The sequence below is a fragment of the Phodopus roborovskii genome, unplaced genomic scaffold (genome assembly GCF_943737965.1).
Source record: "Phodopus roborovskii unplaced genomic scaffold, PHOROB, whole genome shotgun sequence".
Taxonomy (NCBI): domain Eukaryota; kingdom Metazoa; phylum Chordata; class Mammalia; order Rodentia; family Cricetidae; genus Phodopus; species Phodopus roborovskii.
The window spans coordinates 15,450,980-15,521,543 of record NW_026126585.1 but is presented as its reverse complement, the minus strand read 5'-3'; the positions used below and the strand labels follow the sequence as shown (position 1 = coordinate 15,521,543).

General features: G+C 50.2%; 2 protein-coding genes across 3 annotated transcripts; one reads left to right on the top strand and one right to left on the bottom strand.

Moving 5' to 3' along the window:
• The first annotated feature begins 11,524 nt into the window (after window positions 1-11,524).
• Window positions 11,525-37,060, top strand: Mfsd4a (major facilitator superfamily domain containing 4A). Its single transcript, XM_051203923.1, has 10 exons — window positions 11,525-12,104; window positions 20,383-20,581; window positions 21,441-21,701; window positions 25,525-25,690; window positions 25,828-25,943; window positions 26,785-26,958; window positions 31,001-31,148; window positions 33,997-34,067; window positions 35,412-35,532; window positions 36,986-37,060. Exons 1-10 carry the CDS (start codon window positions 11,875-11,877, stop codon window positions 37,039-37,041), a joined length of 1,542 nt encoding a protein of 513 aa, XP_051059880.1. The 5' UTR covers window positions 11,525-11,874; the 3' UTR covers window positions 37,042-37,060.
• A 7,313-nt stretch (window positions 37,061-44,373) lies between these two features.
• Window positions 44,374-68,319, bottom strand: Elk4 (ETS transcription factor ELK4). Of its 2 annotated transcripts, none has more exons than XM_051203921.1 (5): window positions 68,206-68,319; window positions 61,845-62,060; window positions 57,950-58,819; window positions 56,921-57,037; window positions 44,374-52,058 (listed from the first exon to the last, which is right to left on the bottom strand). In XM_051203921.1, the coding sequence occupies exons 2-5, from the start codon at window positions 62,049-62,051 to the stop codon at window positions 51,960-51,962; spliced, it is 1,293 nt and encodes a 430-aa protein (XP_051059878.1). In that variant the 5' UTR covers window positions 62,052-62,060; window positions 68,206-68,319; the 3' UTR covers window positions 44,374-51,959. The 2 variants fall into 2 exon arrangements, with proteins under 2 accessions (XP_051059878.1, XP_051059879.1); XM_051203922.1 differs by lacking the exon at window positions 68,206-68,319 and adding an exon at window positions 67,826-67,906.
• Between the last annotated feature and the right edge of the window lie 2,245 nt (window positions 68,320-70,564).

Below are 70,564 nucleotides of genomic sequence, written 5' to 3'. Positions count from 1 at the left end.
CTCTGGTGTCCTCTCAGATCTGTGCAGTGGAGTCCCTTAAAGCCAGTCCCCCGTTGTGAAGGTTTCTGGGTGTACCAAGTCAAGGCAGATGCCAGGTCCTGGGCTCTGTAACCCAGGCTCCAGCAGGAACAATGCCTACATAGTTCAATAGGCAGATGGACACACACACACACACACACACACACACACACACACACACACACACATCTTTGTGTGATTTCCTGGCAGACTGGATACTTGCCTATACTCTGCTCTATGGCTTATAATACTTCTCTTTATTTCTAGGACTACACGTCTGGCCTCTTTTTAAACTGCTGTTTTTATATAAACACAATTGGAGCATTAGCACAAGGAGCCCATAGGTTCTTACAAGTGCAACCTGGGCCCCATATGAGAGTAAGCTGCCCCACCCGAGTGCACAGGGGCCGGGGAGACAATCAGCTGCCCTACCTGGGCCAACTTCACCAATGGAAACACTAAAAGCCTCAGCTGAGGTCTGTGAACAAACGACGCACTGAGCCATTGGCTGCCCTAAGGCCCACTGACCCATGTCTACTTTCGTGGATGAGGCAGAGAAGGTCTGCTGTTCCTTTTAACCTGTTATGAGTGGCTGAGGACCCCAGGCAGGCAAAGGTTAACACTAAGGAGATACAGAAGCCAAAAACCAAAGTACATATTACCAAAACGGGTGCCACGGAGAAATGTGCCAAACAGTGCTTAAATCCTCTTTGCTCCCGCCACTTTGGGAGCCATTACCACCATTCTCTAACTTTTGTTTTGCATCTCTCGTTAGCCTGGTCGGTTTGTGCCTACTGTAAAGACTCAGGCATTGCACTGGCCCGCCCCGTCACCTGGCAGAATGCACTCAGGCAGTGCCCTGGTCAGCCCAGGGTTCCATGACTGCAGGTCTGCATGCATGTGCAAAGGACCCTTTAAAAGACAGACCCGGCCCACTCAGGCTCTTTTTCCTTCCGGTCCCCTGGGGCAGATAGGACTTTCCCTGTCTCCCTCTTCTCTTCTGTCCTCCCTCTATCTCTGTGTCTCTTTCCCTCTGTTCTCTTTCCCTCCCTCCCCTTTCTAATAAAACTTCTCACTTAAGCTCTGCCTGCCTGGCATGTTTGTCCCTCTACCTCGGGTCAACCTTGCCCGCCATGGAATCCGCCAAGGACCACCAGGAGCATCATCATGACACGTATGTGGTGTATGTGTTTGCGTGCTTTAGCGTGCATATGTGCATGGTGGGTGGGGTCTGTGGATGTGAAGGCCAGAGGTGTTTTCATTTTGCTTCTCGAGACAAGACCTCCCACTGTAGTCCAGGCTGGCCCAGAACTCATTGTGTAGCCTCCTGAGTCGCCAGGGTTACAGCTGTAAGCCACGGTACTCATCCTCTCTGAGCACTTAAAATGCTTCTAAGTTTCATGTCTTCCTGAGTCCACCAGTTCCAAGTCACACTAATGTTCACCGGGGATTTTCAGCGCACTTCAGAGACCTAATCCCACCAATATTGTCCCCAGTACATCAAGCCAAAAAAAAAAAAAAAACCTGCCTCCAAGGATAGATATGGGCAATGTCCATATATTAGCCAGAAACAGCCATAAAGGGCAAGAGACCTTTGCTTCTTTGTACCCTTTAAGATTAGGGAGGAAGAACTCTGAGGTGTGGACGACGTGACAGAGAAGCTCACAGGCACGGTTTTAGTTTGCATTCTGTTTCTGTGATTAAACATCTTGACCAAAATCAGTTTGGGGAGGACAGGGTTTATTATACCTTTCAGTTCCACAGTCTGTCACTGAGGGAAAGCCCGAGGCAGGAGCCGAAGTAGAAACTGCGAAGGAATACCGCTTACTGGCTTGCTTCCTCTGCCTTGCTTAGCTTGCCTACACAGCCTGGGCTCAGCTACCTATGTGTGGCACCATCCCCAGTACATCCATTGGTAGTGAGGCAAATACCCTCCAGACAGGCCTGCAGGCTGGTCTGATGGAGGCAATTCCTCGATTCTCAGATGTGTAAAGTCGACAACCAAGATTAGCCATCATGGGTACCTCCGAGCTCTTAACTCATATTCTGTGAAAGGAAGACATGTCTCTCCCCTCTCCAGTTGACAGTGTGTATGAAATATGCCTTTCCTAGACTCCTGCACGTATTGTCAAGACTAAAGTCTTCTAGAAGCAGGATGATGTCACTGGGTCCTTGAAGAGCTGGCCACTGGTCTGTATCTTACACAAGAAAATCTTAAAATGTGAGGAAAGAAATGTCTTAAGATGCCATTCTCGGGCTAGAGAGACGGCTCAGCGATTAAGAGCACTGGCTGCACTTCCAGAGGACCTGGGTTCAATTCCCAGCACCCACATGGCATCTCACACCTGGCTGTAACTCCTCTTCCAAGTGATTTGATACCCTCGCGCAGACATATAGGAAAAACACCAATGCACATAAAATGAAAACAAACATTTAAAAAAGATGCCACTCTCATTATTCATAGAGAACACACGTGACTCCAGGCTATTACAGCGACCAGACAATGGGGTCTGTTATCCTGCTGATGTGGAGCAGGCTGAACCCTCTCTGCCAGTGCTGAAACCAGGCCTCTCACCTGGTGTGTGAGGTGTGAGAGGCTCACACTCCGCAGCCCAGGCTGGCCTAGAACTCTCTAGGAAGCCCAGACTGGCCTCAGGCTTGCAGTGATCCTCCTGCCTCAGGCTGCTGAGCACTGAGCCCCCATGTCAAGCATCCATTTTCTTTTTGGTTGTTAGCAGCTCAGAGGTCTCTGTCTCCCGGTATCACGGGCGGCTTTCCAAACACCAACACAGGGCCCCACCAAATGACTGCAGCCAAGTTCTGAGACTTCCGTGTCATGGACAAAAGCAGCTCACTCATTAAATCCCCGGCGATGCATGTGGGACCCACCCTCGCTCCGTGCCATGGACACGGCAACTGCTGAGGAGGATGCTTTAGCAGCTAACACTCAAGGTAGTCTGTACACTGGGACAGACTTCCAGAGGCAGACAGGCTCCTGGGAAAGATCTAGAATTAGAGGCAGATCTGGGCCCGATACACAGCTGCAGTACTATCTAGTTATGCGACTGTGGGCAAGGCATTCTGCCTTTCAGAGACTCCCTTTCCTTGTCCATGACAGGGATAATAGCTGCTACCTCACAGAATCACTGTGAGGTTTAAAGGTAATATTTGTGCACAGGAGGTATTTGTGATATGTGTGTTCTGGTTAGTTTTAACTGTCAGTTTCACAACCTAGAATCACCTGGCAAGATTCTTAATGAGGCATTATCCAGATCCGGTTAGCCTGTGGGCATGTCTTCAGCTTTGCTTCTGCACAACCCTCATCCATGATGCTCAGCTCTGATGACAACTGACCACAGAGACCTTCAAAACTGTGAGAGCTGACCACAGAGACCACGACAGTGACCATAGATCACAGACAGAGACATCCAAACCCATGACGGCTGACCACAGAGACCTCCAAAACCATGACAGTGACTACAGAGACCTCCAGAACTGTGACAGCTGACACAGAGACCTCCAAAACCATGACAGCTGATGACAGACACCATGACAGCTGACCACAGAGATCATAACAGCTGACTATGGACAGAGACCTCCAAAACCATGAGCCTTTGGATTGTTTCCCTTGGATGTTTACCACAGCAACAAAACTACAAGTAACACAGACAGTCTAATTTAAAAACTACACAAAATGTTTAGCCCAGAATGGCAATGCACACTGTAATCTGAGTACCCAGATGAGGCAGGAGGCTCATCAATTCAAGGCTTCCCTGGCCTACATAACAAAACTGGTTTTTTGTTTTTGTTTTTTTTTTTGTTTGTTTTTTGTTTTGTTTTGTTTGTTTAAAGAAAAAAAAGTAAAATCAATTTCAACAAAAATACTAATGATAAGCTGGGCAGTGGGAGCACTCGGGAGGCAGAGGCAGGCAGATCTCTGTGAGTTCGAGGCCAGCCTGGTTTACAAAGCTACACAGGGAAACCCTGCCTCAAAAATAAATAAATAAATAAATAAATAAATAAATAAATACCAATGACATTCTTTAGAGATATAAAAAACACTTGTAAAATTCATACAAAACCATAACCCCCCCCAAACCAAAACAATTCTGAGCAAAGAGTATAAAAGGGGATCACAAGCCTGGCTTCAAATCATACAGCAGAGTGTGTGCTTTTAGTACCAGCATTTGGGAGCTGAAGGATGGCCACCAAGAACCTCTTCTAACAAACACCGCAAAGCAAGTTACAAAGCTAACAGAAGCCAAACAACAAGGCCTTGACCTAAAAACAGGTACATAAGGAAAGTGTGATAACATATTCCTCCTATAAACCTAGCCCTCGGGAGGTTGAGACAGGATGGCTGAAAATTCACGATGCCTTTGGATTACATGGTAGTAAGTTCCAGGCCGGTCAGGGCCTCCACAGATACGTAAGACCCTACATCTCTGAATAAATAAAAATAAAAAAATTTTTAAAAGTTTTGCACAGAAAGGCAAAGGCACTCCATGTTTTCATATATAAGTGGGAAGCAAAAAATGTGCCCTCGGGGCTACAAGTGAGATTCAGTGGCAACATGAGCCCCCAGGGACAAATCTCCAGCAGCGCAAAAAGGAAAGCTAATGTTATAGAAATTCAGCATGGGACCAGCAAAACGGCTCATGTGGTAAGGAAGCCGATGCCCTGACTTCAGCCCGATAGATGCAGGTGTTTCAGGGCGAGAATGGGCCTGGAACACTGTCCCCTAGTCAGGGTGTGCCACCACACGAGACACCAGCATTGTCCCCAACATGCAAATAAATAAATGCACTATAGAAATGCTTTTTTAAAAAAGGGAAGACCGCACAGTGGCTTTAACACAGGAGCCTGGAGGTGGGGACTGAGGCAGAACTTTGTAGAGCACTGCTTACCTGTTTGCTCAGCTTTCTTCAATGGCCTGGACCAGGCTGGCCTCAAACTCTCCTGGAGATGCCTGCCTCTGTCTCCTAAATGCTAGGATTAAAGGCGTAAATCCCTACACACAGCCTTTGGCTGGCTTTTTCATTCAACCGGGGCCCCCCTGCCCAGAGGTGGCACCACCCACAAACTGGGCCTCTCACCTCAATCATCAGGCAAGAAAATGTCCCAGAGACTTGCCCGCAGACCAACTGATGGAGGCATTTTCTCATGTGAGGCTCCTTTCCCAGATGGCCCACACCTGTGGCTAGTAGACAAAAAAAAACTATGTGTGTGTTGAAATTATCACAGCACACCACATAGCCGAGATACTTATACAGAAACTGAAGCTGTTTACTGGCAAAGAAAAAGCAGGTAGACATCTTTAAGGAGCATTTCATAAGAGACACACAAATAGATCGTAAGCTGAGCCTCACTGAGCACAGGGGAAGTGAGCATTGAGTCCTGAGGTTCCAGGGCTCCCCAACAAAGTAGCTAACATTAACGTGACTCCAAGTGACAAATGTTGGGAAGGCCATGGGACAACTGGAACACCAGTAAAGCCGTGACAGTTTTCACATTAGTGTAGTGGCTTTGAAAAATCATGGCGGCATCTGACTGGGTTGAGTATTCTGGCCTAGAAACTTCATTTCTGGGCATTCAGACAAGAGAATGGGAGCTGCCATCCATCCAAAGACAATGTGTGGGTGCTCAGAAGAGCCTCGTGCATCGTAGATTCTATTTGGAAACGATCTGAATGTCCACCAAAAGCAGTGTGGGTGAGGAAATATGGTGGGCCCACAGAACAGGATATTGCTGGGCAATGCAGAGGAACCAGATAGTCGCATAGACATCAATGAACGTAGATTCTGGCACTTCTTGGGTGGGCACTAGAGTCTAAGCCCGTTTCCAACTCGGCAAGACCCAGAATCTTCACGCTTCTGCTGCAAGGCCACGAATGCACTTTGCTAGTCTTTAGTGTGCCACACGAGGAGCTGTTTTCGATGCTATTGACAATAAGAATTCACAGGGGTTGCTGGGGATGTGGTCCCAAAGGCAGGCTCCTAGCCTAGTACACACAAACCCTTGAGTTCAGTCCCCAGCATCTGTTTAAACCGGGTGCTGTGGTGCATGCCTGCAGTCTGAGCACTCAGGAGGTGGAGCAGGAAGATCACAAGTTCAAGGTCATCCTTGGCTACGTGTTGCCAAAAAGAAAAAAAAAAAAAAAAAAAAGCAAACTAGGAGGACTGTGTTCTTACAGCAGAGAAAGGATTTCTGTTGCCCAATGACTCCTAATGCCGCACACTGTTGACAACTCTCGCCATTTTAGAGGGGAGTGCACCCAGTCTGTTCTTACAGGTGAGACCCCTCTGGCCACAATCCTGAGCATGCTCAAGCTCAGACTGAGTCACTGTCTTGAGGGATGGAAGCCTGAGGTGGAATTCCACCTGAGACAATTCCAGCAGAGTCCTCTGGACCCTCCAAGCTGGGCTGTCTACAGCCAGTTCCTTTAAACACTAGCAAAAGCCAGCTCCTTGGCGCAGGCTCTCCAGGGTGTTCTGGTGTCCCTGTAAGGTGCTTTCTGATCGCCTCAGCTCTTCCCGCCCATCCCGTCCTCCCTGGCACCTGTGGTGACTGCCCCCTCCCCTTTCCAGGCAAGCCGAGCACTGGGACTTCACGTGGGTATTTGGTAAAGGAGGCTCTCTGTGACACGCCCGCCTCTGCCCTGTTCGAGGTCATGCGTGGTAAAGTGGCCCTAGCTATCAGGCTAATGTTCTTGGCACCAAGCTATGTCACCTGTCTCATGCCAACCCCTCACGGAGCCGACAAAAGCTTGTTCCCGACTCCTGCCAGCAGGGCGATGATGTGGCAGCAGCGACGACAGCTTTGAAGGCGTGGAGGGGGTGACTTCATACCCAGGCTGGCCACAGGAATGAGAGAGCGACACTTGACCTTGAACTGCAGCCTTCGGGTGCCGCTCCTGGCAGGCCCGATTCTCTGCGGGGCTTCAGGGTCACTCAGATGATCCAGCCAAGCCGGCGGGCCCTAGTCCAGTGACACCCCGTAACCTGGGGGCATCAGACGTTTCTCCTTGTACATTACTTTTACTTTGAAGGTTTTCAATTCTAATAGAAATGGTAGCAAAACCAAGCTGGGCAGTTTAGACACGGAGGAATCTGGCAGCGGTGAGGAACACAAAGGCGAGTGACAAGGGAGGGTGTGGTCAGTTTCTCCCCCTCCCGCCAACCCCCTCCCATCCCTGGGTAAAGGACTTCAGGTTGATGCAGCTTCCCACTTAAGTGCAGGAGATTCAGGCGCCCAGCAAACACCAAACTCCATGTCCTTGAAGAGCACTAGTGAGTAAGCAGTGAGGGTCAGGGTAGGTCCCCAGTCCCCATGCAGAGCCCAGGAAGGTCAGAGGAGCTTCGGAGTAGGTGGCTTTTAAAAATGAACAGGCTTATCTCCGAGCTAGAAACCCTTCACATCTGCACACTCTTTCCTCCCGGGTTCTCCGCATTTGGTGGGGAGGGGTGCCCTAAATTCCTCGCTAGAAGTGCGAGGGATGGGGGCAATTCCCTTCCAGTTTGTAAGAAAGAAATCATAGGCAAGGCCTTCTGTTTTTGTGATACTATCGATCAAACCCAGGACCTCACACACATGCCAGGCAATGCTCTACCAATGAGCTACATCCCTAGCCCTAAGAATAGACATTTAAATACAGAACAGGGGCTGGTGAGATGGCTCCGCGGGTACAGGCCCTTGCAGACAACTCTGAAGACCTGAGTTCCATCCCTGGAATGCCCAGAATCAACTAAAAAATTTAAATATACAACATAATGAAAAACAGAGTCAGATGCAGTAGCTCGTGCTTATGTGTAACTCTCATACTTGGGAGGCTGAGGCAGAAGAGTTGCTATGAGTTCAAGGGCAGCCACGTCTGTCTCAAATCAAGACTTGTCTTAGACAAAACAAGAAAAAGAAGGAAAAATTGGACAGCCCCTGTTCTTGGGGAACTTGTTCTAGTTGACAGATAAGTTATAGAAATATAAAACCAAAAGCCGTAAAGAAGGTGTGCAAATAACACCTCCCCAGCTGTTTGTCCGGCCCCGATGTCCTGTCGGCAGGCGGGGCATCCCGGGAAAGGGGTAGGGGCAGGAAACTATAACTTAGGTTACTGCCCTGGGGCCCAGGAACTCAAGGGGGAAGTTTTGAAGAGCTGAAGGCTGTGTGTGCGGTGTAGAGGCTGGCCGCAGCTAGAACCCTGCTGATGAGAGCTCACTCAGTGCAGGGTGAAGGCAGTCGAACAGAATTTATGTGGGGAGGGTTCCTAAAGGAAAATTACCGTGAGACTAGCTTTGGGGGAGATATGGGGGTGCTTTTGTCTGAGTTCTGATTCTATTTAATCTTCCCATTTTTTTTTGGTATTGATTTTAGTGTGTGTGTGCATATGGACGCACACCTGTCAGCTCTCTCTTCCCACTATAGGGGCCCTAGGGATCGAACCAGGGTCCTCAGGCTTGGCAGCAAGTGCCTTTACCCACTGAGCCATCTCTGCAGCCCCTCAGCTTGTTACTTTTTGTCATTTCTGTTGTATGTGTGGGTGTTTTGCCTGCCTGTGTGTCTGTGTAACACTTGGGTGCCCACTGCCTGCCGAGGCTGGAAGAGAGACCGCAGCCATAGAGAGTTGTGAACAAACCCCTGGTCCTCTGCAAGAGCCGTCAGTGCGCTCCTAACCACTGAGCCATCTCTCCAGCCCCCAGTTTGGTTTACTTTAAATTCAGGAGGAGCGCACGCCTTGGCATTCCAAGTAAACGTCACAGACTAAAACACTATTTTCTTTTTGAAAAAAAAAAATTATCGTACATTAGCTGTACGCAATAATGGGCTTCAAGATGACATTTTCATGTGTGTGTACAATGCACTTGCATCTTCCCTATTACCCTCTCTTTCCCCTCCACCCCACAGGCCCCTTTCCTCTTCCCAACTCGTCCTCCTGGTACTGTATGTTTGTGTGTGTGTGTGTGTGTGTGTGTGTGTGCGCGCGCGCGTGCGCGTGGTGTAGTATGCATGGTGTGTATGTGGTGTGAGTAGTGTGTTTGTGTACGTGTGTGGTATGTTTGTGTGTATGTGGTATGTGTAGTGTGTGTGTGTGTGTGTGTGTGTTGATCCAATGTATTTAATGAGGGTTACTTACAGGACCACAGGAGGGGTTTATTTATAGGAACATGAGTGTCTTACCAGAGGCTCCATCACTGAAAACGTCTCTTCTACCTCCAGCAACCACCAACTACCTAGAGATCCTCAAGGAACGACCGGAGCCCTGTGAGCCTCCCTTCCACAGAAAACTAACCTTTGAGGAGATTCTGAAATAAAATTGGAGCTGTGGTGACACACGTCTTTAATCCCAGCACTTGGGAGACAGAGGCAAGAGGCTCTCTGAGTTCGAGGCCAGTCTGGTCCACACAGTGGGTTCCAGAACAGCCAGGGCTACACAGAAAAACCCCATCTCAAAACACCAAAAATAAATAGAAAACAAAATGGAGTTGGGGACTTTCAGGAACTACTGATCTATGCAAACGTTGGGCTTCTGCGTAGGGATTTATTGTTTATTTTTTGAGGTAGGGTTTCATACAGCCTAGCCACCTTTCCATGTAGCTAGGGTGACGTGGAGCCCCTCCCCCTACCTTTCCAGTGCTAGGACTATAGATAAGGACCCTCCTGGCAAGAGGCAGAATTCCTAAACTAGCCATGAAAATGACATGGGAGGGAGCACTTTGAGCAGGGCAAGGTCTCGGAAGGTATTAATGTCTTTTATTGGATACAGCAGCTGTAGCAGGCTCACAAATGACTAACGAACTTTATACCTGCGCAGACAGCTCAGCCAATCAGGTGCAACCCAGAAAGAGCAGCCTGGCGCGAGAGGCGTGGCGCCCTCCTCCGGTGTAACTGTGGCGCCCCTCAGTCCTTAAAGTCTGTATGATGAATCGCTCTTGAGCCTTGACTCGGCCCGTCTGATCTGCGCTTTCCTTAGGTATAGTTCTTAGACCCCAAATAAAGTCGCCCGGCTTTTACAGTGTGGGGCTGGGTCTGACCTTGCTGTCCCTGGCTCATCTTCTAAATCCATTCCATCACCTTGTCCTCATAATCTTCCCTGGCGGGAACTCCTTGCAAAGTCCACCCCCTAGCTGCTCTTTTCTCCTCTGTCTCCACCCTCATACAGTAGAGCATCCAACAGCCTTCCATCTGTAAGGAGGCTGAGTGCAGGGGTGTCCACCCTCTTCCTGCTTGCTTTCTTCTATTACTATTTTACCATAGCATAAACCACATATGATAAGATGCCCACTTCTTAAGCCTGCGGCCCAGTAAGCTTTTATAGATGTTTCTGTGGGGGGGGGGGGTAGAGGGAGATCCCCTCCGTCCTTTGAAAGCTTGCTAAAGTAAAAAGTTGAACCCCCCTATGGGTGAAATCGCAAGGCTGTGGTTATCTACCCAACCACCACTTGGAAGTTTAGGTATCTTTTTTTCTATAGGGGAGGAGAGATTTTGTTTGTCTGTTTTTTGTTTTTCCAGACAGGGTTTCTCTGTGTAACAGCCCTAGCTATCCTGGAACTAGTTCTGTGGACCAGGCTGGCCTTGAACTCACAGAGATCTGCCTGCCTTTGCCTCCTGAGAGGAAATTTTAAGAGCCTTTAAGTGATTATCCGGAAGTGTCTGGTTCTGGAGACAGTCCCTTGGAGTCCAAATGAGCACAGGGACAGTTGCTACCCTGTGTGTGTTCTGGTCCGTTTTTGAGACGGACAATAGGCTCCCTTTAACCTGGCCTCGTTGCTGATAAGGGCTTTCCACAGAGCTCCATCCTCGAGCTTAGGGGTAGCATTTTGAGGTGCTGTGCCTGCAAGAGAAGTGGATTGTCTCCATTTCATGCCAAGTTGTCACGGGAGCCACTCGGCCAAACACTTTCTGGGAACTTTCAGTCCTAGTACCCCTGGATACAAGTGGGCAGGCTTGATGTCCCGACCTCCACCGCTGTTAGAACACGTGGTACAGGCACCACATCCTAGCTCCCTCGGGAGCAGGACCATACACAACCATCCAGGGCCACTGGGGTCAGCAGTAGGGTCCCCCGTCTGTAAACAAGCCCCTCCCCATTGCAGACCTTTTCAAGTGGAAAGAGAACTCTGTGGAGGTTTATCTCAGAATAACTCTATTCTGCCTAAACCTAGAAGGCTTCTGCCCTCCTTCACTGCACCGGGAAGAAACAGTCTTGAACGTGTCACACTCCTATGACAGGACAGGTGCGGGTGTTGCCCTCCTATCCCCTAGCTTAGGATGGAGAAGATCGAAGTTTCTAGAAATGAGGATAGTAGCCTACCATGCTGGGTTCAATCCCAGAAACTAAAAGCAGCAAAATGAAGGCCCAAGGTTTTTTGTTGTTTTTGTTTGGAGGGGGGCTGGCTGTTTCCAAAAGATAATACGCTGAGCTCTTTGAGGTTCCAAATGAAAGCCACAAGAAAACGATGTTCACACGAGACTACTTTTTCTCCCGTGGGGTAGGGGTGGGGGTAGAGGGGGGCACAGGCAGACCCTCCAAGTCCACCTGCAGCATCCGCAGGATCAAGTGATGAGGATTCTGGTCGCCAAGAGGAAAGGCTGTCGTGTGTGGCTCGCGCCGAGCGTTTGGCGCAAGCCGGAGGGTCGTGCTGGCGGGTGGGCTCCAGCCGTAGGCCCCGGGGGACCCAGGGCGAGGCGGGGCGCTCCCCGCGGCGGGACACGTGCGTCCACGGCGCCCCCGACCGCCAGGCGTCCCCGCGCTGGCCGAGGGCGGGGCAGCCGCGCGGCGCTCCCCTCCTCTCCTCCTCCAGCCCGGCCTCCGGTCGACCGCCGCACTCGGCCCTGGGCTCGCTGCGAGCTGCCGGCCGAGCCATGGGCTGCGACGGCCGGGTGTCGGGGCTGCTCCGCCGCAACCTGCAGCCCACGCTCACCTACTGGAGCGTCTTCTTCAGCTTCGGCCTGTGCATCGCCTTCCTGGGGCCCACCCTGCTGGACCTGCGCTGCCAAACGCACAGCTCGCTGCCCCAGATCTCCTGGGTCTTCTTCTCGCAGCAGCTCTGCCTCCTGCTGGGCAGCGCCCTCGGGGGCGTCTTCAAGAGGACGTGAGTGTCGCGCCCCGCGCGCCCCTCCACATCCCCCGCAGCTGCGACCGCCTGCCCGGCTGCGCTGGGTCTTAGCCCCAGGGGCTGTCTCCCTCCCCCACCACAAGCTCTCCCGGAAAACTCTCCCGGGACTGAAGGTGACTTCTGGGCTATTTATTTGCCTTTACTCACCCCTGAGAGAGCTTAAAACCTTTCCGCCCTCGCTCACCAAGCCCACCAGGCAAGGAGTGATGGAATGTGCAGAGATGCGTAGGACCCACTCTCGAGATTTTGTAGCCCCAGCAGCGGAGGTAGAATTGGCACTGAGGCTGGTTGCAAGACAGTTGGTGTTGCCAGCTCAGAGGGGTCAGTTCTCCGTGACTGGATTGGCCCTGGGGTTTGAACAGGAACCCAGTTGTTGGCTCTACTGATAGCTCTGAGTCAATCGACACAGGTGGTCCCTTTGCCCAGGAGATGAGGTCCCTGGGGTCTCCTAGTGGAGCCAGGACATCGCTGCAGTGCTGGCGAGCAGAAGCTGAGCTCTTGGGCCTCTGAGATTCGCATAGCAAGGGCCTGGTAGAGAAGTATAGAGCCTCCCATTCTCTCTCTCTCTCTCTCTCTCTCTCTCTCTCTCTCTCTCTCTCTCTCTCTCTCTCTCTCTCTCTCTCTCTCTCTCCCTCTCTCCCTCTCTCTCTCTCTCTCTCTCTCGTACCCAGGGTCCCCCTCTGAACCCCTCCGCCCCGTTACTCCTCCCTGGCCTTTGCCAGGACAGAGTTCTGATCTCTGTCTGGCAACTCAGAATGACACCCTTTAGGTGCCACGTAGAGCCCCGTTGTCCTGGTTAATTGTATGGTAGCCCCTTTTCTAGAAAGGTAGCTGCCTGCCTCCGTGCTCTGTGTTCAGCTAGGAAGCAGAGCCTGGGAGCTGAGGTTTAACTGGCGTGTACACCAGAGGCTGCTGTGTGGTCTTCCACCTGTAAGAGGAAGCACGGTTGGGACGTCTAGCGCGAAATAAATAATTTTTAAAAGCCGTGGGCCAGAGGGCTCTAGGGCTCAGTCCTCCAGGTACGCCGCTGTGGGAAGATGCAGTACAGATTTCAACATTAAGTGGACCCCAGTCTAAGCAACCCAGAGCCTGCCACACCTCAGCAACTGGAGAGTGACGATTTTCATTTCCCCTAGTTAGTTCCCTTGCAAGAATTCTCAGAAGCCAGTCTTGAACCTATGAGTGTTTTGTTTTGTGGGTTTGGGATAGGATCAGACATACAGGAATTCCAAAGATCTGTTCGGGCTAGAAAATTAATGAAAAGGGAGAAGGGATGTTTCTGGCTGTCAGAGGAGGGGTCTCTTGTTTGGGGGCATTGGGTGTGGAACAGTTGTAACTCACAGATGCTCTGTTGTGCTTCGATGATTTGGAGAAGCTCTCCTTCCTGGAACTTTTTAGGAACATATGTAGCGCACACAGGTAGGGGACTGAGGGTCATTCTACCTGACAGGTTGGCAGAGATACGCCCTCAACTGGGTCCCTGGCATTGCTCCTCTCTCTAGGTTCCTTATCCACCAGGGCTCTGAATAGGCAATGGAGAGAACCCTGCAGCAGGAAACCACAGCAGTGTCAACAGTAGCTACTAAACTATTGTGCAAAAGGCCTGGGCCAGGGCTATTCTTATATCAACCCATTTAATTTTCACCACAACCCTGTAAAGCAACACTATTGTCTCTGTTTTATATCCGAGGGAGCGGAGACACAGGGGGCTTAAGCAATTCACCGAAGTGTACCAATCCCAGCCCACTGGAGGCTGAGTCAGGAGAATCTTGAGTTAGAGGCCAGCCTGGGCTACATAGTAAGACCCTGTCTCAAGCAGCCAAGATAAAATATAAAAAAAGAGTCCAGGCTGTGGTAGCACACACCTTTAATCCCAGCACTCAGGATGCAGAGGCAGGTGGATGTCTGTGAGTTCGAGGTCTGCAGAGTGAGTTCCAGGACAACCAGAGCTACACAGAGAAACTGTCTCAAAGAAAGAAAAAAGAAAAAGGAAGAAAGGAGGGGGGTCTTTGTCCCACATCACACAGTTCCGGGTTTGAGTGTGGACATTTGTCTGTAGTCCCAGGAACTTTGGAAGCAGCTCCTGCCTTATGCCTATCCATGGGCTGCTCTAGAGCTGAGGTTTGGGCAGGAGATGGATATCCTGTTGGTCTTCATGGGCCATGGGCCATGGGCCAGGGTCTTGAGCCCTAACAGTGGGAAGGCAATACATGCCTCTGGGCTTCCTGCTGGGATCTTCCCTAGCCAGGTAGGGCTCTTGAGGTTCAGCTTTAAATCCTGAGTTTGAGCCCTCAAGGCTTCAAGACACCAAGAACCATTTTTCTTTGGTGCAGGACAAAGCAGGGCTCTGGTGGGGAGGGGGGGGCTGAGTGTCAGCAATGATGTCCCCACCTGGCTAACTCTGAGTAGTCTCCACATTCACACCTCAAAGTGAGCTGAGCGGAAGCCCTGCCTGTCCTGAAGTGGAGCGCAGCCTCACCTACCTGCTGAAATGCTAAAGCCCCTGCAAGGAAGCAGGTCTTAGCTTAAGCGATTACCAGCCAGTGTGGCAGGCTGGCACCCGGAATGGGGGATTGCCTTAACAAATCCCAAGGTCCAGCTGTAGAGAGGGTGTGGGGGAGGGCGACACACCAGATGCTTTGCTTTAGGGTTCTGCTTAGTTCCTATCTACTGCCTACTCTGAGGGCTCTGGGCCACAGGGAGCCTTCTGGATGCATCCATAGGGCAGGCATTGGAGTTAGGTCCTCAGGGCAACAGCAGCCTTCCTCCCCTGCCCTTAGCAGAGACAAGGCCATCTGCAGGGCCAGCAGAGGAAGAGCGGTCAGCAGAGCTTGAGCTGGAACCTCCCCTAAGAAAATCTTGGTCAGCACAAAGAGGGAATCTGGGGGCTAAGAGGCACAGAAAGCCACCTGGCTGGCAGGGTGACTAGGCATGTGATTTGACAGAACAGGTAAAGAGTATTTAGACAAAAGGTTAGGGCTTTTTTTGTTTTTTCTTTTTCCTGGTTTTGCGGGACCTGTCTAACCACCCCGGGCAGTTGGGAAACCCCCTTATCTCAGGACATCAGTAGACTGATGCTTTGAGATCTCTGACATCTCCTAGTCTCCCCATGGCTACTTCCCTGCCCTAAGTGGTCAAGGCTTGTGCCAATTGACACCTTCCTTATCTATCTTTTACAATCTAATTCCCTCTTATCTTCAAGTCCCAGGCTGCCTAGATCCAGCTAAGAAACCCTCCTTCCCACCTTTCCTCATAGCCAGCTTGACGTCGTCCATTTGCACCTCAAGTCACTGGCCCCTCCCAGGCCCTGGGATACATCACCATCCGTTACCCTCCCTGGGCTGGCCTCTGACTGGCCTCACTTCCAGAAAGCCTCTGTCCCTTCAACAGCTTGTCCACCTTTCAACGTGTCACAAACCTGTGCCAGAGTCCTACTGGGAGTTCAGCACCAGAGAGGTTCTTGTTTAAAAACATCTGAAAAATCAGGCATAGGGGTGTAAGCCTGGAGTTCCAGTCCTTGGGAGTTAGAGACAGGAGGATCTGGGTCCATAGTTATCCTTCACTGCATAAGGCTGAGCCACTTGAGAACTTGTCTCGGTCAAAACAAAAAACAACAGCAGCAAAAACTCAACACAGAGTTACCGCGAAGCCAGCAGTTCTACTCTGCAGTATCTGCCCAAGAGAAGGGAAAACATTTGCTCACACCAAAATATGCACATAGATGTGCACAGCAGCGTAACTTACAATAAGTAAGTAGAAATAAACTAGTTTCCAGAAGTAGATGGTCAGGTAAATAAAATGTGCCCTAAATAAAGGGGCAGGCAAGCCTGTGGAGCCACATGGGTGTCTCACACAGTCCAAGTGCTGGTCGTGAAATGGCCAGTCATGAAGCCCACACAGGGTATGGTACGGTTCGCACGGGCTGTCCAGCATAGAGGATCTGGAGTGACAGAAAGCCTCATAATAAGAGGTAGGAAGTTGCCTGAGTGTGGAGAACCACAGGGTGACTGCTGATGAATATAGGATTTCTTTCTGAGGTGGCAGAAATATTTTAAATTTAAGCTAGACACAGCAACGCATGCCCATAATTCCAGCACTTGGAGAGGTTGGTTAGATGGGGTGGGAGGTGCTGAGGCAGGAGGATTGTGAATTCTACGAAAACCTTGGCTATATAGTGAGACCCTATCTCACAAAGACAATAAGTGAACCTCAAAATTTAAACTATGATAACGGGTTCATTACTCACAATATGAAAAAAAACAAACAAACACTGAGTTATACACTTAAATAGTTGAATTTTATAGTATAAAAACCATATGTTAAGGTTTTAATTAAAATGTCTCAGTACTCATGCCATGAATTAATGCATCCATCAACAAATGCTTCTTGAGCCATACTCTGTTTCAGGGGTGAGCGCTCCAGACGAGATTCCTGCTCCTCCTAAATGTCCACCCTGGAAGGCAGTGTGTCACAGTGAAATCTGGCAGGGGCAGAGAGTGGCAGAGCTGAGTTGTGCTCAGCGCAGGCCACTTTGGGAAGGTGACATTAAGAACTGGCTCCTGAGGAACAGGTCAGGTTCTGGGGGAGAACAGGTGTTCTTTCTAGGCAGCCGGCCCTAAGGTTTGGGTCTGATCTAAGGCATTTCCCATGGTCCAGCACCCTAGTGAGGCATTGACAACAGGCTGCAGCCACAGCCTGGGTCAACCAGGGAAGTCCTGCCCCCCCCTCCCAAGCACGGACCATGAACAGGCTGACGCATCAGTGCAGAGGTGACTGAGGGTTAGGGAGCCCTTCTTGCCCCCATCAGCCTGGCTGGAGAGAAAATTGCCAACTGATCCTAGTTCCTAGAAGGATGGGCTCTCTGCCCCACGAGGTTGATAGGGGTCCTTTCTACTGTGACTTCCAGCATGCTATGCTCCATCCTTTCCCACGGGTCTTCAATGGAAAGAGACGGTCTGCTGGAGCAGGGAGAGGGGAGGTCCTGAGCATCCTTGTCATGGAGAGGGAGCTCCTGAGGAGAATGGCAGTATCCCAGACCCTGGGGGTGACTCCAGGCCTCAGCAGAACTCCTCCCCAGCTGGGGACAGAGAGCAGCAGGAGTGGGCCCTGCCTGATGGAGTCATGCAGCCCTGCCTCTTTTCACAGCACCAGGAAACCAAGAACAGGTGCCCAAGGCAGGGACACACCAAGGTGGTCACATGTGTACCTGGCAGCCTGCTGAGAGGGAGTTAGCAGCCTATTCAAGGTCACATAGCCAAAGTGGCCCAGCAGGCAATGCCACCTCAGCCACAGCCAACCTGAGGGAGCACGCTGCCCCCCCCCACTGCCGTGTGGAGCCATTAATAAGTAACTCGACCATGTATCGGGCTCCCCGGCATGGGTTTCTTAGGCCTTGGAGGAAAGAGACTCTTTAACTGGTCCAATTTTACCTCTGAGTTCCAGTGGAGGGGCAGGTCAACGGCACTCTTCGGGACGTTTGCCTCCATTGGGAGTGAAGACCCTGGGCTCCGTTCCGCCTACCTCTCTTCCCACCTAGACCTCGGTTCCCTGGTCTTTTAAAGTGTGAAGGTCTCTCAGGTTCTGGCTGAGCTGCTCTAGCTGGTACACTGGGTGGGGCTGGGAGGGGGGGCGCTCCTGGGACGATCCTGGGTCAGCCTGCAAGGATCATTCACAAGAACTGCCCGAAGAAGGCTGGAGTTGGCACTGGTCCCCGCCTCCTCCTCCTCCTCCTTGCTGGCACGTACCCTGGGCCCTGCAGTGATATCGAGGAAGCCCAGGGTTGGGAGGAGGCATGGGCACCGAGGAAGGAGCTGTATGAGGCCTTGAGACGGAGCACTCGCTATCCCCAACTAGAGAGAGGGAAACCAAGGCTCAAGAGGGGACAGGCAGTGGCTGGCTTGGCACAGGTCACACGCTGGGCAGTATCAGAGGTGAGCCTCAAACCAAGTGTTTCTACCACAGTGCCCTGCATCTTTGATTTCAAAGATTTTTTTGAGACAGGGTTTCTCTGTGCAACAGTCCTGGCTGTCCTGGAACTATCGATGTAGACCAGGCTGGCCTCCAACTCACTGAGATCCACCTGCCTCCGCCTCCCGAGTGCTGGGATTAAAGGCGTGCGCCACCACTACCTGGATTCAAAACCTTTTTAACATTATTACTCTTCTGTCTTCGGTTACCCCTATTCCTGGAAGCGCCTATTACCTCGGCCATTTAAGATAGGCAATGCATACACTTTAGTCTGGCCCTGGGGACAATGTATCATTCTAAAGGATTTCTGGAAAGACCACACACACAGCCCTATAGCATCTGGAAGAGTGAGCTGCTGACCTATGCTTTGGCCCACAAACCCAGAACAAATGTGGGCTTAGCCTTCCAGACTCCAACAGCAAGCCTATTCTCCAACCACAACCCAAGTCCTGGCAAGACACACAGGGAAGGGGTTTTCCACGTCTGCTTCCTCCTAGCCTGGGTTCACCCGTGGGTCAAATGGGCACAGGCATGAAGCCCTCCTCCCAGGATGCTCGTGTGTACTAAAAGCCTCTGAGCAAGCGAGTGTCGGTGGCTTTCGCGCACACGGTAGCTGCAGGCATTACCCGCCCTTTCCTTTGCTACCTCCTCGAGCTTTCTTCTGTCACGCTTACTAGATTTTGCTACAAGTCTGAGTGCTGCATTGAACCACTCCGCCCACACCAGCCACACCCCCAGGGTACCCGCTAGACATACTCTAGGCACACAGTCTGCCGCTGAGCCGTTCTCCCGGCTCTCACCCAATTGTTTGGTTTCTGTCGTGTTTCTGATAAATGGTCTTGCTACGTAGCCTGAGCTGTGCTGAACTCTCCATCTTCCTCCTACCCCAGAGTGCTAGGGTGGCAGGCATTACTTCTTCAGAGTGTTTGCACTGGACCTGGTGAGTGAGGTAATGGTAATGGGTTGCTGAACACACACACAAGAGCGGTGTGCCATCTCCATCACGCCTGTGTGCATGGGCAACCCCTCTGTGCTGGGTCCAGGAGAAGAGGCAAATGAGCAGGAAGCAGAAACACCAGCAAACACTGCGGTAGGGCAGCTGGACAGCCAGGGCTAGAGACTGCCATACCAGAGACCGAGGGAGGGCTGTGAGACCGGAGCCTGAACAGACCACCTCGCTCCAGCCACCTCCCTCGTCCTCTTAAGCTTGGCCTGAAGCAAGTGTGACCCCAGGTTCCGAGTGGGAACAGACAAGGGCCATGCACAGTAATCTCCTCAGCAGATCAGCCTGGAAATGAGAAAATAACAAAATAATGAACCGCTGTTATCAACAGAGCTCTTCTGACAAAGGCTTTAATCAGATACAAGACGAGATGGCTGAGTGCCGGCCCAGGGGGTCAGAGTCAAGGGTTGGCAAAAGACAATCTGCTCTACCCCTGGGGATCACCTCTGCCCTTCCGGTGTCCTGGAACCTCAGAGGTGGTCTTGACTCACTTCTCCCCGTAATCTGAGGGCATTCTTCCACAACCCGAGTTTCCCCCTCCCCACAACACAGCACGTACAGTGGTCCTAAATACACAAGCCTTTGGTCCTTTCTCCGGGCAGTTGGTTATCAGGCTAAAGTCACCGCCAAAAGAACCTTGACATGGCTCTCTCATCAGCCCTCCGAAGGCTGTTCTGATGTCTGTCTGAACGGGGAACTGCTCAGACTGGTCTCAGTCGGGGATAGCCCCTGACCTCCGTCCTTGAAGGGGGGGGGGTCACTAAATTACCCAAATTCTGTTGTGGTCTTTTTCCTGGCAGCTTGGTTCTGCCTGGAAACACAGCTGTTGTCAATTCCTGTGTGAAGGGCACATGTAGCTTATCTGGCCCTACTCTTGCCGGCCCAGCTGAGGATTTCCAGACTCAGCCTCATCCTGTGTCCCCATATACCTTTAGATATGTGACACTGGTCCCTTGAAGATGCTCAGGGTAGCCTCCCTGAGAGGGACAGGAATATTGTTTCATAGAACTGCTTAAAGTGAATAATTTAAGGTGTTAGCAACGCAAAGCAAAATGGTAGCTGAGCTTTGGGAGTGCCGGTATGACATCTGGTGACATCCGGTGTACACATGGACGCCATGGGAAGACATTGCTGCACTTAGGACATGAGTTTACTCACCCACCTGCCTGCAACTCACAGCTTGCGAGCAGTACCTTTCCTGCTGGTGGCAGGCAATGGCAAGGGGCAGGGGCTTCCCAGAAAGGCCCTGGGCTCCTCTGCTGACTCCAGCTCTCCCCTGCTCAGCCTGGCCCAATCGTTATGGGCCCTCTTCACCTCTACCCTGGCCATCTCCCTGGTATTCGCTGTCATCCCCTTCTGCCACGATGTGAAAGTACTGGCCTCGGTCATAGCGCTGGCGGGCCTCGCCATGGGCTGCATCGACACCGTGGCCAACATGCAGCTGGTGAGGATATACCAGAAGGACTCGGCCTTCTTCCTTCAGGTGAGCTGCACTGGGGGGCGGGCGGGGGTGGGGGTGGGGCTGGGATAGTGGGCACAGTGCAGGGAGCTCCCCAGCCCCTCCCCTGGGATGGCGGTGGCTCAGCCTGTTCTGATCACAACACCATCAGTAACCTAGCACTTGGGTTTGGGTTTCTTCATCTCTCCAGGGGGCCTGTCTTGTTGGGCTCTCCAGGAACCCCAGTGTTAACAAAAGTTCTCTAAAGAGGAAAGGCAGTGTTACTGAGGGCTCACTGTCTGTTCCCCCGTGTCTCTCCTCCTCTCCTCCTTCCTTCCAGTCACCAGTGCATGTGGCTCACAGTTCAAGGGGGAGCAGTCCCTGACGGCAGGGAAGGAACGGGGTTAGGAGCGGCTCAGTCCTTGACACCGACCGGGAAACAGAGAGGGGAATGCCAGGGCCTTGCTATTTCCTTTTCCCTTTTTACCCAGCCTCAGCCCCCAGCTGATGGGATGGCGTCACCCACATTCAGGGAGGGTCTTCCCACATTAGTTAAGTGGCCCTGGAAATGCCTTCACAGACATCTCCAGAGGGGAGCTTTCCTAGTGCCCTGGGTATGTCTTCATCCAATCAAGCTGATGTAATTGACTACCATGACAGGCACAGCACCAGTGTGAATAAGGCTGGGGAATTAAGAGGGAGGAAGGATTGACTTCTGCCACACCCCAGGCATCAAGTATGTTCTCGACATTTTTCCTTCCCCCTCCTACTTCCTGAGTCTTCCTCCCAACTCTAGGGTCAGCCAGGGGGACCCTGGCTGGGGCACAAGGTAAAGGGGAGGGGGGGCTGCACCCTCTGGATGCAGGTCCTGGACCAGGCTGAGTGGTGCCCACCCCTCACCCAGGTCCTCCATTTCTTCGTCGGCTTTGGTGCTCTGCTGAGCCCCCTGATTGCCGATCCCTTCCTGTCAGAGGCCAACTGCTTTCCTGCTAATAGCACAGCCAATGCCACCTCCAGAAGACACCTGTTCCATGCGTCCCGGGTCCTGGGCCAACATCATGCAGCAACCCAGCCATGGTCAAACCAGACGCTCCCCAGGCCATCCCCAAAGGATTCGACAGAGAACCACGTATCCTATGCCTTCTGGATCATGGCTCTCATTAATGTGAGTGTATCTGGTAAAGGTGGGGTGGGAAGCTGGGGGACAGCTTCCCAGCACAGAACCTTCAGACCCATGAAACATGCCAGGGCCCACGGTGTGCAGCCAGGATAGAGAAGTGGCCGGTAGGAATCACCCCCAAGGTGTTACAAGCAGTTTTCCCGCAAGCCTGGTCCCACAGTCACACCAGCCCCAAATAACACACAGAGACACTGTATTAGATATAAAGCTGTCGGCCAGTTACTAGTTTCTTATCGGCTAGCTCCGTCTTAAATATTAACCCATTTCTATTAATCTAAGTATTTCCACACGGCGGTCTCATCTTACCGGAGAGAGGGCCCAGACCTATGTTCTCTCAAGTCTCTCCATGTTGATTCTCCTACCTCTCCCTGAATCCTCCTATTCTCTTAGTCCTGCCTATCTTGCTTTCCTATTGGCCAACAGTGTTTTATTCATTAACCAATAAGAGAAACATATTTACAGAATGACATCTCCCATCCCCAAGGTCCCTCACTGTGCCTGTGTTGGCAATCCCCGAGAAAGGAAGGCAGTGAACATGTTTACACAGTGGAAATCAAGGTCGACTTCCGAGTTCTCTGAGGCCTTGTGAAAACCATATCTGTTCCTCCATGACCAAGAGGCCATGGCACAGAGTGGCTCCTCCTCTGGGACCCTTCATCACTGAAGGGGATCTCCTGGACCCTACTCCTTGGGTTCCTGCTTCCTTAGAGTGGTAGCCTGTCAGCCATGGCTGTCCTAGTTTGGTTCTATAACTGTGACAAAGCACTCACCAAAAACAACTCGTAGGAGAAAAGCGTTTATTTTGGCTTACACTTTATAATCCGTCATGGAGAGAAAGCCAGGGCAGGAACCAGCAGGCAGAAACTGAATGAAACGGAACCCATGGAGGAACGTTGGTGGCTACCTTGTTCCCCACAGCTTATCCGGCTTGCTTTTTAAAAAATAATCTTATTTTATGTTCCTTGGTGTACATCTGTGTGAAGATATCCGAACCCCTGGAGCTGGAGTTGCAAACAGGTGTGAGCTGCCATGTGGGTGCTGGGAATTGAACCCGGGTCCTCTGGAAGAGCAGCCAGTGATCTCAACTGAGCCAGCTGTCCCCTCAGCTTGCTTTCGTAAACAACCCAGGACTACCTGTCTAGGGGCAATACCACCTACCGCGTCAAGCACAAATCAAGAAAATGTTCCACAGATACGACCTCAGGCCAGTCAGACGCGGGCATTTTCTCAATTCAGGTTCCCTGTTTCCATGAGAGCCCAGTTTGGGTCAAGTTAACAAGAAACTAAACAGCACAGAGATCACTGACCGGACCAGCTTTGCTACTCAGGCCCATTTGTGTACCTGGCCGAGTCAGCGTTGACTTCTACCAAGGTTTCACCTAGAAACCTCCCAAGCTTTCTAACTCAGGAGGGTCCCCCTGTAAACCCAGGGGGCATTCCCCCACTCCCACCAGGCTTGGCAGTAACCACCCAGGCCCTCTTAATTACCTCCTGATTCTGACCTATCTGGACTGGAAGTGAGGCCATACCAGGTGGCCAATAGTCCGGCTGTGGGAGCGTTCCTGTGTGGGGCTTCTCACTTGGGCCTCTCTGTAGTAGGTGTCCCTAGTCCTGCACAGGCAGTTGGCTATTGCAACACTTCAGGGCAAAGTCTGCATATAGCACTAAAAGCCCCCACCATACCGGGCATGCAGAGGGGTGTCACACCTCACTGGCCGGAGGTCCCGATAGGGAGGTAGGGAGCAGCCTGGTCTCAGCCCAAATAGCCTTCCTTTCCCTGGGCTGGGAAGTCAGGGTGGCTCCTCAGCAAGACACCACTTTCCCTGCGTTCTGTACCTTTTATGCCCATGGCCACCATTTTGGATCAAGGCAGCTCTGAACCTTTGTCGTCCAAGGCATCCCTGCTAGGACTCTGCATGCAGGGAAGCCTGCCCAGGCCCAGGGTCTGTTTTCCCCAAGAAGGTGCAGACTAGAGAGGCTGTTTGCTACAAGATTTTCTGGGTATTCCCTTATTTGTTTTTGTCTGAACGTAAGAAGCCCACCACAGAAGGAATACGGAAGTGAATGGACTGGCTTCCTTGTGCTCACACACATACACACCTACCTGCCTGGCGCTGGTTGGTTTCCAGGGTGGCACTGGTGTCCCTGAATGGGGTGCCTGTAAAACTGAGGTATGTTCCTTACAGCGTGCCAGCCAATCTGTGGTGAAGCCTTTCCCTCCCACCTCCCTAGAAAGGCCTCCTAAGTGCCAGGCCTTGAGTCCAGCCGCTTCCCCTTGGCTTTCTCTAAGGCTGTCTGCTGCTTCCTGTTTCCCCAGGTACTGGAGGGAGAGCTGGGTCTCCCCAGCATAGGGACACAAGTCTCTTGCCACACAGGCCTCCATGTGTGGCCTTACAGCCTCCAAGGGCTATTTGAACTTGACCTTGTTGTTGAATATTGTGAGTTGGGACCACACTTATGTTGCCCACGCTGATCTTAAACCCCGCCTTTGGAGAAGCCGAGACTCAAGGTGTGTAGCGCCACACCCAACTGTGGCCTTGACTGGCTTTGGAGTGTTGAAATAGGCTCTCTTAAGATCTCCCTAGGGAGGGCGTCGCCATGGGCTTGGGTGGCTTTTCATCTTCAGGCTGGGGTGAGCGAGCATCTTTTTAGGGGTACAAGAGGCTCCCTAAGAGCAGTGCTCTGCCAGGTTGGATGTCTGCCTGGCTTCTACTCCTGCCTGGCCCATTGCTGGCTACGTGTAAACACTTGTGGAACTTCGCAATGTCTCCTCCCTCAGCAAAGGACCCAGGCTGCAGCCACAGCTGGAAGGCCAGAAGTTAGACTCGCTAAAGACCTTCCTGGTAGTGAAGGCGATTGAACCAGGGCAGGGACACCTGGGAGGCAGTGGCTGCTTCTCCAGGCAACCTCAGAAGTAGGAGGAGTTTCCTATTGGGCTAGGGAGCACCCTTGGGACTAGGTGGCTCTCTGTGAAGAGCAGAGAGCTGGTTGGGGGAGGGGAATAGGCACTTATCCATGCCTGAGTTTTCTAGCCTAGCCATCACGCTCCTAACTGAGCTCAGTGCCCTCCAAGGATATACCATCACTCTGGCGGCCCAGAGGTAGGAACGTGGAGGCCAGAATCAAACGCCAGTGCTGGCCGTGTGTGGGAACTCTGCGCACACTGTCCAGTTGGCCTCCCAGGTCTCTTCCAGTCTTAACATATGTGGCTCTACAATAACCTTGAGCCTTCTGGAAAATGAGATAAAAATCTTCTCAGCACATTTTCCCCACCCCTTGATAGTGCCAGGGATAGAACCCAGAGGCCTTGTGCTTGGTAGACAGGCACTGTTCCCTGAGCCAGAAAAGGGTGTCGGCGCCCCAGGAACTAGAGTTACAGACAGTCGTGAAGCACCATGTGGGAGCTGGGGACTAAGTCCAGGTCCTCTGCAAAAACAGCACATGCTCGTTCTTCACTGCTGAGCCTCCTTCCCAGACTCCCACCCACAATCACATTTTATAGAGCTGTGACTCACAGGACCAAGAGACACTCTGCTGTAGCAGTATCGGGAGCAAGGGCGTCAGCAGACAGTCACCCAGAACCTGGCCTAAGTAGCAGAGGACCCTTGTTAAGTCCAGGCTTTGAAAGGCTCCCCTCTCTCCTGTGAGAAATAGGCCATCAGTGCTCACACCGAGCCTGTGTGGTATTCATATGTCTGGCTCACGGGCTGGCAAAGGCCCTTGGGTGAGGTGGACAGCTTGGACTGGGAGCCTGCCGCATGGGCCAAATGTTGCAGGCCAGGCCCGCCTGACCCTCTGCTGCCCTCAGCTCCCGGTGCCCCTGGCTGTTCTGTTACTGCTGTCCAAGGAGCGGCTGCTGACCTGCCCCCAGCGGAACCCACTGCTCCTGTCTGCAGACGAGCTTGCCCTGGAGACCCGGCCGGCTGAGAAGGAAGACACCCCCTCGCTGGCCCCCAAGTTTCAGCCACACCCAGGTGCGGGCTCTTGCCATCTATCCAGGCTGCTCTACTAGAGGAGGTGGAGGCAGCAAGCAGCCCCTGCCGCTGTCCTAGCTGGGTGAGCAGAGGGGAGGGAGCAGTTGGTCAGCCCCGCCCTTCTGTGCCTCCTTCAGGGCAGGAGGACCTGTTCGGCTGCTGTCAGAGGAAGAACTTCCGGGGAGTCCCGTACTCCTTCTTTGCTATCCACATCACAGCCGCTCTGGTCCTGTTCATGACAGACGGGATGATGGTGAGCCTTCCTCCGAAGGCATGCTCTACTGAGAGGCCTCTACCCCGACACCCAAGCCTGGACTGGCCAGAGGAGAGCAATGAACCAGGGTCCTGCCCATCTCCCACAGCCCAACCCTCTGCTCCCACCAACTGCCTTTATTTTGTGAATCCCAGAGAGGGCCTGTCTGGTATTTTGTTTGTTTTATTTCCAATTTTGTGTGCCCCCCCCCAAAAAATTTTTTTTCCAGTTTTAGGTGCTTTGCTCTGTTCTGGCCGAGATCAAATGGAGCCTAGGCAGGTTTTGAACTCTTCATCCTTCTCCCAAATGCGCCATACGCAGCTGTGACCCACATTTTTTGAAAGCTCACAGCCCCGTTGCCATGTGAGGGGCCGCCCTATAGGGTGCGCTCGGCCTTCTTGGCATGCGCTACAAATGGAGCTTCCCAGGCTAATGTCATACACCAGCCACACTCCAGCCCAGCTGCCCATTCAATGGGTGACCTCCTTTACTCTAACTCAGTGCCCTTTCTAGAAGTCTTCTAAGTCAGGGACGTCTTGATCGGCTGAGTGATGGACTCCTGTGGGAGGGGCACTCCTAAGGGAAGACCCTATTCACATGCCCCAGCCCACAGCAGACCTGCTGGGACTTGTGCCACTCTAGGACGAGTGCGGACCCATCTCCTCTTTCCTTCATGTGTAAAGTGAGGTTAAGCCCTTTTCCTTCCAGCCACTGTGGTACCCATCCTGTCCTCAGCTTGAGTGTGAGTGTGCCATGTGATCTTGGCTCCCAGGGCGTCTTGGGCTGAGCCACTAGAGGCATTGATGTGCCCAGTGAGGTTTTCCCTGTCCACTCTCCACAGGGTGCTTACTCCGCCTTTGTGTACAGCTATGCTGTGGAGAAGCCATTGTCTGTCGGACACAAGATGGCTGGTTACCTCCCCAGCCTCTTTTGGGGCTTCATCACCCTGGGTCGGCTCATCTCCATCCCTGTGTCCTCCAGAATGAGGCCAGCCACCATGGTGTTCATCAATGTGGTAAGTGACCAAGTGGCCTCCTCTCTCTTCTTAGAAACACAGACTTTATTCCTGGCCTTGCCGCTGCTCAAGACTGTTCAGGACTGTATTCTTCCAGAGCAGGAAGGAGGTAGAAATGGAGGAGGACAGATATTGGCAAGGCAGGGCGGAGTAAGGGAGAGGAGCCTGCTGTGTAGCCTTGGGAAAGTCCCTCCCCGTCTGGGCCTCTGATTTTGCAACCTTAAAAGCATCGACAGAAGAGACAGTGGGTGATTACTATGGAACAGAAGGCAGAGCCTAAGCTGACATCTGCCTGGGGGATGAGGGTCTGTCTCAGCCCTGTCCTCCTGGACTTCCCACGGTGCCCCGCTGTTTAGCAAGGCTTTGGGGTCTATGCTTCTGGCCTGACTTGGGATTTGCCTTTGGCAGCTCTCTCTGGGAGAGTCTCAGACGGCCAGACTAGCATGTTAGCCAGGCAAAGGGACTGGCTTGGCTGGGAACAGGGTCTGGGCCAAGCAATAGATAAAGAAAGAGCCATGTCACCACCTATGACAAAGGGCTCCAGACTACAGAACCCACAGGGTACCTGTAGGTCAACCTTCCACTGAGGTGTGGGTCATTGCTGTGACATCCCTGCCAGTCTCTGTTTAAATAACTCCAGGGACCGGGAACTCACTACTTTCTAGGAAATCCACTGTAAGAAAGCACTTCCCAAGCTGGAGAGATGGCTCAGTGGCTAAGAGTACTAGCTGTTCCTCCAGGGGACCCAGGTTCGATTCTAGTACCCATAGGGTGGCTCACAGCTCTCTGTAAATCCAGGTTCAGGGGACCTGACACCCTCTTCTGTCCTCCTCAGGCAGTGCACACATTTAGTGCATAGACATCTAAGCAGGCAAAACAGCCTTACACATGACATTAAAGCAAAACAAAACAAACAAACTTAGAAAGAAAGAAAGACTTCCCAGGTAGGAGTATAGTGGTGCCCTGCTACAGTCCCAGCACTTGGAAGGTGGAGACAGAAGGACTGAGTTCAAGGTCAGCCTGGGCTACATAGAGAGAACTTGTCCATGAATAAATAAGCAGTAGACACAGCACTTCTGGCTGTGGTCGGGGAGATGTTCACTCTTGCAGAATAGTTGAGGGAGGGAGAGGGTTGGGTGAGGGCAGAGCTAGGCAGAAAGGTTCCCTGGCGTTTCATGGGGCAGAATGAGCAGGGACTTTTCTGAGTGGGGAGAAAGGGAGCAGGATTCAAGGAGGAGACTGGAGTGAGAACATGTAGGGATGGACCCTGTCCATCACTACAGTGACATGCTTAAGGTAACAATAAAGGGAAAAAGGGTTAGTTTGGCTCTGGCTCTGGGGTGTTCTAGACTATGATCTAGTCTATGGGATGCTGGAGAGCAAAGGCTGGAGTAGGGCTTGGCATATTATTCATGTCATGAGCCAGGGAGAAAGGACAGAGAGGAAGGGATACTCCCCTTCAACAACATGCCTCCAGTGACCTCGGGATTTCCCATGGGGTCAGGGTCCCACTACCTATAGGTTCAAGCTACAAAAATACCCTAAAAACCCAGCCTTTGCCCCTTTATTCATTTCCTATACGTAGAGTCGTCCTTGATGGTGCCCTGAGCCTAAGACTCTGAGCCAGTCTTTAACCAGAACACGGCGGCAGTTGACTACCCTGGGGTTTTCCCTCCAGCACACCAGTTCTCTCCTTTCTCCTAATCATTAAGCTGACGTGCCCAGCCCCGAGGGTTCCGCCACCCTGACACACACAGCTCCTCACAGTTAAGTTGCTGGGCAGAGAAAGACAGGCAGAGGAAACCACATCCAGTCGGGGTCACGCTGCCAGTGGTCCAGGTGATTTGTGCCTATGCAGCAGTTTCGTATGTGTGTCTGGAGTTCTGGACTAACATCTTCGTTGTAAGGACCGTAAGTGCCCCTTGCATGGAGACATCTGAACCCAATGGGATGTGAACTGAGACCCCAGATAGAATCCTGGCCATGCTCAGGAACTGAGCAGAGAGAAAGAAGGAATAAACAGAGCTGTGGGGGGGGGGGTCATCTGTGCTAAAGCAATATGTTATATTTGAAACCATAGATTTATCTGTAACTTCTGTTCCTTTAATTTAGCAGCAGCAGCAGCAGCAACAGTAGTAATAGTAGTAGGTGTGTGTGTGTGTGTGTGTGTGTGTGTGTGTGTGATGTCAGGGGTTGTGCCTGGATCATGGGATGTTTGTGGAGACCATAGGACAGCCCTGAGGAGTTGGTTTTAGCTTTCCACCTTCATGAGGGTTCCAGGGGCTTGTGCAGGGGTGCTTTGCCTGAACGTGTGCCCCTCACATGCCTGGTACCCACTGAGGCCATAAGAGGGTGTCCGGTTCTCTGCAACTGGAGTTACAGAAGACTGTGAGCCATCATGCAGGTTCTGGGAATCAAACCCAGGCCCCCGGAAAGAGCAGCAGTGCTCTTAACTGCGGAGTCATCCCCCAGCTCCTCCACTTCAGGGTTGGTTTGGTTTGGTTGAGACAAAGCCTTACTGTGTAGCTCAGGCTGCTACAAACGCATAATCGGAGTCCTAAACCCTGGGATTACAGGTGTGCACCATCACAGCCCTTTGTGTTTTTACCACAGGGAAGAAGGCCTTGAAGTGGCCTCTCTGTGGGGAAGGGGCAGGCTCATTTTCAGCCACAGTTTCTTTTTGACTTTCTCTAGGGCAGGAAGGGTAAGTCTGAGGGTGATTCTTCTGAGGGAACTTGAGGCAGAGATAATGGGGTCCATGTGCTAGCGTCACTAGCGTCCCTCTTGGGGGGGGGTTAAGCCCCCCCAAGGTCTGCTGTGACTCTCCGAAGGTCAGCCTGCCCCAGTCCTCCATCTGCGAATGGAGGAGGGGATCTGGTCTAGCTGTGGTTACTTTTGCATGATTTTTAGGTCTGTATATTTATTTTCCTAGAAACAGACACACAAACACTTCCTAGGATACTATTTATTCTGTGGTGCTGAGGATCAAACCCAGAGCCTTGGGCACCCCAGGCTAAGTGTTCTAACACTGGCCTACATGCACAGCCCAAACCCAGGAACATTTTCCCGTCCAAGCTAGGACTTGGTAAAGAACATGAAGCTTCCTTTGAGCACAGAGCTGGGGATATAGCTCAGAGGCGGAGTACCGGTCAAATGTGCACCAAGCCCTGGGTTTGTCTCCCAGCGTTTGGGGTGGGAAAACCACTCAGAAGTTACTAGAGTACGAGAACAATTGCTGAAGCCTAACACTTCAAGCCTTGTATCATATTTCACTGCCAGCCTTAGCACTCCCTTGCTAACTCCTGGTGTAAAGATGGAGACTATAGAGTTCATGGAGACAGCTACTTCAGGGCTGCATAGCTAAGAGGCATTCAACGTGGACCTACACCCCGGGCCTGAGACCCTGGCTTTGTGCTGCTCAGCTTTCTTCCCCGGGTGGCTTTTGCATAGGAATCACTCAACACTTACATAAAAACATTTTTAAAGAACATAGGAACTGGGTTATTTTAGCAAAACTCTGCCTTGGCTGAGCCACAAGGATGTCTGAGCATGCAATCTGAGCTGTCCATTGGTTAGCTCCAACCCTGAGATCTAAGTGAAATCTAGGAGGCACCAACCTGGCTCCTGGGTGCCTGTGTAGGATTCCCAGAGGGTGGGGCCCGAATGTCCACCAGCCACCCTGCTGGCTCATGGCTTCCTCACTCTGGAGCCTGGAACTCAGCTGCTAGAGTAAAATATCAACACTTCCTAGAAGAGGGGGCATTAGCCCACCTCCAGCAGCGGGAGGGGGAACGTTGATGACCTGGATTCAGAGAAGACCCTAGGACCAGCGGTGCTTATTCGGGTGATCGCTAGGATTGCAGTTGGTCTCCCCTTCCTGTGCAGTATTCCCTGGGTCCTGAACTAGGGACGGTGCAGGTATCAGTGTGACCACAGGGTGGCGCACGGGCCACACCATTCTCCTGGGGCCAGCGAGGCTGCCCTTTCTCCAGGGTGCCCAGCCTTGTGCCCGCTCTAATTGCACACGCCTCCGCTGTGACAGGTGGGAGTGGTGGTGACATTCCTGCTGCTTCTTATTTTCTCCTACAACGTCATCTTCCTGTTCGTGGGGACCGCAAGCCTGGGGCTGTTCCTGAGTAGCACCTTCCCCAGCATGCTGGCCTACACTGAGGACATCCTCCAATACAAAGGTAAGTGCAGGTGGCAGAGCGACCCAGAAACACTCTCTGCCGTGGAGGCCACCTCCTCTCCTCCTCTCCTGCTCCCTGCTTGCTGTGGTATTCTGGGCCTGGACTTTCTTTCACCAGAAAAAAATCAAAACGCCCCCTGACATTAGAGAGCGGGCGTGTTTGGTCACGGGAGTCCTGTCCATGGCTTTCGGTGTGTCCTGTATGTAACCTGGCAGGCCACAGGGAAGTCTCGCGGCTTCCTTGTCTGTTTCCTTCTTTTCTGTCATAATGGCATGGTGCTGTTTGTGAATCTACAGCGGACATATGGGCTGCCATAGTGTCCTGTGTGTGTTTAACTCAGAAGAAGAACAGAGAAATCATGTGATTGGATGAGTCAATGAGTCAAGTGCCTTTGAGTCTCTGGATCCTCTAAGTGTTAGGGTCCAACACACGACTGAGACACATCTCAAGTCAGGGAGGATTCTTTCGAGCTGTGGTTCTCAGAGGCAGCCCCAGCCTTGATGGAACTGAGGGCAGAGGCAGCCTGAGCCATCCTCGGAACATGCAGGCTCGCTGCTAAGGACATTGCAAAGAGCAGGGGACATGCCCATGAGACACCGTCCCTTCCCCCAGCTCACCCTGGCAGCAGGGGAGGCAACTCCCCGGGGGGCCAAAGTACTCAGACTCTCAGTTAAGCCATGAAACAGTGTCCTCCCGTCAGTTTTAAGGGGTGAACCCATCAGTGACCACGCTACTCCATCTTCCTGTCACTTCTCACGGTCTGGGCTCAAATTCAGCCCCCTCCTCACTGACTAGATGGCATACTGAACAGCGCTGCCATCCGCAGTCGCTTCCTCTGCCTTCGTAGGTCTGGACTTGCCTCGTTGCCCTCCGGTCTCCCCTCCCTCTCACCCCCTGGCTCAGCATGGGGATCCCCCGGAGTTGTACGCTTCATCCAGGGCCCAGGCTCCTCTGGGTGGGATGCCACGGAGCAGATAGGCGGCCTGTTCTGACGGCACCCGGGCGTGGGGACGCCGCAAGGCCACGCTCCCTCCGCGTTGCTGCTGCCGAAGGTCCTCTGAGTGAGTCGGTCTGCGGTCTGGCCACACTAACTACTTGGGAGTCCCTTGATGACGCAGCAATTACTTGGAGCTACCGTGCTTTGGCCATAGCCACTCCTGGTGTGCACCTGCCTCCTCAGCTCTGTGCCCTTCCAGACCTCTGACCTCCATGGAGAGAGTGTCCCCCTCCTTTGTGACCCACTGACTCAGGCCTGTACCTGCTATGTGTCCCATCTCACAGCTTCTAGACCCGTGCTGGGCCCTCCAACACAGCCCCAGAAAGGGACAAGAGAGAGTGTAGGCCTTGAGGACATTGCGGACACGAGCATCAACCCACATCTACATTTGCAGGTCTGTGACCTGGAGTGACCTCATTTCTTTTCTTCTCACTGAGCCTGTCAGTCGCACGGTGGCTCATGCCTGTAAGCCTAATACTCGGGAAGCAGAAGAAGGCAGATCTCCATAAGTTCTAGGTCAGCCAGGGCTACATAGCGAGACCCTACCTAAAAAAGGAGGAAAGAGAGGAGGGAGGAGGCGGCGGCGGCAGCCTACCTCTGCTGGGCAGGGTTGTACCTCAGTGGTAGAGCACTTGCCTTGCAGGTAGAAGGTTCTGGGTTTGCTCCCCAGCACCGCAAAATCAACCCAAAGACAAATGCTCTGCGTGGGAGAAAATGGACAGCTCTTGAATGGCTGGCATCACCGGCGGCTCACAGGGCTCCCTGCCTGCAAGTCTGTGACGCTATTGCTGACGTGCGGAATTGAAATTCAGAGACGGGAGTGAGCAGTGTCCGGTCCAGAAGTCTGAGGGGATGTGAGCTGCCCCGCACTGGGAAAAGGGTGGGAAAGGAAAGCAATGGGGATGGAAGGCTGTAAAAGCGCAAGCAGGGCAGGCATCGGCCTGAGGGGCAGAGCTGGGAGGAGGCAGAACTATCCAGAACTATCCAGACATGTGCTGGGCGCAGGGGCTTCCAGGGCTGGAGAAGAGGCTGCCATTCTAGGCACAGGGTCTGTGGAGGATGTTCTCGAAGGAAAGCTAAACTCGGCACAACACATGACCTGGCGGAGGGCGAGAAGTCTTCAGCGGGCCAGGAAAGGGCTGCATCCGAGAGAGGGAGCAACACAGGTCACACCGTCAGGTTACCCTGGCTGAAGGGTAGCTTGGGAGCCACCAGGGTGAGAGATGGCCTTGCAAACCACATAACGCATTTAGACCTGTCCTGAAGGTGCAGGGGCCTGGCTTCCAGTGCCTGTCCTGGGCCTGCACGCTAGAGAAGGGCACATGGCAAGGGGTGCTAGGCCTTAGACTCCAGGTCTGACGCTTAGGTAAGCGCCGAAGGTCTCGGATCTCTCCGGAAAGGCAGGCAATGGTCAGGCTGAGAGGAGCCCTGAATGCCAGGCCTCACAGCTTTGAACAACTGAAGGGTTGAGAACAAGAAAGAGACATGAGCTGGGCATTGGTGGTGCACGTCTTTAGTCCCAGCACACGGGAGGCAGAGGCAGGCGGATCTCTGTGAGTTCGAGACCAGCCTGGTCTACAAGAGCTAGTTCCAGGACAGGATCCAAAGCTACACAGAGAAACCCTGTCTCAAAAAACAAAACAAACCAACCAAACAAACAGAGAGAGATAGACATGAATAGTAGGACAGAAACATTCTCAAAGTACTCGCAGATCAAAGCCCCAGGTATCTTAGGAATACACAGCGGTCCCTTACACCTTCCAGAGGCATCCCAGAATGCTCTGGATTCTGACAGCTCATTGCTACATCCTCAGCTTGGTCTCATCAAACCTTCCCTTCTTGTTTGGCTAGGCTGTGCAACTACAGTGCTGGTGACTGGGGCAGGAATTGGCGAGATGGTCCTGCAGATGCTGGTTGGTTTGGTAGGTGGAGTCCTCTGGGGGTGGATGTGGCATGGGATGGGATGAGGGTTGGTTGGGGAGCACTCCTTTACCTTTAAGTCCAAGCTATCACTTCCTGAATCCCACATAGCCTGCAGGAACCCACCAGGCTGAAGCTAGCCGTTTTTGTTTCCAAGCCAGCCAGACTCAAAAGCCAGGCCTCTGAGTGTGGGATGTGGAGACCTTAATGACTTAAACGCATGAATCCAAAGCAAACACGGCTGTCTGGGCCCGGGGCCAGGGGCCCCCATGAGAATGCTGTTGGCCCTCAGAGCCCAGATGGTGTGCCTTGTGTCTGGCAGTGTTCTTTATCCATCCTGCCCGGGTCCATGTCTCCCAGTCTGTGGCCATGCCAAGCAGGACCCCGCTCACGCCCAGCACCTGCCCTGCCCACTCCCTGGCTTTCCTTCAACATGCCCATGTTACCTTTGTTTCCCAGGAAATCAAAAATTGACATCAACATTATTTTCCTTGACGACCATACAAGAGATGCCAGGCTTTTTACAGCACAGGAGCCTGAGACATAAATAAATCGAGCAGCTTGCCCTAGGCTGGCTTTGAGAAATAGCCAGCAGTGCTGCCTAGCCGAGGTTTATACCCTCCAAAACCTCCTCAAGCCACTGGAGACCCCTTTCTCTTCAACCCGACAAGGGGGTTGAGCTACATTTTGGATGGCCTCTGCCTTGAAATGCCATGTCTGGGGTTTGATTGGGCATGGTTTCTTTCTTCTTTTTCTATTCTTTCTTTCTTTTTTTCTTTAATTTTAGATAGTTTTTCTATGTAGTCCTGGAACTTGCTATGTAGACCAGGCTGGCCCCGAACTCACAGAGATCCGCCTGTCTCTGCCTCCTGAGTGCTGGGATTAAAGTCATGAGCCACCATACTGGACATAGTGTGGTTTCTTAAGTTGGTGGTCTATGAAAGTTCTATTTGCTACTTTGACGTGTTCTAAATTTTCATAATAAAAGGTCAAAAGGCCTTTCTCTCTCTCTCTCTCTGTCTCTCTCTCACACACACACCTTCTGCAAAGTTTCACTTAGGTTAGGTATAGAAACATCTCATTGTGTTTGAAATTTCAATGATATATGGAGTTTTCCAGAAAGTTCTAGACCATAGAACTGAAGGGGGATAGACAGGTCCAACCCTGGCTTTAGAGCGGGACTTATGTCTTCACCAGACCTGTAACCTTGGGAAGACCGCTCCGACATTCCTGTGTCTGGTAGGGTGCCCCAGCCTGACTGAGGACTGCAAGAGCCGAAGGCAGCCATTTTTCCGGTGCACCATCACGGGGGATTTAACGGCGCTCTCCATGTTCCTCTCTGGCAGATCTTCCAGGCCCAGGGCAGTTACAGTTTCCTGGTCTGTGGTGTGATCTTTGGCTGCCTGGCTTTTATCTTCTACATCTTGCTCCTGTTTTCCCACAGGATACACCCTGAACTCTCATCAGGTAAGGAGAAAATGTGTTCCTACACAGAGGCGGGAAACAGCGGGCTGGGGGGGAGGGCAATCAGAAGAGCTGCTCTGTTCCAAGTGAAGCGCAAGGAAGTGTTTATTTTTCTATGGCTTTCCTTTCCCCTCTTCCTGCTTTCCTTGATTGTCACTGGAGTCTGAAGGCAACAGAGAATAGAACAGGCTGACTCATGGCTTCTCCATTAGCAGAGGGGCACAGACTGTGAACCTGCCTTCCTGCAACTCCTACTGCAGTGGATCTTGGGCCAAAAGTCAAGAGCATGAGAGGATAGAACTTGCCTCCATGGCTGGAGCTTGGCCCAGTGGCCTAACTGGCCACTTCCTTGCAGCCCGAGGTTTTGACTCTGTTCCAAATTGCTTCTTCAAAAAGAAATCTTTTTGGCCAAATGGCGGAGAAGAGTCCCTTCGGGACAGAGACACTCCTAAGAATAGTCTCCCTCTTGGAGACCCCAGGCCAGGATAGTACCAAGGCTATTTTTGTAACTGCATGTCCCTTGCCCAGGGACTATAGCCATGCATTGGGATGTTCTTTGAAAATAGAGTAACACACACATGCCACATGCATGCACACACATGCACATACACAAGCATGCACACGTGTATACACACACACCAACCTGAATAACTACTGCTCTCTCTCACTAAATAGCCATGTCCACTCTAGACGCTAACTACAGATCTGGGCATGGTGGCCCACACCTTTAATCCCAGCACTCTGGAGGCAAAGACAGGTGGATCTATGAGTTCAAGGCCAGCCTGGTCTACATAGTGAGTTCCAGGTCAAACAGGACTAGATAATGAGACCCTATCTCAACAAAACAAAAATAATTAACTATAGAGACCCAGAAGGAGAGGGGACTCCCCCCCGCAGAACAGCCTCTGAGATGTCAGGTAGTAGGGACTATCTAGGCCAGCCTTCTGTATAGACCTTCACTTAACATATATATAATCAAGATGCTCAGCAATGTAAGGGTGCCTGCCACTAAGACTTCTGAGTAGGAGAGAAATGATTCCTGTAAGCAGGCCTATGACCTCCACACAAATACTGTAGCACATATACCCCCAATACACACACTAAATATCCCAATAAAGAGTGTGCCGAAGAAGGAGGAGGAAGAGGAGGAGGAAAAGAAGAGAGATGCACACCGTTATGTCGTTATCAAATAACGCCCAGTCCCTGTGGGTTTTCCCCAGCCCTAGACACTGGTCTCAGATAACTGCCTTAATGAGCACCTCACCAGAATCTGGTCTGACTTCCTGCCTTGTGTGTGTGTGTGTGTGTGTGTGTGTGTGTGTGTGCGCACACACACACACACACTACCAAGCCCCAGAACAACAGAGAAACAAAAAGCGTGTTCACTCTCTGGAGTGCACTCATGTGGAACAAGCTGCCCACAGCTGCTACCTGTGCCGTTTGTTTTCTCTTGTAGTTCTTACCCAAGACAAACCCCTTGGTATGGAGAACTCTGAGAGCTACCAGAGGTGAAGACCTCAGCCTCCTGAGCTACAGGGTAACCAACGTGACAGAGGCCAGTGGTTGCAGAGGTTTCTCCTGCCACCTTGCTTATGTCTTTTCCTTTCACACTTAGCCAAGAAGTTGAGTCCTGGTCCCTGAGTGTCCCCCGGACAAATCAAGCACCTGCCTGGCACTTTAGTGTCTTCCTCTCTGGTTCAGACAATTAGTCCATGGTAACCGGATGAGAGGACAAAAGACAAAGCTCACATCTCTCCATCCATCACCCCATGCATGGGCTAAACTCTGGGTTTGAGATCACTTTTAGTTGAGGTTTGAAAAAAAAAAAATGCTGAAATCATAAAGCCTAATCACTGCTAAGTGTAGATATATTTAGATGTTTTAAATTAATCAAAACCTTCTGGCATGTTGAAAGAGATTTATGTGTCTCCCCTTACCCATGGTCCAAACAAAGTCCCTTACATTCCTCCTGAAGAAATCAGGGAGTCCAGCTGTGTCCTAAGACAGCAAAGGAAATGCTGAATTGTGTCTTGAGACCCTAATTAATTTGTAACTAAGCAAAGGTCATACTCAAAATGCCACCTTCTAATTTTATATAACCAATGCTCCTGAGGTCACCACAAAGGTGGTGGCATTTCTATGTGACAGAATGCTGCTGGGCTCCTTTCAGTGGCAGCCCGCTGGCAGTCCGAGGTCAGCCATGGTAGACAAATGGCAAAAGCTACGCGTCACGGCTGTGCCACCTACCCTGGAACAGATGGTTCTACCAGCATCTCGATGCTAATAAGCAATGCTAATTGGTTCAGAAAGCCCAAGGAGAATGGAACGGATAGCCTAGTTTTCTTTACTGCATCTACAAGGTGTAGAAGCAGCTGCAGTGAGAATTTAAAAAAACAAAAAACAAAGAGCTCATCGAAGTTTTGTACCTTTTATAGAGGAAAATTTTATACTGTGTCAAGGTCTTTTTTTTTTTTCATAGAAATCTAGGACTACTGAATAATTCAAGCCACGCAGTATCTATGGGACAGTAGCAGTGTGCAGAAAGCAGTGTGCCAGGAGTCCCCAGTTATATACAGAACACAGAGGGTTGGCAATGCAGAGAAGGCGGGCATTCGGGCTCTCCCGCCTGGACAAGGCTGAGTGCGAGGTTTCTGGTATGGCTGTGACAGTGACTTCTGGAAGGCATGGAATGGCCCATTCCAGTCATGGGTTTATCTGTGCGTGCTCTGTGTGTACACACATGTTCATGTGAAAACTGAGTGGATCGTAGTCCCAAGGGCTGTATGTAGTTCACACGCCAGATGCCAAGGGGACACAAACCTGGATCAAGTCCCAGCCTCACCTTCTAGCTGTGACCCTGCCCCTGCCCCCCTCCTCTCCCCTCCCCTCCCCTCCCCGCCCCAGGTATTTCCAGCGTGGCATTTCTAAAAGCACCCTACCTCACAGGAAAAAGATTACACGTGTGTGGAGTATTTGCTACATGGGAACTGCCTTCCGAATGCTCAAGTTTTTACTTTTATGACTTTGAAAGCCATGAGCAGTTTAGAAGCCATTCACATTTGGTACAAACTGTAGTTCAAAACAAACTCCACTCTGACACGCTGATGGCCTAAGCAAATCCTTTTTAACTCTATAAATACTGTGAAAAGCACCTGATGCCAGCCAAATTGAAATGTGTGATCTAGCTGTAGTAACTGACCTGGGCAAAGAGAAAAGCAGTTGTATTTTTCTTGTAGTTTTTCAAGAAAACAAAAAATCCTTTTTATACTGATTTAGAAAGAAGAATCACTGGTTATATCTACATTGGTGATGATTAATGTATTACTATAGAAAATAAATTAAAACAAATCTAATACTTTCCTAAAATAAAATATTTTGAACTTGTGTGTTATCCACCATGAAGGACAATTGACCCTTTCCACAGCTCAAATGATCTAATACTTCCCAGAGACAGGTCTCTCTTATAGGTTTACGTGGTGCCCACATGCACACATGCATACATAGTCCTCTTATCTGTGATACGTACATGACAAGCACACATATGTATGTATGTATACATTTGGGGGTTTGGGCAGTGCTAGGCACTCACCACTGAGCCACACTTGTAGCTCTCAAGCTCTTGTCCTTTGAGAGTGTTGTGATGTCTCCCTGTCCCCAGATTCCTTCTGCCGACATGAGAATCTAACCCAATAGAATACCTTGTTCTCTAAAGGAAGGCACAGTAACACAAAGGAGGTTATTCATTCATTTATTTCATATGTGTGTGTGTCTTTTTTCTTTCATATGTATTTTTCTTTCACATATATATGTACATATATTGAAAACGTGTTTATTGGGATGGTTCCGCCTCACCTTGAGTCAGGTGTTTTCAGTGTGTGCCCTCCTAAAGAGCACCCTTCCGTCAGTCTTGGGCTAAACCACGGTGATTTCACAGCTGTAAACTAGCAACTGGGGCTCTGCACCAGGCCCTTTTTGCCGTGTTTCCTCTTCTCCTCTTCTGGAAAAGGAGATACTTTGCAAGAGGCGTGTCCTCGTAGGGAAGTCGTCTCCGCTGGAAGGGGGTCTTTCCTTTTAGAGCAGACCTTACCTAGCCCAAGGATAGACTGACTAGACCTTTATGTAGTTCAAATTACCCTGAACTCCTGATCTTCCTGTTTCTGCATCCCCAGCACTAGGATGACAGGCACGCCTCACCATAGCCAGTTTATGTGAGTCTGGGGATCAAACTCAGAGTGCACGTGGGAGACAGGCAATCTTCCAACCCAGCGATACCCTCCTTTCACAGAGGTTTCTTAGTGATTGCATTTACAGAGGTTTCTTAGTGATTGCATTTACTCATTCAAAACAAACAAACAAAAAAAGACGAAGCACCCATCATGTTCAAAGCAGAAGGTGAGGTGTAATTTCAGCAGTGCATGAGGAATCCCTGCCTCCAAGGACCGCAAGGTCAGAGACAGCAAATAAATCTGTAACATGCGGTGCGTGTTGTAGTACTGTCAAGAAAAGGTGGAGAGGGTAGCCACGGGGATGCCTGGGGATGCTGGGCTGTCTTAGCAGCATCTGTGCTACCCAGGAGCGGCCCAGCTGGGTACCCAGTGAGGGGCTAAAGCGAGGGAAAGGCTTTGAACTGGAATATGTTTCAAAGAGTCTGAGAAGCAGCTGGCAGGAGGGTGTGGACTGCAAAGACAGACAGGTAATGGCAAGAAGCAGGGTGGCTTGGTAGCGCAGCGCACACATACCAGGGTAAGAATGTAGGGTTTCCTCCAGGGGGCATTAGGTGATGGGCGGGATGCGACGCTGGCGCGGTTTCCACGTTTAAAATGCTGGCTGTGGTTTTTTGAAGACGGTGGCAGCCGAGCTGACAGGATTAGCTTAGGTACAACTGTAAGGTTAGGGGGTGAGTGGGCACAGTGGCCGGGGGGGGGGGAGGGGGGGGAGGGGCTTAGTCTGAAGGCCAAACTGGTGGGATCTGTGACGGACTGGGTGTGTATGAGAAAGGCGACTGTCCCAGATGACTGTGCCCGGCTGTGAGGCCATTTTGAGGCAGGGATGCACCGGCAAGACTCTGCTTAGCTTGAACTACACACACGGCACGTAGCCAGTGAGACCCTACCAACATGGAGCTACGCACCCCTCCCTAAATAAAGTAACTGGTCACACTGACCTGGGGCTTCCCAGGAACCCTTAGCAACTCCCTTCTGTGGCCAAGCACAACCTGAAACATACCTGGGAATGCCAGGCAGTGGGTCCATCCAGCCTGGACTGGTTTGGGGCACATCTAAGGCAAATCATGCCCACAATGAACTTTGAGGGGAAATCCCTATTTACCATCATGCCTGTGCATAAGATTAAAACCAAATGCACCATGGGAAAGGGCACGTGCAATGAACGCATCCATACCATGCCTGTGCAGGCCTGTGCAGAGCCTTCAGGTGCTGGCCCCTGCCTTTCCATCTTGTCTAAGGGAGGACTCTTTGCTGCTGCATAAGCTAACTGGCCCAAAGTAAGCTTCTGGTGGGTTTTGGCCTTCGCCTCTCATCTCTGGGTTCTGAAACCGGGGGGGGGGGGGTCACAACCCCTTTGGGGCTGCCTACGACCACTGGAAAACACGTATTTCCGATGACCTTAGGGACCGCTCCCCTCTCCCGGCAGGCCCATCCTCATGCAGGCATGCCCACATGTGAGTACACAGAAATGTATTGAAGGGTTGAAGCTACAGGCAGGTTGAGAACCCCTGGGGTACAGGAAGCCAGGTTTATACATTTTGGCTTTTCCTTGTATTCCGGGGATCTGAACTCATGTTGTCAGTCTTGTGCAGGAAGCATCTTTACCCACTGAGGGTCTCCTGGCTTGGTGCATCTACTCTGTGCCTCACTTCACTCAACAAACTCTCACGCTCCTCAGATTCTCTGACGGATGCCATGAACCTAGACAGGCTCAGTCCAGACAGAGACCGCTGGTACCAGTTTCAACGCTGTTGAATAGAGCTGTTCTAGGGTCAGAGAGATGACATAGCAATTAGGAACACTTGCTCTTCCAGAGGACTCAGGTTCAGCTCCCAGAGCTCTAACCCCAGTTCCAGGGGATCTGCTAATTTCCACCATTCTCTGCAGGCACCTATGTGCTACTCTTACACATGTGCAGGCAGAACAATCATACACATGAAAAAAATGAAAATATGCATACTTTAAATAGCTGCCCAAAACAAGGTTGCCCGATGTGTTGTAGCGCACGCCTTTAATGCTAACACTAGGGAGGCAGAGGTAGGCGGATCTCCTGAGTTTGAAGCCAGCCTGGCTTACATAGTGTCAGGATCAGCCAGAGCTACATAGTGAGACCATGTCTTTTTAAAAAACCGTCTGCATAGGGCTGGGGAGATGGCTCAGGAGTTAAGGGCACTGGTTGCTCTTCCAGAGGGAGGACCCAAGTTCAATTCCCAGCACCCACATGGACACCCTCATACAGACGTACATGCAGGTGAAACACCAATGCACGTGAAATAAAAAGTTTTTAAAAGTTTGCACATCAGTTTATGCTTTATAGAAGTATAAACTTGACATAAGTAACTTACAGTGTTCAAAGCCAAGGGACCAAATGAAATCGCTTAGTTAGTGGCTATAGGGCCTGGGAGTGTTTGAACCCTGGGAGTTCTTCCAAAAGTAGAGGTTGGGGAAAGGCACTGGGCAGTATAGCAAAAATGAGAAGCCAGAGGTAGGGACCAATTCAGGGCCAAAGTGGTTTCCTGGAAGGGGTGTGGAAAGCATCCCGAGGAGAGGTCATTACCAGGACCCAAGCACCACTGGGCCAGACAAGAGAGGAGCTCTGGTTAATGACAGCAGTGTTCAAAATACTTGGGGTCAACACACTTTAGCCCAGTAGCATCACCAGCATCTGCCAGGAGACTACACTGCTGATGCAGTTTTCACTCCCGTGGTGGTCTTTCTCTGTGACACACTCTGTGCTTCTGAGACCCTCCCGATAAAAGTCGCTTCATGACCCCTTCCGCACCGGGTCTACCGTGGTGGGTGGATCTCTCGGGAGTAATGGTCAATGTGTGATCCTGTGACTCTTTAGCGTTGTCTCTACGGTGGTTTGAAAGAAAATGGTCCCCAAAGAGGGTGTCACTGCTAGGAGGTGTGGCCTTGTTGGGGTAGGTGTGGTCTTATTAGAGGAAGTGTGTCACTGTGGAGGTGGGCTTCAAGGTCTCACATACGCTCAAGCTACGCCCGGTGAGACAGACCCTTTCCCGTTGCCTGAAAGTCAAGATGTAGGACTCCCAGCCCCTCCAGCACCATGTCTGCTGCATGTCACCAGGGTGCACCGTGAAAATGGACTAAACTCTGAACTGTAAGCCAGCCCCAATTAGATGATTCCCTTTATAAGAGTTGGCGTGGTCATGGAGTCTCTTCACAGCGATAGGAACCCTACCTGACAGAGCCAGTCCCAAAGAGCCCCAGTGTTACCAGACACCCCAGTAAAACACAGATGGTCCTTACAGTTAGCGTGAGTCTCCAAATTAGTGTCAACAGTTGGGAAGGCCAGGTCAGAAATGGTGGCTTACTTGGGCTTTTCCACTGAAGGACTTGGAGCTTTGGGTGTTCTAAAATACATCCTGGATCTTCTGAGCTTGGGGACCACAGACCACTCTAGGTAGCACATCTGAGAGGGGATGCAGGAGAGGAGAGCCCTTCGGTGTGTCAACTGTGTGGTCAAGCCGGCCACAGAGACATGCCCCGGCCTGTGGCCTGCCGCCAGCCATCTGCTATGCACCTGCTCTCTCTCATGTGCTCTTGCCACCTAGAGGCCCACTTTCCCCCTCTCAAGCCAACTCTGAAAAGGCTAAAATTCACTGCTAACTGAACTGGTCTCCGATTCCCTTCTCACAAGCCATACAAGGAGAGGGGACTGAGGAGGCCCATCACTGTAGTACACATCTGGAACCCTAGCACTGCAGTGGCTGAGGCAGGAGGACCACAGTTCAAGGCTGACAAGGACTACGTAGGGAGCTCCAGACCAGCCAAAGCTAAATGAGACCATCTCAAAAAAAAAAAAAAAAAAAAAAAAAAAAAAGGGGGTGCCAGAGCAGAAATAAGCAGACTGCTCATTCCAAAGGCCAAATAAATGCATCTCAGAGAACACTACATTTTCAAACACACACACACACACACACACACACACACACACTCACGCACGCACGCACGCACGCACGCACGCACACACACACACTCTCTCTCTCTCAGAGAATAAAGGAGGTACCACCAAGCTTTGCACCTGAGTCTGATCCCCAGGACACACATGAATGACAGAAGACAAAAACGAATTCCCCAAAGCTGTCCTCTGATTGGCACGTGAACACCACAGCACGCTTGTACCCTGCACACACATATACCCAGACACAAAATAAAGAAATGCAATAAAACGATTAAAGATTTCACGTGACAAGCCAGGTGGTGGTGGTGCACACTTTTAATCTCCCAGCAGTGGAGAGGCAGAGGCAAGTGGATCTCTTGAGTTCAAGGCCAGCCTGGTCTACAAAGTGAGTTCCACAACAGTTTGGGCTGTTACACAGAGAACCCTGTCTGAAGAACAAAGAGAAAATTCACATGACGAAGTATTTCTAGCCCATCTGTTCTCAGCTCAGTTTCTTCCATGGCAACAATCATTTTGCCATGTCCTCTGCTCACTTCCTCCTCTGACCTGGGCTTTAAATGCTTTCACAGAGACATATTAAGCAGGTTTCAACACCACCCACTGAACCCATTCCTCACCCAATTAGTGTGGGGGAGACTATCAGCATCACTGTGATGATTAGAGGGAGGAGGGGGGAATAAGCGATTCAAGTCATTTTGTTAAAAATATTTATTTTAAAAAAATACAATTGTTGTCCGTATCTAGTTGCACATGTATCTATAAACAGATCTCTATAGCTCTGGACTTGTAGCGAACATGCCAGAGTGTTTTCTCATAGCCAGCTTCCCACACACAAGCAAATACCTCTGTCAGTTCTTACATAAAAGTTCTTTAAATGTATCATTTTCTTAAAATACACATGATCTTTATAGAAGTTAACAAAGCTTTTGCATAATGCTTAGAAGCAACAGAAGGAAGGACCCCAATTGGTTACTCAGGGCGGTCCCTTGTAATGCCTGAGACGGCACCCAGGAGGCCGCCATCTTTTTTGTTTTGATTTTTTTTTTTGTTTTTTTCTGAATAGCAGTGCATTAGAAAGCCCTCAAAGTGCACATGCATCCTTTGCCCCGCCCCACTCCCAAATAAACTCCATGACATTTCTGTCACGCAAAGGCTGAATTCAAGACTCCATACCGGCTTCCCCAACCTTAAAACACCCCTTTGTCTACAGTCAAGTGCTACTGTGTAGCCAGATGAGATGACTTTGCATTCTGTCCAGCTGTAAGAACAAATGTTAATTTTAAGGACTGTTAGCAGTTACAGTTTCAATTGCTTTTTCAGAAAGGAACAGAAGTGATTGTGATACTTTGCAGGTCTCCTTAATTTAATAAACTAAACTAAAGACACGCCATTAGTGTCGCCCCAACAAGTCTTCTTTTGGGCAGGTGTTGCTCGCACCCATCTAAAGATGTCCAAAGCGGTGACCCTGCACTGAGTACTGTGAGATGCAGATTTCAATAACACAAGCAAGGAGGGGTGGACACAGGGGCGACAGTCCCTCTAAGGAGCTGAGACCCTGCGGAGTCCCTTTATCCACCCATCCCAAGCTCACATACACAGGAGCCTGTGCCCAACCCCCATCCTGTGTAAACACCAGTGTGTGTGTGTATATACATACATTGCAATCTCCATGACAGAGCACATGCTTCTTACTAAATTATAGACTAACTGAATGAAAAGCAAGAGTATGTTACTAATGTCATTTACCTTCACAATCATGTTTACACCTTACCATGCACCAACTGCCAGGCCCATTGTGACTCAACCACCACACATAATGTAAAATAAACACGGTTATTTCTCACTGATCACAAGGACCTTGTGTCTCAGGTTGCCTCGAACCTGCCAAAGATGACCTTGAACTTCTTCATTATCCTGCCTTCTCCGTTCCTAGTGCCAGGGTCACAGGCTTGACCCTCCACTCCCAGTTTAAGATGAGATGGGGATCAAACCTTGGGCTATATGTTAGGCGGGCACTCTACCAGCTGCGCTGAAGTTCCACGGGAGATTACTAGGTTGTTCTTAAATGCAGACTTAAGCCAGATGTGGTAGCATTTGCCTTTAGTCCCAGCTACTCAGTAGGCTGATACCTGAAGAGATTGTTGTATCCAGCAGTTTAATGTCAGTCTAATCAAGACAAGACTAAGCTCACAGAAACAAAACCTACTTTTTAAAAAGCCAATTTAATTACTTGGTGAATAAAAGACATAATTCTAAGAAACTTATTTTAACCCAGAATTTTATGTTTAGAACCAAACTAATCAGTATCAAAATGAAAACTCACACGTAGGGCAAGGATGACCCTGAACTTTTCTATAATCCTCCTGCACCTCCCAAGCATTAGGATTATGGGCATGTGCTAACAGTCCAGACAGAGTTTTATATTTAGTCTTTCCCACCCACAAAGATAAACGAAACTGCCAGAAGCAAAGGGAAGGCCCTCAGGGCCACACTGTATGCAGGCCTCCAGGAACTCAGAGATCCTATGTAAGTTTTCCCCTAAGTGTGCACTTTAGCTGATCCCAGGGATGCTCAAAGGGAAGGACAGAAACATGCTATCGGGTATGCCAGCAATGACATATGCCAGCAATGGCAGCAGCAGATGCTAACTAACAGAGGCCACTGGTAATACTGTCCTCAAGCAAACAGTGACTACAATTGTCTTTTGCATATCAAATTTACAGTGCAATCTACCAATGCAAATCATCTTTTAAAATCATAAATTTCTACAAAGCATAATATAAAAGCTTGTGAGTCATTTACACCCTAGCTGAAAGAGGCTTCCTCACCGAGCCTGGAGGAGACTCATCAGGTAATCCATTTCTCCCTTCTCTAAGTATTCTAAGTTCCCCAAACTAGAAAGGAGAAATAAACCATATTTCCTTGACCCTCAATATCCTGAAGCTGAAACTGCGCAAAAGAACCATTAACTACTTCCAGTTATTAAAAACAAAAACAGCTGGGCATGGTGGTGCATGCCTTTAATCCCAGCACTTAGGGGCAGAGGCAGGAGGATCTATGTGAGTTCAAGGCCAGCCTGGTCCACATAGTGAGTTTCTCAGAGCTACTCAATGAGACACTGCTTCAAAAGCCAACCAGCAAAAAAAAAAAAAAAAAAAAAAAAAAAAAAAAAGAAAAAAAGAAAAAAACAAGCAAACAATGCTAATATAGATGCCAAGAAAGTGCCAAGTGATTTAATAGTGGTCCACAGAATCCCACTCCTGAAAGCTGGCAGAGCGAATGATTCTATTGGCAGGACCTAGGCATGGGCCAGCTGCCATCGCCCTACCACAAGCCACTCTGCATTTCTACCTCTCACAAGGGCTAAACTACAAAGAGCGGCACACTGTCTCAGTAACTGCGATGCAGCTTGAAAGACTGGGAGCTTCAGATGGAGCTCTTGCTGGACACTACGATGTCACTATGATGACAACTGACCTCTCCTATCTGCTGTTTACAGGAGAAGACGTGACTCTGATAGTAACAAGTCCCACGGAGCACAAGACGCGCCATCGCCTGTAAGAATCCCGCTCAAAGATGGAGACCTCACCTTCAGTAAGTACTTGTGATGAAGTCAGAGAACAATGAATGGGGGCAGCGCCTGCATTGAGAGCAGCAGGCCTAGAAGAAAACCAACGAAAAGCTTTCTACAGAAGCCAGCGTCTGGGAGTCTGCTGGAGATGGACCCTGTGTCTGTCCCTTCCCAGCACTGTGTCAAGCATTCACGGCTCAAATCCACTTGAGACCCCACCCCAACAGTAGGTCAGACAGTGGCAACACTCTGAATCTCGCTGATCTGGAAATTCATTCGGAGCCCTGGGTTTCTGCTCAGGCCTGCCCTTGTCTGCATACCTTTCCAAGCCACCGTGGCACCGAGGCAGGATTCCCCGTTTTTTGGCACAGGCAAATGGCACATATGTAGTAAATAAGTGATAAACAGCAAGCCATTGATTAAACTATCCCTTCAGATGCATAAATATCCCAAATGGAAAAACACAATAAAAACAGCACTTCATAACCTAGCAAGAAAGCTAAAGTGGCATACACTTTAGCATAAAATAACCTGTGAAGCTGATGGTAAGATATAAGACCAAAGAAGACTGTAAGACGACTATAGAGTAAAAATGCTGGCTGTTCGTAATCCAGAGATGAAAAAGGACAGCTCGGGGTGTGCAGGGAATCCAGAAAGCGTTTGGGAACAAATCCCCAGTGAGGAAGAATTAAGTCTGAAATCTGAAAAGCTATGACAAAGCTACAGATTCAAACTAGAATTTCCCCATGTTATTAAAGAAAAAAAAAATCTGTATTTGAGAATCAAACAAGCAACTTCATGTTTCGCCAGTGACTTAGGACAGTGTTTGAATCTAGGTGCAGAGCCATCTGCTGGGGGACAGGATGGACTCAGCAGGACTGGCTGCTATACAGCATTTATTTCTTATGCTAAACCCCCATTTTGTAGATTACAGTAGAGTGTGAATGTTACTTTAATAGAGGGGTACATATGTATGAATTTTTGAATAACTCACATTCAAACCCTCAGTACCTGGGATGCTGAGGCAGGAGGATTGCCAAGAGTTTGAGGTCATCCTAGACTAATGACTGAGACCCAGTCTCAGAAATCAAAAAAGAAAATAAACCAAAAAGAAAAACTTTTCCTAATCGAGGTACATGTTCCAGAACACTGGTAACCGCCCTTCTAATATTCCACTAAGGGCCACAATGGTGCTTGAGACATTATTACCACATAAAGTTGCCTTTAAGAAGGTTAAAGTCATAGGCCACGGTAAACAGTACTAGACCTCACACAGAACAAGGCCAAGGTGAGCAAAACCACAGTGGCGATACCAACTGCTGGCGGTTGGCCATGGACGCCAAGCCCCCAGTATGCCTGCCAGCCACTCCTGCCTTTTTTGATCTCTAGTACAGTATACAAATCTGAAAGGAATTTTCCAGTTTGAGAAGGAAAATCCAGTACTCTATGTAAGTTCATGGCCTTACTTCCTCCACCAAAATTTGAAAACAGTCAGGCGTGTGGGTGTACACTTGTCAATGTTAGCATTCGGGATGTGGTTCACAGCCAGCCTGGGTGACACAGAAAGACCCATCTCAAAAACAAAAACACAAAGCCACAGAGAAAAAATGTATGCTTCTATTTTAACTCTTAAAATATGAGGGACAATAAACATTTTAACTTGATGAAGTTTAACATTGGCCATTTGAGGGCTTCTAGATTCAATGATATATTATATATTTTTTTAGTTAGTGGAAATTTTTACCCTCATTCAAACACACAGATCATGCCACAAGGACTGTAATATTACAAAACAATACTATGAGAATACTATGAGAAATCATTAAGAGTGGACCTGACATTTTAATTTTGTATTTTTTTTTTTTTTAAATCAACATGGGCAAGAGAAAAAGTACAGTTCAAGGGAAAACACACCCAGGGAAATAAATATACACAGGGCTTGTGGCAATGCACTGAGCCACAGAAAACCAAGGAAGCCAGCAGACCCTCCAAAGCCAGGCATTTCTGGGACCCCAAGACCCCTCTCAAACCTGCAGTCACTGAGCTGAGCAGAGATGGTCCAGAACAGGAAAAAAAAAAAAAAAACTAAGAGGCCTCAGAAGGTGTCACAAACCCTGACACCCGCTCAGCCCCCGTGCCTCGGGCTACTGATGCCCAGCAGCATTCACCCGCCCGGCAAGGTGACAGGGGTGGTGGTTGATGCCAGATGTTAGCTGAAGGTACAGAACCTCTCCCCGATGCTGCTGATGCTAAGAATTCTATGGCTATTCAAACCATACAAAGCTCAGACTTCTTCAGGAAGGAGGTAGTCTGCAGCAAGAAATGTCTGCCTCACACACACAGCAAGGTTACAAACTGACTTTAAAAAGGAAACTCACTCACGCACACAGAGCAAGCACACGCTTCCTCCAATTCATTCATTGTAACAAGAAAGTGGGTGCATCAATCACCCCCCTCCCCAAGGCCTCATGGTTTCTTACAACGATGCTCTGAGCTTTTTGCTTTTTTGTTTGTTTGTTTGTTTGTTTTTGGGATTTTTTTTTTTTTGAGACAGGGTCTCATGTAGTTCAAGCTAGTCTCAGACTATGTAGCTGAGGCTATCCCTGATTCTTGATCCTCCAGCTTTCACTTCCCAAGCGCTGGGATCACAGACCTGTGCTACCACACCCAGCCTGAGTTTATATGGTACCCTTGGACCCAAGGCACCTCTGTGCTAAAACAGTAAACTATCAAATATATCATCTGTGAAAACAACCAATGGCTTTTTCTCCTTTAACTCAAGAAGATAAAACTTTTATGCTTTCAGAATTTCAAACATCTAGTTAGATCAATTCTCAATATTTACTTAGTACATACAATGTTAACCCACTAAATTACTACAAAGTGCTGCTGAGGGTAATTCCAAATATGCAAGCAAACTAAATAATCCACCATGGGAAGAAAGCCCATTACTGCGCCTGTTCCCATCACTCTGAACACTGCCCTTCAATCCTACTATTGCACATCGTGGGAACAGAACATTTAGAACCACAAATGAACCAGTAACAGGTCTCCAACTGCCCCTCAAAAAGGCAGCGCACTGTGGCCCCTCACTACCCAGCCAGCACGCACTTCCATACCTAAGCATCTCTGCACTGGACAGCCAATGCTGTCCTGAAAGACGCCACTGTGGCAGCCGTCCTGAGTCTTCCATTCGGGTCAGGTCTAGGGTTTAATGGGTGAGGGGTGGGGCATGTAAAATAATTTAGTTCTGGACTTTAGAGTCAAAAATTGCAAGATTCCACAGTGCTAACTGCTGTCAATTCAGTCTGAGAGACCAATCTACCTGTGTGCATCTGGCTCTGACTCAACACACAGTATTTTATAAACATGACAATGTACAGGTGAAGGTCTGCAGCAAGAAGAGGTTCTCCTTACTAATTTCACAATCCTATGTTTGAGAACGGCCAAATGCTATCTGATCCCATAATTTCAGACATTTCTGGAGAGAAATAAAAACACACCTTTATCTCATGACTGACTGGAAAGTTTCCTGATCACACCTGAACACTGCTCCAACCTTTGCCCTTTGATTTGAAAGGCAGCATGGGAACTGCAGAGCAGAGGTGGATAAAATTAGCAAGAGGGGCCTGTCACTCTGGGTGCCTTCTGGCTGGAAAATGGCCCCACCCGTGTCTCAGGGTACTCAACTGAACCTTTTTGCTTGCTTCCAAGACTCAATTTTCAAGCCCCAACTCTATTCTCCTAAAATATAATCATTTTCCAAGACATGCTGCATGAATACAGAACCACACCAGCCAGAGAGCAGACAAGAGATCTGTGCTCAAAGTAGGGTCCTGTATTCTCAATGAATGCCCCAAACCCACATCAAAACTGAGCTTTCAAAGCCTTGTGTTACGAAAGCTCAGGGCCAGGGCCCGTTGACAGGTTCAGACGAGATCACGGGCATAGCAGAGATCCACCCAGGATAAGCACAAACAAAGCACCTGTCTGTGGAGCTGACAGTCATGTCAGAGCCTCCCTCCTGGTAATAACTTAATCCTCCTAAGAACAGGAGTGATTCTTCCTCCCACTGTTAACGAGGGGCTCCTGTTCAGTTACTCGACAGAGCATACTTACTACAATGTGCTTTAAGTGTATTTCTATCCCTGTGAGCCAGTCTCCACTATACACATAGCCAGGCTGGCCCTCAGCCCTTGGTGTTCTCCTCCTGCCTCAGCTTCCCAAGTGCTGGGATCACAGAAGTGGGCCATCAAGTATTTCTTTAAATAACAGACACTAAGCATACATTTCCCCCTGGCCAAAGAGTCCTAACATCCAGGACCAATAACTTTGTTCTGCGACTTTCTTGCAAAATACAGCTGCTGAATCCCAACAGACCAATGCTTTCTGCACAAAGCTTAAAAAAACAAACAAAAAGTCAGCAACAGCGCACGCACACTCACGCGCGTGCGCACACACACACACACGTACGCACGCACTCACGCACACATGCCACCTTTTTAAAAAAGAAGGGAAGTGGAGTTAGGACTCCGATTAAGGCATTTTTATACAGTCCGACTTCTGAGAACCCGAAAAGGCTTTCAACAGGCAACGGGGAAATTACAAGAGTCGAAAAGAGCCCTGCAGAACCATCACTCGTTTCAAACCAATCCTGCTGGATGCCCCTGTTTCTTAGTTCCTTGGTCTTAGTCCGCAACTGCAAGGGTTATGTCTTCTGTAGGTCTGGAGAAAATGGGCCAGGAGTGGAAGGTCCATCCAGGCTAGACAGAGTGAATGGTCCATGACTGTTGAGCACAGAAGGAAACTGAGGAAACAAAAGCACATCAGCACCCTATTACAGCCTCCACTTCTCCCTCCCATCCCTCCCTTTCCCCAGGGCCGAGCACAGACACATCCTCGAGACAGAGGAAGTGACCACATCACAGAAGACTACGGTGTACTTCCGTGTTTTGTTTGAAACTAGTCACGTGTGGGGTAGGGAGGGGTGGTACACGCACGCACGGGCCTGGGCTACTGTGTGAGGTCAGAGAACTTTGTGAAGGCCCTTCTCTTTTCCACCCTATGTGGGTTCCAGGGGTCAAACAGGCTGTCACGTCAGGCTTGCACAACAAGTGCTTAACCAGTGGGACAGCTCTAGGCCCAAAATATTAGAGAAAATATACAAATAAAAATGTCATGATCCTCCGAGAAGCTATTTGCAATGGATAGCCCCGCTGGCAAAGAGAAAATCCATTTTCTCCATGGACTGTCTCTGGGTCTATCAGGCCAGGCCTCACGTCAAAGAGCAGTTGGCAAAAACGGAATCCCTGTTTTTGTTTGTTATTGTGCTTTTTTTCTTATTGACTTACTTTGTCTGTTTGATTTTCTCTCCCTCCTGCCCCCCCCCCATTGGTTTATTTTTTGAGACAGTGTTTCTGTTTTGTTTTTGATTCTAGTTTTTAATTTTTTAAAAATTTTATGTGCACATACGTCTGTGTGAGGGTGTCAGATTCCCTCAAACTGGAATTACAGACAGTCGTAAGCTACCATGTAGATACTGGGAACTGAACCTGGGTCCTGTGGAAGAGCAGCCAGTCCTCTTAACTGTTGAATCATCTTTCTAGCCCCCACAAGACAGTTTCTGTGTAACAGCTCTGGCTGTCCTGGAACTCACTCTGTAGACCCCGCTGGCCTTGAACTCGGAGATCCAACTGCCTCTGCCTCTGCCTCTGCCTCCCAAGTGTAAGCCACTCCCACCCAGCTTTCTGTTACTTTTAAGAGATAAACAGACCATGTATTTATTAGAGAAAAAGAGGGGGGAGAAAAACCACCATGAAATTGGGTGGGGAAGGAAGAGAGAAGCACCTGGGAGGGGCTGGGGGGAAGAGAAAGGTCAAACTATATTGTATAAAAAAATGTTTTTAATAAATTTTTTTTCAAAAAACACTGTCCTAATAATATATATACTAACTCTACTCTACCTCAAAGGAATGGTGACCTTTACCCTGTGATATCCTGGTAAACACCCTTAACTAACCTCAAAGGGTTAAGAAATTTGTTAAGTGACAATGCTCACTATGGGCTTAGTTATGAGGTCAGCCATGAACCCCCAACAAGAGTCCAGACAGGCACGGTGGTTACCAGATGCTCATCCTAGAGAACAGCAGCTCGACATTCTGTGAGCACCTGCACAGGACTCATCCCCAGCTGGGGTTCCAGGAGAGCATCGGGAGTGGCTTACGGTTTCCGATCACCCTACACTCCATTTCTTCTGGGGAGAACCACTCCCACATATGGAAAAGTAAGAATGTGACATGGAAAAACTTCTCCCTGAATAAACATCTATTCGGCCCATTTGTTTATCCTGATCCTTATTTAACCGCGTTAAAGAAAGAAAAGAGTGATCTGAAATCTCAAATTCAAGACTTTTCCTAATATCTTGCTGAGGAGACAATACAAATTCATTTCCTAAACCTTGTATTTAAAATGCTGATATAGTGACCAAAACTAGTTAAGAGATCACTGACTCAATACTTTCAACTGAGGAACCAGCCTTGACTGAACGAGGACCCCCGAATACAGGTGACAATGGTGTGGCTTGGGCAGTATATGAAGCCACTGGCAGTGGGACCAAGCTCTGACTAGAATGCACAATCTGACTCCGTGGAGCCATTCTCTATGGAGAGACACTGTGCTCAGCACAGACACGGGACGGGGGGGGGGGGCACCCTGGTCCTGCCTCAACAAGGGGATGGGGCGAACTAAGTTGACATCCTGGAAGAGGCCTTACCTTCTCTGAGAAGCGGATTCGAGGTGGGATGGGGAAGGGAGATCGAGAGGAGAGAAGGGAGGAGAAATGGGATTGGGATGTAAAAACTAAAAAATAAAAAGAAATGCTGATATAGGCTGGCAAGATGGCTCAGCAGGAAGACACTGATATATATCAATTCTGACAGGGACCTGATACAACCTTCTAAGACTTTTCTCAAAAAAAAAAAAAAAAGAGAGGACGGGAGAGATGGTTCAGTAGTTGAAAACCCTGGCTGCTCTTCCAGGGGACCCAGGTTCAATTTCCAGCACCCACACAGCAGCTCACAACTGTTTGTAACTCTAGTTCCAGGGGAACCAACACCCTCACACAGACATACACAAGCAAGCAAAACACCAATATACATAAAATAAAAAGAAATAAATCATTAAAAAATTCAAAAAGAAACTTTTAAAAACTGTAATTAAAAGTGGGAACCTACAGACAAATAATTACATTTTAAAGAGAAGATAATCTATGAGCAAAGTCTGCCCCCTAGCATGTGTACATGCAGAGCACGCTTCTGTCAAGGGTCTTGTAAGGTCATGAAGCTGAAGTTTTCGAAAAGTATAGCTCCCCTATAGCCTCAGTGCAGCATCCCGGGGAGTTTGTGTCAACACTCTCCTGCAGCGCTACCTGTGGGAAACGTACCGGTAGAGCCCGCAGAGTGAGCACTCGATGACTGACAGGCACCGTTCATCCTTATTACCTCAGTGCCCTCGCCAGCAGCCTTAGATGTGCATGCCATGATTCCACTTTGTTTCTGGACAGGGTCACACTGTCACTTACGCTGGCCTGCAGCTATGCAGCTCAAGCTCACTGTGATCCTCCTCCCTAGTCTCCCAAGCGCTGGGATTACAGACATGAGGTACCACCGTGAGAATTATTTCTCAACGTGCAGCTCTCACACACGCAGCACATCAGGCTGTGCCATCATGTTTACATAAGTACATGATGGCACAAAGCAAACTCACGCAATGACTCCCTTCTCAAAATATGCCCTACCCACAGTAGGACGTGTGCTGCGGGGGGGGGGGGTACTAAGAATGGGAGCGTTTAAGCAGGAATGGGAGTAGGAAGGAAGGAGAAAGGAGGGAGCGGGAAACTAACCAAAACCACGTCCTTTGAAATTCTTAATGGAAATCTACTGCTCCTTAAGCTAATCAAAGAACGTGTTTTGTTTTAAGTAATCTGAATGAAGATCCCGGCATGGGTGAATAATGCTGTTCCCAGGAAGTCATGGGCAATTAAACAAATTCCAGCCCCAAGCATGGGGTACCTGCTTATGAGCCGTTGGTCAGGGAGTCCCCAGAGTCCCTCAAACGAATGTAGACTATTGCTACTGCTCATGGTTGCCCACCAACTGCTAAGACCTATTGCTAAAGACACCACACACTTTGCTTGCGGGTCAAAGAAATCAAGCTGAGCTGACCTAGACACTCCCTCCCTGCTGGCTAGCTGTCCCAATGCTGGGACATGGTATGTAGGCCACAGGAAGAGAAAAGCCATCGGCGGGATTAGCAGCAGTGGATCTAATATGCTGAAATAGTGACCTGGCAAGCAGCAAGTGTCCACTGGTGCTACTGTATCATGAATATTATGGGAGTAACCAATCACTTTTCAAATTAGACTTAAAGCCCGTGCTTTACGTCCATGACTAGCGCTGTAATCCTGGTCAAAGCTCACGGCTGGGGTGCTCACAGGCCTTAAGGGGACCAACTGTGACTGCTTTGCTAAATGGACATGTTGCCAAATAGCCTTCTAAAGATTTACCTTTATACCAAGTGACAAATGCAGCTCTCAACCCTCATAAAAGAAGTATTTTTAAAAAATAATTATGTGTCTATGTGTGTAGTTTACACACGTGAGTGCAGGTGTCCAAAAGGGTACTGGGAACTGAACTCTGGTCCCTCTGCAAGAGAAGGGTAGTGCATACTCTTAACCCCGAGCCGATTCCCCAGCTCCGGGGAGGGTGTTTTACCGTGAAGGATGGGTAATACAGGACTCACAGAGCAGCGAACAAGAGCCTGTGGTGAGTTCAGTCATAATGGGTTATCTATAGTACATGCACGCCTGCTTGCATGCACACACCGACCCCAAGACTCAGGGAACATTGTAGAAGCGGGCTCGAAAGGATTTAAGAGCCAGAGGATGGAGAGCAGTGCTGTGAAATACTGTCTTCTCAATATGACGTGGTGTTGCTCTCATAAATGCATAGCAGCTGTGGTTACTCACGCTGTCAAGCAAAATCAAGCAAGTCAACAATCCAGCATGGACAGGGGAGGGGCGTGAGGCCCATCCTAGTTGAGCTATGACAGTTGGAACTGTTGACCAAGGCTGATTCACGTTTCTTCAGGGGTGTAGCCCCAGATCCAGTAAATAAGCCCATACCCACTTATGCACAGGCAAGTAACCCTAACCAAACCAAAACAAAAAGACATAAATTTAGGAGGAGGAAGTGTTGTGAAGAGGGAGGAAGAAGGTTTCCAAAGAGAACAGAATTTCTCTTTGGGATAAGCAAGGGGACTAGGTTGTGTGTGTAGGTATGTAATTATGATCAAATAGCATTAGTGTATGACCACAGACAGTCTGACTTATAGTGGTTTAACACAGCACACGCGCGCACACACACACACACACACAAAAACAACGCCACATGCATTCAACAGAAACTATGCCTTGAACATGAACATCATATTTTCCTAGACTAGCAATATGCAATATGGATGTGTCTTACTATGCTGGGCAGCAACTGAGAGCCACAGGCCCCAACCACACAATGCATCACTCTGCAGTGTATGTGACAATGACACTGAGCACTACCTCTGCCCATTTCTGCAGTTGACACCCCCAGTCACAGGAGGCGCACTGTAATTTACCTGGAAAAGCGTATTAGCACCTTGCAGTCTGGCTGGGCTCAGGGGAGCGAATGGGCTGAGAGTGCTCCAAAAGTGAATGCTGGAGAGCAGAGGGCTGGGAGTCAGCAAGATGGGAGTCTGCAATACACAAGAACATTGCTCGAGACTTGCCAGGCTTGGGCTCCATCGTCCCAAAGATACAAACAGAATCCACACACTAGGTTCTCCCACCCCCCCCCCCCGCCCCCAAACCTCTCTAACCCTGAAATCACTTTATGACCCAGGAAAGAGAAAGGGCACAATAATCACTTTAGAACCTAACTCTTATAGGGCCTTTCCAAGCTAGAAAGCAAACCTAAGTTCGGGTACAAAAGAGCAACAGCTGAGAGCCTATGACACAGGACTATCTGGCGGAGCTTATTCAAGAGCTCTCCAAGGTGAGCAAGTTAATGCCTAAAGCAGCTGGGTAAGCAGACAGCAAAGCCCACAGCAATCCCTCTCTCCAGGCTCTCACTCACTCCTGCTTTCTCCCAAGGCAGCAGCAGTTTTAAGGGAGTCCCTGAACTTGCTTGCTTTAGGGGGAAGTAGAAAACCTTGCAAATCAATGACTTCTGCTTTATTTAGAGGGAGGGCCTCATGTAGCCTGGGCTGATCTCAAACTGGCTATGTAGCCAAGGATGACCTTTAACTTCTGATCTTCTTGCCTTTCCCTCCTGAGTACTGGGATTCCAGGAATGTGACCCCATGCCTGGTTTATTCAATGCTGGGGATGGAACCCAGGACTCCGTGCACGCTAGGCAAGCATTCTACCATCTGAGCTACACCCTCGGCCCAAGAGCAATGCATTTTAAAAGATGCAATGTCAAATCTCTTTTGTTTTGCAGACTCTAGTTAAGTAAGGAGATGGGCTTCCCAGGTTTACGTGTAACCGTTCTAAGATAGCCCTCACTGGCAGAAATTGAGTTCCGTAGGCACAATAAGCTCTAGACACAGCTGAAAAGGTGACTAGGTGAATAAACGTAATCACACTTGAGAGGAAGAGCAAGGTACCTGAGAAAAGAGTGCTGGTGTAAGAGACGCTGTCGGGAGAGATGGGCTTAAGATCCCCAGGGGGCTGGGGTCACTGCCTGTGACCACAAGGGCGGGTGTCAGTTCTAACCCTTTGGGCTTCTTGGATCTTGAGGAGTTATTTGCTTTGTCCTTCTCTGGCACAGCTGAACCCTCATGTTTAGGCTCCAGTGACAGGTTCTCTGGAAGTTCCATTGGCTGAGAAGCCACCGAGTCAATGTCTGTGTCAATGTCTGGGTTAGAACTCAATGGTGGAGAAGGTGTCCGAGGGGACTCCTCTGGAGGGACGGGTACGGAGGGGACTGGAGGGGTGGGGTTAAAGGTGGCAGCCAGAATGGACGCGGAGGCTGGGGCCTCCAGAGAAGGTAGTGTAGGAGAAACCAGTGTCTCCAAAGCTTGGATAGTTTCTTCAGAAGAGGGAGAAAGACTTGGGCTTGTTGAAAAGGTAACGGCAACAGGTTCGATGGGTGGCTTTCTGGCAGGCGTTGTTACAAATTTGATGACAGATGGTGTCGGCTCCTGAGTTTTTCTCTCTGCCAGTTTCTCAGCCGGATTCTCTATCTTTATTGACTTGAAAAGCTTCTTGTTGGAGGTGTTCAAAGAGTTGAGAGTAAATGAAGAGTACAAACCAGAGTGTATGTAGTCATTGCGACTAGACGTCCTGGCTGCAGGCGGAGGGGCCCGCTCTTTCACCCCGCCGTCAGCGTCTTTGCAACTGCTGGCTTCAAGGGAATTTAAAGTTTCACAGTCTCCCTCCATCCTGCCCACTGTCAGCGGATCCATCTTCAAAATCTCTGGATAAGAGACAAACTTGTACACAAACTTCTGACCATTCACTTTTTTAATGATGTTCTGTAGGCAGAGAAGATAAGCAGTCTTAAAGTCTCTTATAAATTTACACCTCGCAGTTGATGAAAGGCGGAGCCTGGTGAAGTGCTCCGTTTGAGAAGTAGGCACAGCTTTAAAACAGCTTTGAAAGCAGCTACATTCACCTACCCAGGTCAGACACGGCGCCTGCTCAGAGAAATTAACACAGCAGCTCAGTGCCCTCTCAGCAACTGGACTAAGCCAGCCCACAGGAGCCGAGACGGTGATTGTCTGACCCTCCCTCCCCACCAAACACACCTGTGTAAGTCAGAACTCACCGAACTGCAATCCCCAAACAGCCCCAATGGTGTAAGCCGTAAGCACCCTGAGGAAGCTGAGCGTCTCAGAACATGGCCCTGTGAGCTGCCTACGTCAGCTGACTCTTACCTCAGGAAGGCTGGGAAGATCAACCACTAAGGCTCTTCTCTGGAAATGTGTATTTTTCTCCAGTGCCCAAGAAAATATTTAAGAGTCGCAAGATATTAAAAGACAGAATTTTGGGCTGGAGAAATGGCTCAGCGGCTCTTCCAGAGGACCTGAGTTCAATTCCCATCACCCACATGGTGGCTCACAACCATCTCTAGTGCGATCTGATGCCCTCTTTTGGTATACAGAGAACTGACCCATAAAATATAAATAAATAAATAACTTTTTTAAAAAAAGATGTAATTTTTGGTTTGAGCAGATGGTTTGGCAGGTAAGGGTATTATCTATGCAAGCCTGAAGACTCAAGACTCAAGTTTGCCCCTCCAGAATGTAAAAAGCTGGGTGTGGTAGTACAGCCATGTAATTCCAGCACGTTGGGGAGGGGGGGAGGGGGGGACGGACGGACTGACAGACGGACAGGTGGGCCGCAAAGCCAGGGGAACTGCCAGGGAACCTGCAGGCCTGGTGCCTGGGATACACACTCAGCAGCAGAAACAAGGGACCCTGCTCCGGCAAGTACCACAGAAAGTGAGGACAGACCCTCAAAAGTTACCCTCTAGCAAGACTGGACAGACAGCTCGGCAGTTAAGGGCACCGGCTGCTAAAGCTGGGTGCAGCACTTGGGATGAATCTCGGCAGGCAGAGGCAGGTGGATCTCTAAGTTTGAGGCCAGCCAGGGCTAGAGAGACCTTGCCTCAAGATAGATAGACAGACAGTTGGATGGATGGACGGATGGATGACAGATAGACAAGACAGAGGAAGCGCTGGCTGATCCTCTAAGGATATAGGTTTGATTCCCAGCACCAATGGTAGCTTACAATCACTGGTTACTCCAGTTCCCGGAGACCTGACACTTTCTTCTGGTCTCCTCAGGTACCTGGCACACAGGTGGTAAATATACACACACACAGGCAACAAGCTCATATACATAAAATAAATCAAGCATTAAAAAAAAAGTCCCTGACCTCCAGACATGCCAGGACACAAATGTGCCCCCTTCTTACTCCCTCACAGACACATAAAATACATTTTAAGAAATTTAAAGTGTAATTTAAACTAAGAAATCAACTGTTTTAAATGGCTACTCTTGCTGATCTAGAGCCTCTTGAGTGCTGAGGAGTTACAGGAGAGCCACCACACCTGGGGCAACAGCTCTTCTTTGTTTTGTTTCTCGAGACAGGGTTTCTCTGTTCTCTGTGTAGCCCTGACTGTCCTGGAACTCACTCTGTAGACCAGGCGGGCCTCGAACTCACAGAGATCCACTTGCTACTCCCTCCTGAATGCTGGGACTAAATGTGTGTGCCACCACGCCAGGCTGGCAACAGCTATTCCTTAAGGTACTAATTTGAGTTCCCAAGACTAAATTGAAGCTCAAAATTCAATCTACAGGTATATATGATGAAATTGTTGTGTGTGCACGAATGTACATGGGTGTTCCCATGTGTGGAGGTATGTGTGCACCTATGTGCATGGGGGTCAAACACCAACAACAGGTGTCGTCCTCAATTGCTTTGGTTTTTGTGTGTGTTGGTGGTGTTTTTTGAGACACGGTCTCTCACGGAACCTGGAGCTTGCCAATCTGTCTAGACTGGCCAGGCATTCCCTGTCTCTGCTGCCCAGCGCTGGGATACAGGCTCACCATGTCTGGCTTTTTTACGTGGGCGCTGGCAGCAGGCTCTGGTCATCACACTGGCACTATAAGCACTTTACCAACTGAGCCATCTCCCCAGCCCCTGTTTTCTCTTTTAATGGGGCAGGGCCTCCTGGGTCTTAGGCTGGCATCACATTTGCTAAGTCATCAATTTCAGATCCTCCTGCCTTTACCTCCTCAGGGTTAGGATTACAGGCTTGCCCCTCAAGTGGTTTCTGTGGTGCTAAAGACTGAACCCAGGGCTTCACACATGCCAAGTAAGTAGTCTACCAACTAAATTACATCCTTAGCCCTATAAGATACTCTTTAAAGTAAATTATGACATACATACAAGTATTTATTCTCAAGCATCTCCATTCTTTTCTTTGTATTCCAATCTTGCACTTTTTCTTTAAAGACCACCTCAGGGGCTAGAGAGATGGCTCAGTGGTTAAGAGCATGAACCTGAGCTCAGGTCGCAGCACCCATGTCAGGCGGCTGACAACTGTATGTAACTCCAGTTCTAAGGGGAGTGATGCCCTCTTCTGGCACCTGAGGGGCACTGCATGTACACGATACACAGCCATCCATGCAAGAGAAACACCCACACACACAAAATGAAAATGAGTACATCCAGCAAGGTGACTCAGCAAGTAAGCGTACTTGCCACCAAGTCTGATGACCTGAGTTTGATCCCTGAACCCATCTGATGGGAGGAGAACTCACTCTTACAAGTTGTCCTCTGACTTGCACGTGTGCACATGTGTGCCACTGAACAGAACATTTAAAAGCTTTAAAGGAGTTTGTGGAAATACAACCAGAACCACTGGAAGAAACTGCTAAATAAGCTGGACTAAACAAACCACGTTAGTGCTCAACATTGCAACAGAAACAAAGAACTAATTCTTGTCTTGAGGCTCTCTGTACAGCATCAGGGTCAGGGCAGGCATTTACCTTTACGTAGTAGTATCTCAGGGCTCGGCTGAGCTTATCGTAATTCATATTAGGCTTGTTCTTGCGAATTCCCCAGAGACGAGCCACCTCCTCAGCCTGCAGAAGCTTGAACTCCCCGTTGTTAGATGTCCAGCAGATCATGTGCTCGTTCTGGGGCTCCTGGAGGAGCTGAAGCAGGAACTGCCACAGAGTGATGGTGCTGTCCATAGCAACGGGCTGAAAGCACAGGGATGGGGAAGACATTTAATGACGGCAGGCACTGCTGTCCAGTGTTCTAAGTGTCCCGCACAACACTCCTGCAACACACACTACGCCACCATCATTCCACATGTCAAAAAGGAGATTAATGCAGGGCTAATACCTTGTCCAAGGACACGGCAAATGCTAACACTAGACTTGAGCCTAAGCAATCTGAACCCAGGGTCCACATTCTTACATAAGCTGCGTTACTTAGGTTTGTTTTGTTTTCACAGTGTTTCCTGTGTGGCCTCGTCTGGCCTTGAACTCAGTTCTCTTGCCTCAGTCAGACAAGCCCTGGAATTAAACTGTTTGTCACTATGGCCAGCTCCCTTCAGAACATCTTTTTTTAAATATTTTATTTTTATTCTGAAGTGTGTGTGTGCGTGTGCGTGCGTGCATTTGTGGACATGGCAGAGATGCCACAGACGGCAAAAGCGGGTATTAGATCCCCTAGAGCTGAGCTGAGTGCCTGACATGAATGTTGAGAACCAAACTCGGGTCCCCGAAAGCAGCACACACTCTTAGCAGCTGAGCCTTCTCTCCAGGCCCCAGCTTCAGAAGTCTTAAGCATAGCTGGATGGCTCAGCAGCAAAGCCCCTGTGCGTGCAGGAGGCCTTGGGTTCCAGCCCCAGCATGACAGGAAAAATAAATGTTACCTTAAAAACAAGCAGCTTCCAAGGAAAATAAAGCCAGTTTCATAAATGACAGCAGCAAGCTAAAGGCTGGACGTCAACAGAGGTCAGTCAGTTCTCAACTTTCACCTTTAAAAGCCCTGTTGTCCCATTCTCCCGGAAGACCACCACCGAAATGTCTAGCTAAACGAGCCCGCTGTGCTAATCTGACAAGACATGTGTCTCAGGATGGCTTGGAGGCTGAGGTGAGGGAACAATTTGTTCCTACTCCAACTGGTCTTTCTCCTCAAATAGTAAGCATCATGCTTTACATACAAACTGGCAACACAGAATTCAACAAAATGTTCCCTACTTCGATCTGCAAGTTCTGTTACTGTTCACAGCCTGCAGGGTTCCTTGTATTTAATTAGTGATCAGGACAAGGACAGAAGAAAAAGCCTTCAGTACTGGGGTCTTCCAGCTAGGGCCAGTTCTCAGTTGCAGCAAGCTTTACACTGGAGCCGGCCAATCCTGTGCTGTAGGGCTGTCGGCACACTGCGGCTGCTCCGACAGCACCCTGGCTTCTGCCCACTAGATGTTAGTACCCTTGCCGCTGAGACCATCTCTGCAGTCAAATCATCCCCGCTGACAACCACCCTCCCAGACAGCATGCTCTCGGAGAACTTCATGGGAACAATTCCTTACACGGCAGCTCTGACCAGATCAAATGTAAGGTTATTCATATGTGACCAAGTGACTGAACAGCTTCCACAAAAACTAAAATCAGAATGAGACCTCAGAGGGTCAGAGGAGGGTGAGAAGACAAATTGATTCAACTGAAACACTACAAAGACAAGCAAATTGGACTCCATCAAAATTGTCAACTGTGCTGTGAATAGCAGCAAGCCAGAAAACAATCCCTCCTGTGTGCTCTAACCCCTAAACCCGCTCACAAATCATGTGTCATAAAGGAACCTGCATCCCCCCCCCCAGTAGCTAAACAACTCCTATGGCATAAACAGAAAAGCCAGGCCTGGGGGTCTCTCCAGAGAAAAGCTGCAAATGGCCAATGCGCACACAGAAAGATCTCCCCATCATTAATACTGGAGGGACTAGAACTCAAAAACAAGCCAAAGCCACTATGTGCCTATTATAACCAGGAAGTAACAATAGGCTGACAAAGACAGAAACTGAAACTCACACCTGGCAGAAATGTGAAATGCCATGCCTCTACAGCCAAGTTCCACGTGACCAGGTACACACCTGCAGAATGGAAACACATGTCCACAGACCTACGGTAGCACATGCCTTTAATTTCAGTACTATCCGACAAAGCCGGGTGGATTTCTATGAGCTCAATGACAGCCTGGTCAACATAGCAAGTTCCATGCCAGCCAGAAATGCATTGCAAAACTCTGTCTCAAAACAAAAAGCAAAACCAGAAACGTTCATAGTAGAATTATTCAAAATCAATTCAAATATCCACCCAACTCTCGAATGGAATAATAAAACATAGTATATTCATATGGTGGAATATTATTCACCCATGAAACACAATCAACAGGGGAGAAAGACGACTCAGTGATTAAAACACTTGCTGTACAAGCATGAAGGTTTGAATCCCCAGATCTACATAAGGCAGAAGTGACCATCTCTAACCCTAGTGTTCTAAGGAATGTAAGGAACACGAGAATCCCTACAAGCTCAGGAGCCAGTTGGCAGCAGACAACAAGACCCTAATTATACAAGGCAGAAGGGGAGAGCCGTCCTGGTTCCTTAAGCTACACACAGACAAACAAAAACACGAACTCACACACAAAGATTAAAAACAGCATTAAGTTTAAAGGGGGAGGGGTGGAGAGGACTCCAGGTAAAACAACCTGCTGTGCACATGTGATGACTTAGTCAGGGTTTCCATTGCCATGAAGAGACACATGACCACGACAACTCTTATAAAGAAAACATCTGATTGGGTCTGGCTGGCTTTCAGTTTTAGTCCATTATCATCAGGACCGGAGCATGGCGGTATACAGGCAGATGTGGTACCCGTAGCTGAGAGTGTTAAACTTGCAGGCAACAGGAAGTTGACTGACTTTCTGGGCAGTATCCCGAGCATAGGAAACCTCAAAGCCCACCCCCACAGTGGCACACTTCCTCCAACAAGGCTACACCCACTCCAACACCACCACACCTCCTAAGAGTATCACTCCCTATGGGATTATGGGGGCCAATTACATTCAAACTGCCACACCAGACAGCCTGAGTTAGTAATTACATTCAAACTACCACACCTGACAACCCGAGTTAGTTGTCAAGAACCCACACTGGAAGAAAGGAATTGATTCCTCACAGTTGCTCGTGCGTGCGCACAAACACACACTTTTTTCAAAGAGAGAGAAAGAAACGAAACGAAAGGAAGAAAGGAAGAAGGGAGGGAAGAAGCCAAGTACTGATAGGGTGATACGGTACGGCACGGACAACCCTTGAAAACACGAAGGGTAGTGGGTGGCCCCAGAAGATGAGTGTGCAAAGCAGCTCATTGCACGGACAGAAGGGCGATCAACGTGGCTGAGCTGGCTGAGGTAGGCGGAGAGCATCGGGTGGAAGGAGAGAGGGGAGAAATTGGAGAATGAAAGCCGATGACCACAGGCTTCCTTTCCTTTAGGGTGGCTGAAAAACGTTCTCATCTAAGAGTGTGGTGATGCCATTCTTGTGCATGAAAGAGCGCTCCACCGTGTGCTCTTGGCAGGTGATCTTACTCTCAATGAAGACGTTTAAAACAAACAAACCAACCTAACGTAACCAGCATTACAAAATTCAGGCATGAGAAGACGAAGTCTAACAACGTATGACTCAGAGGACGGATTAGTGAGCACCAGCCAGGAACATGTCTGGGTTTCTAGAATCGCTCTCCAGCATGAAAACGCACCCCCACTCCAGTTACCAGTTTTGACACTGTCTGTTCAGATACTGTGATGCAAAAGCGGACGGGAAAACGAGAAGGGATGCCTCCAGTCAGGAACGAAGTGAGACAGGAATCCCAGGCGCTGCTCTGCCTCTCGGAGAACCCTCCCCTCCATCCAGCAAGAGCACTGCCAGCATCAAACACCAGAGACTGTACCCCCAGCCCCCAAAGAGCCCCTTTCGTGCTAAGGAACCCGCCCGCTAGACATCGAACAGTGAATTTCATTTCCATTAAGTGTGGCAGGGCAGGGCAGGGGAGGGGTGACCGGTCACTGTATCAGATACGCACTTGGGAAGCAGAGAACCAAGAGGCCACTGTGGCCTGTATGAGACCGTGCCTAACTCAAAACAGCAAAAAACACACGTGTGGTGCTGGGGACCAAACCAAAGGTTTCATACAGTAAACAAGGGCTCTGCTACTGAGCTACAACCCATGCTTCAATAGCAGGGTCAGGTTATTCCGTCAATGAATCCTCCACACACAGCAGAAACTCTTCACTAGCTCTTACAAGTGTGATACTAATTATGCCCTTCAATAATTCTCTCAACTATACCAGAGAACTGGGCTCGGCCTGCTCGCACACCTTTAAGCCCAGCACTCTGAGGCAAAGGCAGCTGGGCCTCCGTGAGTTCCAGGCCAGCTAGGGCTACGGTCTCAAAACAAAACACCAGAAAACGAGCAGGGGGGGAAACAGGCGAGGTGCATACCTATAACCCTGGCTCACCTGACGGAGAAGCGTGGAGGAGCGAGTATGAAGCCCGCCTGAGCTACATATCAACAGACAGGAACAGAAACATACCCAAAACATGCACAGAGACAGAGACATAGTCTAACAACAGTTACAGCGTCAAAGGTTTTGTTTGGTTGGTTTCTCAAGACAGGGTTTCTCTGTGCAGCCCTGGCTGTCCTGAAACTCTTATTTGTAGACCAGGCTGGCCTGGAACTCAGAGATCTGCCAATAAAGGCACGGACCACCACCACCAGGCCAACGGTTTTTTTAGAAATATACAAAGGCAGGCTTAAATGCATCCAAATGAAGGAATCTCACCGTTGGAAAAGGTTTGGCACTCAGTTTCTAAGCTACACTGAAAAAAAGGACTGCAGGGGATGGAATACAGCTCAGGGGTGGCATGCTTGGCTAGCATGCCTGAGAACGTGAGTTAGAGGGCTAGCCCTCACCTAGGCTATGCAAACTGCTGCTACCTTCGCCAAGGAGTGCAAAGAAGAAAGAACAGGGGAGTCTGGGTACAGATCAGCTGAGGGACATCTGTTGCAGACCCTGGTTTTGATACCCAGCACAAGAAGGGAAGGAGGGAGAACGCAAAGATGAGAGCCACAAGATCCTACACACAGGAGAGTAAATGTGTCCTTTCCTTCCTTTTGTTGTGCTGGTGACAGAGTATCACCACTCTGTACATCCCCGGCCTCCAATATATAATGGCATCCCAAAATTTAACTAAGCATTCCCCCCCCCAAAAAATACAATGAACTCCACATAAACAGTTCCCATTTCTAAATAAAACCAAGGATCAAAGAACAACGACTTCCTAGGGGGGGGGGTGAATCACACAGTTTTAACAAAAACACCACAGCCAGCCGGAAATAGAGGTTCAAGTTCTGTGCTGGAGGGGAGGAGGAGGGAGGCAGAAGAGAGATCTGACCCTGTAACGACACACAGGCAGACGTACTGCTGACTCTTACTTAAATGGCCTAACCTTCCAATTGCAACGGCTTGAGAAAAAGCTTACTATGTCTTCTGACTTCACCTAACAAATTCCCCTAATTTCCTGCGGATGCCTGTTAAGATTTCCTCGCCCAAAAGATGTTTCTCCCAATGCTTTTCGGAGGAAGAGCTTGCCACAGCTGCACAGTAAGCGGTGGGGTGGGGGGGTGAGGCGGGGGGCAAGGCTGCTGAAAAGGGAAGATAAACCGGTGGTCGGATAGACAGCGAGCGTAGGGAAGGGAAGAATGCGGCGGGAGGCCGCACATCCCGAGATCAAAGCGCGGGGAGACGCAAACCTCCGGCCCCGTGGGCGAGCCATGAAAGCACTTTCACTTTCCAACTTCCTGCCAATGCAACAAGTTAAAACCGCTCCCCCGTCCGCCCCACCCAGGCAACAAAAACCCGCTGCCACCTTCCGCCTAAGGGACTTCTCACGACCCACCGTGATGCGGGGAGGCGGGAGGAGGCGCTCCTGCCAGCGAGCACCTGGGCGCCGCGGACCGCAGCTGCCGAGGCCAGCTCGCCGCCGGCCCCGCCCACCTGCCCAGGCCCCGCCCACCCCACCGGGCCCGCCCACCCCCAGGGCCCGCCCACCAGCCCCAGGCCCCGCCCCACCCCACCGGGCCCGCCCACCTGCCCAGGGCCCGCCCACCCGCCCAGGCCCCGCCCACCCCACCGGGCCCGGCCCCGCCCAGGCCCCGCCCCCGTCCCCCCACCCCGCGCCGCCGCCGCCGGGCGCACTTCCTGCCGCGCCCGCAGCCCCCGCCGGCTGCGGGGCGGCGGAGGCGCGGGACCCCGGCGGGGCGTGGGCGTGGCGCTCACCAGGCCGTGCGCGCCGATCCTTCTCGGCCTGGCACGCGGTGCTCGAGTCCGGCCGCTCCTCACGCTCGGAAGTCAAGGGCGGCGCGGCGGCCGCGAAGACCCCCGCGCCGGGGGCCCGAGAAGGCGGCGGCGGCCGGGCCGAGCCAGCCGCGTGCCTGCAGCCGCCCGCCCGCCCGCCCGCATCTCCCGCCGCCGCGCGTCCCGCCCTCCGCCTCCGCCCCGCCTCCGCACGCGCGGCCCGGGCGGGCGATGTGGCTCGCTGGGCTGACACCGCCGGTCGCGCGCGCTGCGTCCGTCCTCCGCCGCCACGGCCCCGCTCTCCCGTCACTCGGCGGCCGCCGCCACTCTCGAACCCCCCCACCCCTCCCCGGGACCGCCGGGGCCCTTCCTCGACGCCGCGGCCCGCGTCACTTCCGGGGGAGGGGCCGAGCTCGCCCCGAAGCCTCTGTTTTGGTTCTGGCCCCGAGCTCGCGCTTGCACCCTATTAGGCGCTCCGGTTGCGCTGGGTGTCCCGGGCCTCCAGCTCCGCGGGACGTTCGTCCTCCCCCCCCCAACACCGCGAGCTCAAAGTGGGGCCTGGGGCGAGCGGGGAGGGGGCGACACCCTCCGGGGAGTCTCCACCACCTCTGCATCATTCTCTTCACAAATAGCCTCCCCGGTGGCGCGGGCAAGGCTTCCCGGTTTGCACCCTTTGCTAGTCCCGGGACTTTAAGAGGCTTTTTGTTTTGCTTGTTTCTTTGTTTTTGTTTTGTTTTGTTTCAGACAGCGTTTCAGCAGGTAGCTCTAGCTGGCCTGAGCTCAGCAAGAGATCCGCCCGCCTCTACCTCTCGAGTGCTAAGGCTACAAATGTGCACCACCACGCCTTGCTGAAAACCGCGCGACCACTCAGGAGGCAGAAACAGGTGGATCGCCTAGTTCGAGGCCAGCCTACACTACATGGAGAGTTCCAGGACAACTAAGGCCACACAGAGAGACCCTGCCCGGGGGGGGGGGGGGGCAGGGGGGGAGAGAAAAAGAATCTAAAACCCAAGTTAATTGTCTGTAAAAGGACTGAAAGAGCCTAATCTTAAAGTTGGAACTACTAAAGAAGACGTGCAAAAAATCACTTCCAAATCCATATGTTTGTAATACAGTTCTCAGTATGTTCGAATTCTAAAGGCTGAGGCGGATGGGAGTTCCAGGTTCGCCCAGGCCGTACACTGAGACTCTCTCCCCGACCCACCAAACAAATGAGTGTGTGTGTCATTTGTTTAGGCTTTTTGAGACAGAGTTGTACTTCCGCCTGCCATGGAATTGACTGTAGCTTAGGTTAGCCTTGAACTCTCAGAGATCCTGTCTCTGCATCTCCAGGGCTAGGATAGTATAAGCTACCAAGCCGGTTCATACAAATCTCTCCTAGCAGCAGTCAAGAACCAATAGCTCTTCAGCAGCCAGTAGGGCTTCTATGCTATTCGTCCTGGAACGCTGATTGCTTGCTCTTGTACAGACCTTTAGCAGGCAGCCATGGCTGTTGTGAGTTCATGAGTACAGTGCTCATGTGGGGAAGAGTATGGTCATCCCAGGTCTCTAGCTCTTAAAACCATTCCCCCTCCTCTTTCTCAGTGTCCCTTGGGTGGAGGTGACCTGCTGTAGGTGTCCCATTTATGGCCGAGCACGCCACAGACATTAGTTCTTTGCACTTTGGCCAGTTGGGACTCTAATCTGGTATGCATAGCAAAAAGAAGCGTCTCTGATGGGAGCTGAGGGTTGCACTGATCTATTAGTATTTACAAGGCAGTTTGATACTATGTCCGTTTAGCAAAATCCTCTTAGAAACAGATTGACTTCTAAGCTAGGAGTCCCCAGCTGCTGGCTCTTGGCCAAATTTACAATACCTGGCTGCCCAGTTACCTACTGTAGAGTGGAACTTAAACCCAACCATTATGTCCATGGCACTACCACACCCGTTGGTATGTTACTATAGCTCACAGGGTTCACCACTGGGTAGACTGTGGATTACTTTTCTTCCTCAGAAACTGGATAGCACCTTCCAGTATTATGAAAGCCAATCAACAAGGAGGAAACATCCTGGTCAGTACCTGCCCAAGGAAGCCAGAAGAGAGTGTCAGATCCCAGACACCCCTAGAGCTGGAGTTACAGGCAGTTAGTTGGGAGCCACACACATGGGTACCCGGAACCTAGCTAGCTAGGTCCACGGGAAGAGCAGCGTGCACTTAACCACCGAGCCCTCTCTCCAGAACCCCATAGCTATAATTCTTAAGGAACCAAGCCACACTTGGTTCAGGAAACCATTGGAAATAACATGTAGGGCCATTAATGCTGGGGGGGGGGGAACTCTGAAGAAATAGATTATGATCTC

Excerpts from the sequence above, each read along its gene's own strand:
- Mfsd4a (XM_051203923.1), top strand. The coding sequence starts at position 11,875 with ATGGGCTGCGACGGCCGGGTGTCGGGGCTGCTCCGCCGCAACCTGCAG. Across the intron at positions 20,582-21,440 it reads ACTCGGCCTTCTTCCTTCAG|GTCCTCCATTTCTTCGTCGG; the intron begins GTGAGCTGCACT and ends CCCCTCACCCAG. Across the intron at positions 25,691-25,827 it reads CAAGTTTCAGCCACACCCAG|GGCAGGAGGACCTGTTCGGC; the intron begins GTGCGGGCTCTT and ends TGCCTCCTTCAG.
- Elk4 (XM_051203921.1), bottom strand. The coding sequence starts at position 62,051 with ATGGACAGCACCATCACTCTGTGGCAGTTCCTGCTTCAGCTCCTCCAG. Across the intron at positions 57,038-57,949 it reads CACCAGCACTCTTTTCTCAG|ACTCCCATCTTGCTGACTCC; the intron begins GTACCTTGCTCT and ends TGTGTATTGCAG. Across the intron at positions 52,059-56,920 it reads GTGCTAATACGCTTTTCCAG|TTTCCTTCTGTGCTCAACAG; the intron begins GTAAATTACAGT and ends TTGTTTCCTCAG.